Genomic DNA, 72089 nt, shown 5'->3' on the forward strand with positions numbered 1-72089 from the left:
TCATCTTTGAGTGAATAACACCAAGGCATTGTTGGGAATTGGGCACACATACTGGCCCCATTTCTGACAGATAAGGCTCAGAAGGCACATTATGTCCTGGACAAGCAAGCTGCGGAGAACTACGATCGGTTAAAATAAGAGATTCTTGCACACCACAATATGATTGCAGATCTGCAGGGTAAACAATGCCATGAATGGCATTTCAGTCCAGAGCGACCCACACACTCATAGGCATACAAATTGTGAGGTAAGCTCAGGTGCTGGCTAAAGAACCTGAACAAATAGTTGAAAAGGTCACCTGTGACTATTTAATAAATGCGCTGGCTGAGTCTCTCACCTGACAAGTGTGCAGGCAAGCACATAAAAAAATGAATTCTCCAACTGAGACCATCAAGCTCATCTGACTGGCTATGCAAGCTAAGGATACAGAATCATCGGATGAGTGCTGGAAACCTGAAAGAGTTCATGGCCATAAAAACAAGCCTCGCCGGTGTGACAGTCTAAGCAGAAGTCTCCACCTCGTTGTCTGAAGCTGTCTACTAAAGCAGATATCCTGCTAGTAGTTTGACCAGGACTGAGGGTATAATAAGAAAGGAACAAGAGAGGCAGATGTGCAAAATAACAAAAAAAAATTTAAATAAATAAATAACAGTTCTTGGTGTAAATATTTACAGAAGAAAAGTGTATGATACACTAAACGTATTAAGAGAATTAAAAAAACAAAAAGAGAAATAAAGATGGAGCTAGAATAACAAAACAAAACAAAGGCTGTTACTCTGATATTTATTCAATTCCCTAAAAGGATATTAGCAGCATTAAAGAAAACAAAAACTGGACTCTGCTTCAGCCCATGCCATAAACGCAACTCCTCAAAAAAACTCTCAGAAGCTGCTCACCCATCAGCCCCCTTTACGTCTGGCGCACCTCACAAACACTAACAAGGGTTTTGAAAGAGTGCTCTTGTGCATTGTTTTAAGTCCTGAACTTAAATGACGGGATGTTGAAATGATGGCGGCTTTAAAGGGCAAAACTGGAAGTGACATCGTCCGTGGCCGGAACTGGAAGTGACGTCATCCATAGCGCCAGTACCGGAATTGATGTTGTCCATGGCACAAGTGACATCATTGATGGTGTGTCTGGTAGGTTTTCCTGTATCTGGCCAATAGACATAACAGAAGTAAGATTAGTGCACCCAGCCACCCCCTGGCCTGGCGGGTAATTACCTTGACTTGGTCCACTCAGCTTCCTCCTACTCGCACATGTGTGACACTCCTCATACTTTTTGCTTATCAGGAAGCCCCACAAGCCTCCAAGGGGTTCTCACCCTTTGAATTATTATAAGGAAGACAACCCTGCAGTCTATTGGAAATCCTAAAAGAAGGCTGGGAGGGCGAAGCATTCCCTTCCTCTAATATCATTGAATGTAACAATCAGTTACATGATAGATTCAATAAAATTCAACCCATTCTAAAAGAACATATGGAGCATGCACAATCAGCGCAGGCTGCTTATATAACCGAGGCTTGACTCTCCGGAAGTTCCAACCCAGAGATCGGGTCATGGTTTTTTAAAATAATACTTTGCATTCTAAATTGTTGGCTCATTGGCAAGGTCCCTATGAGATAAAAGAAAGAAAAGGATTAGTTGATTATTTACTGCAACAACCAAATTGTCAATAAACCAAGTGTTTTTATCACTTCAGTCTGCTGAAACCATAAAAGTGAAGGGAACCCAATCATTAGCCTGGTCAGCCAAACTCCCTCTTTGTCGAAATTTGAATTTTGGCCACAATTTGACACCCCAACAATGACTGGAGCTCGAGGCAGCCATTCAGTCTGTCCCGGAAGTAGTGGATGAAAAACCAGGCAGAGCCTCTCTGATTATGAATGATATCATCATGGGACTGGGGGTAACTGACTGACAACAACTGTATCGACTCCCAGAAGCAAAAAGGGTGGATCTGGAGCATTGAGATCCAACAAATGTTAGAACTTGGGGTGATTGAGGAGAGTTTTAGTCCATGCCTCAATGCTCCTGATCTAGTCCCATCCATCTTAGTCCCCAAACCTGATAGCAGTTGGTGCTTTCGCAATGACTTCCATCGGCTTAATCAAGTTTCCAAATTTGATGCCTAAGCGATGTTGCGAGTGGACAAACTCCTCGAGCGATTTGGAAAAGCACAGTATCTGACTATGATTGACATAACGAAAGGGTACTGGCAAATTCCTTTAACAGAATCCGCCAAAGAAAAAAACACGTTTGGTACCCTGCATGAACACTGGCAATATCATGTTCTCCCATTTACCTTGCATGGGCACCTACAATCTTACAACGTCTGAAGGATAGAGTGCTATGGCCACACAATGCTTATAGTGCTGCCTACCTGGATGGCGCAGTCATCTATTACGACATGTGGGAGGATTGTGTGATGCATTTTTGGGCAGTCCTTCTGCTGTTTTGTGTAGCCGGTCTCTGTATTAATCTAAAAAAAAATTATTTTGGGTTAACAGAGGCTAAATATTTGGGCTACATGGTGGGAGGGGGACTTGTTCAACCACATTGTTTTCAGTCCCTGCTGAAATACTTTGCATTAACCCTGGCCAATAACCAAATGGTAGGTACAGGCTTTCTTAGGCTTAATAGGGTATTACCACCGGTTTATGCCCCACTTCTCTGAAAGAGTCATGCCCTTGATAAACCTTACGAAAAAGTGTGCTCCTAACAAAGTGGCATGGGATGATAAAGCTGAGACTGCATTTCATGACCTGAAGCAGGCCCTCACTTTGGCCCCAGCATTAATGACTCGTAACTTTTCTCTTCCTTTAATCTTCCAGACTGACGCTTCAGACCCAGGTCTATGTGCTGTGCTGAGCTAAAATATTGACGGGGTTGAACATCCGATAATTTACCTGAGCCAGAAACTGTTGGACCAGGAGAGCAGGTATGCTTCATGGAACAGGAATCTCTGGCGATCAATTGGACTATCTGACAGCTAAGGTACTATCTTCTTGGCCGTGAGTTCATTCTAGTAACAAACCATGCCCCTTTAAAGTGGATGGCCCTGCACGCGGCATTAGTTCTTGGACTCTCAGATGTAGAAATTCAGGGTTCAACATTGCCAGGGCTCTCACCACGCAAATGCAGATGCTCTTTCCCAGGTATATGACCTCTCATTTTGGTCCATCTGACCTGATGGCTCTGGGTTAAGGGAGGGGCCGTGTCACACACATGCACTTGGGAGGCAGCTTGAAGGCTCATCTACTTGTAATTCCATCTTGAACCAAGGGTTGACACTGTTGCCTAATGCTTCTCCTCCTTTTCTTCCTACAGATCAGGCTCCCATCTGACCCCACCACCATCTTTGGATCAGTCAAGCTGTGTCTGCTATCTGAAAAGACACTCTACTCTTGTTGCTTTTACATTGTTTCTTTTTTTTCATATGGGGTTCACTTCCGAGTTGCCCCAACTTTCTTTATCTCTCAACTGTCTTTTTGATTTTGTTACTGTATTTTATATATACATTTTATATATACTAGCCATCCCCCGTGGCTCCACTCACGTAGTAGTGAAACAGGATGTCATGTTTCTTCCTCCTCTTGTCCTGCTGCATGTCTCTCAGATTTGTGCAAATAAATCAGTACCGCAAGGGAACTTTGATACATAGCGCAATGAAAGAAGTCGCAAAATCAACCAGAATGTTGGATTTTATATATATATATTTTTTTACAGTGAAAATATGTTAGTTTTAAAATTATGTTATATACTAACAGTAATATCACTATAATCCCTGAAGCCTACGAAAAAACTCTTGGGACACCTTAAATTCCTTCGCACCTCTCCTCATCAGCGTCTTTTGTTTTGTAAATGCGTCGATCAGCACAAGCAGCAAGCAGCCTGCTATCGCATCCTCTCTCCCCGACAGAGCTGAAGTCATTCACAAACAAGACCCAGCTTGTCTTTTTATCGTGGTGTGAGGTAAGAAATGCTGAACACATACCTAAAGCCGAAGGTTTTTCCATGTTATACTAATAATGATGTGAAGTGTATAATGTATGAAGACTTTAGTCCAAATATCAAATAAACATGTGCTCTTGTATTCAAGAATATAACCAAAGAAAAAAAAACATTCAAAGTTCAAACACATAAATCCAGTCCTTACACTGGCCCCAGTTAAGTTTAGGGCAGATTTCAAAATCTTTTAATAACAAATAATGACTTAAATGGCCAAGACCCTGCTTACTTATCTGCACTTATCATTACTTACAAACCACAGAGCACATTAAGATCTCAAGATGCCAGCCTGCTTATGATTACAAGGATTAACAAAATAACAGTGAGAGGTTGAACTTATATTTAAAGGGCACCAATGCTGTGGAATGATCTGCCTACTATTATAAGAGGTGTCTTATCAGTCTCATCTTTTAATTTCAAGCTGAAGTCTCACTACTTCAGGTTAGCATACCCTGACTAGAGCTGCTGATTAGGTGTACATACTGCATCTGTCTTCAGAGATTAGTACTAAAATATATGTAATACAATATTTATAAACTGTTGCTAACACTCCGCTGTTCTGTTTCTCTTCTTGGTATCCTACTTTTGCACTTGGTGCCACTACTCTAGTGCCAAGCTGTTTGCCTGCCTATAGAAGAGTCATCTCAGATGAAGGAGCACTGGAATCATTGGGTAGAAGGCTCCTTTAATCAGACTGGCTGGCCCAGCACTGACTAAGCTGTAGAATGGCCAGATGTGGGGAAGAGGCTATTTGGTTGGTTGGTCCAGGACTCTGACTGTGTCAGTCTTGTCCATAACTCGCTTTCTACAATAATAATAATAATAATAATTCTTTACATTTATATAGCGCTTTTCTCACTACTCAAAGCGGTCAATCTGGCTGTGGTTTTGTAATTAACTGATGGGCAGTTATTGTTGTTTTTCATTTATGTTAGTTATTTTCTACTTTGTTTTTGATACACTTTAGCAAATGTTTATCCTTATATGTGATAGTTCTGTATTTAGAGTGGTATAATGCATTCAGGTGTTTTGCTTTGAGAGTTGTCGCTGCACTCTGAGCCTGCACTTAATGATGAGTGCTGTGCAAGAACAAAGTATTTGTGCTATTGTACTGTATTTCTGAAGTGGCAGTGATTGATTAGTCATCTAGCTCTGTTAAGAGTATTACTTGTGTTCTGTTATGTGTGTTGTATTTATCCATTTTTTGATATCCATAGCATGCTCAACCTATCTAGCAAGGGGTCTCTCTCTGAATTGCTGTTTCCAAGATTTCTTCCATTTGTTTTCCTACAGGTTTTGGGGTTTTTTACCCTTATATTCTTAGAGTGTTGTTAAAGCCCATTGAGGCATTCCTTGTGCGATTTTGGGCTATACAAGAAGTAAATTGTTGTTTTTATAGGGAATATCATACAATACAGCACCTAAGTTACTATTCCTTAAAAGTCCCATGTTTCCCACATACATTTCTTGAGATATGAACTCATCACTAGCTTGAATTCTCCTAAAATGCCCCATGTTTGTTACTACTTGTCACTACTTTTGGTATACTTGTGCTTGTTTGTTTTTGAACTTGTCAAAAGTATAGAAAGTGTTCTGTATGTAAAAAATACCCTATTGATTTGTTTTGTTTTTATTTCCAAGGTCTATGTAAAGCAAGGGGAATACAAGAAGAATAAGCTCATAATTAGTTGTGGTGATGTTTTTATGGATGAGTCCAAATAGAACTGAAGTAGTGAACTGGTTTGCCGGTTTATGAAGGAGCAAGGTAGGAAGGGCGAGTCTGAGGACAGACACTGGAGATGACGTCACTGATGGTATGGTTGTCAATCTCCTGGGGACTTATGCATAACACCATGTGTAGAATTCACACTAAAACATGGCGTACGGGCAAAAATCAAAATGTATGTACACACAAAAAAATTCAAATGCAGAAAACCATGTGTAACCCAATTTCCACGCACTTCCGCTACATAAATCCCAGTCAGCGTAAAATGTAACACTCATGCACGTGCCTGCCGCCCAACCCCCATCTCCTCCCAGAATTACACCTCTTTGAATATGTAAATCAATATAAATGTTCCCTTAAGTACAGCATTCTGTGAAAAGACAATGGCAAAAGCACAGGGAAAAAAGAAGAATTTCAGTAAATGCCAAGTGGAGGCAATGAAAAACATGCTATTTGTTGGTTTAAGCAGTTGTATAAACAACAAAAGGAAGTTTTTTGTTTTTTTTTAAATAATTTTATTGATTTTATTGAAATCACACAACATTCCATACAAATAGATCAAATTTACAAGAATAGGATTGAAAACAAATCAACCCCCACCCCTGAGAAAGAGAGCATGGGCAGCAGAATAACTTAAACCTAGTAAAAATAAGTAAATAGATAAATTAATAAGTGAATATAGATAAATGGAGAAGAAAAAGAAAAAAAGGAGAATAGGGAGAGAATCTGCTTCCTCAGTGCTTTAAAAGCTTATTCTAAAATGGTATTGATTAGATCCTGCCAGGTTTGGAAAAATTTCTGCACAGATCCTCTAAGTGAGAATTTTATTTTTTCCAATTTAAAATAATATATAACATCAGTTACCCACTGACTTAAAAGGGGAGAGTTAGGATTCTTCCAGTTGAGCAAGATAAATCTACGTGCCAATAGTGTAGTAAAGGCAATCACAGTTTGTTTGTCCTTCTCCACTTTAAGCCCATCTGGAAGTACACCAAACACAGCTGTTAGTGGATTAGGAGGGATTGTGACACCAAGGCTGTCTGAAAGGCATTTAAAAATTTTGGTCCAAAATGATGTTAATTTGGTGCAGGCCCAAAACATGTGACCCAGTGAGGCTGGAACTTGATTGCAGCATTCGCAGGTTGGATATTGCCCTGGAAACATTTTGGACAGTTTTAAGTGAGACATATGTGCTCGATATATAATTTTGAGTTGAATAATTGTATGCTTTGTGCATATGGAGTTTGAGTGAAGTCTCTGCATTGCTACCTTCCACTCCTTTTCTTATATGCTGAGGGAGAGTTCCTTTTCCCGTTGTCCTCTTGGATCTTTGAAAAGGAGGGACTGTAAAATGGTTTAATTTATTGCAGAGATGCTGTCTAAGTCCTTGAAACTGATTAATATATTTTCCAGCATAGAGGCAGGTGGGAGGTGAGGAAAATTGGGCAGGTTCTGTTTAACAAAGTTTCTAATTTGAAGATAGTGAAAGAAATGTGTTGCTAGAAAGTTACATTTAGAATGTAATTGTTCGTAGGATGCAAAGACATTGTCTATGTACAGATCTCTAAATGATTTAATCCCAAATGTTTTCCAGACATTAAAAACTGCATATGTTTGTGAGGGTTGAAAAAGGTGGTTCTTGTGCAGAGGTGCCACCGATAAAAGATTCTCTATCTTAAAATGCTTCCTACATTGGTTCAATATTCTGAGTGAGTGAAGCACTATTGGGTTATTAGTATGTTGGCGATAATTTGCATTTATTGGGATGCAAAGCAAGGAATATAAAGAGGAACTGCAGGATTTTATTTCTATTGCAGATCAAGCCTGCTTATGTTCATCTATTTGTGTCAATGTCCAGGTTTCTATATGTTGTATGTTTGCTGCCCAGTAGTAAATCTGAAAGTTAGGTAGTCATGCCACCTTCTGCCTTTGGCCTTTGCAAGGTCGCTCTTTGGATACGTGGATGTTTTGAATTCCAAATAAATGTGGTTATGGTTGAATCTAATTTCTTAAAGAATGATTTATTGATGTATATTGGAATATTTTGAAATAAAAAGAGAAGCTTAGGAAGGATATTCATCTTAACAATGTTAATTCTTCCAGCTAAAGTGAGATGAAGGATTGACCATCTATGAAAGTCTTGCTTGATTTTTTCCATACAGACAGCGAAATTTTGTTGAAAGAGCATAAAGAGCTTTATGTTTACTTACTTGTGATGTTTACCCCTAGATATTTGAACTAATCTGCGATGATAAAAGGGAAGGTGTCCAATCTAATATTGTGTGCTTGAGAATTCACTGGAAAGAGCACACTTTTAGTCAAATTAATTCTGAGACCAGAAATCTTTTGAAATTCTGTAAGTGCTGTTAGGACTGCAGGCACAGTATTTTGTGGGTCTGATATATACAGTACCATATCATCTGCATATAGAGAAATTTTCTGTTCAAGTCCTTCTCTGATAATCCCATTTATCTCATAAGCATTTCGACAGTGAACTGCCAGTGGCTCAATGGTGATTGTAAAAAGTAGTGGTGACAAGGGGCATCGTTGTCTGGTACCATGTTCTAGTTTAAAGTAGTCTTAATTAGTGTTGTTAATACAAACTGAAGCTTCTGGAGTTGATCGAAAGTTCAAGTTCACAAAGTCGCACAATGCCTGAATTTAAAAAGAAGTGGTCAGATATCAAAATCACTTTGAAAAGGCAAGTGTAGCTCACCGTGTGAGTGTCATATGGAAGCTTTTTAGGGTACAGAGAAGAGAAAAAAAAATAGGGACACAGTGGAAAAAAAACTTAATGTCAACTTGAAATCTTGAAATTTCCACTTTAATCACGTTGTTTATCTTGTCATTAAAGTAGAACGTCATAAACTTCATCTTAAAATCATTTCATTTACTAGTTTCTCAAATCCCATCGTAACTAAAGTAGCACGTTAAATGCTTCGTATTCTGTCTGTTCTTCTATGTACTCTTTGTGTGAATCACTGTGCTTTTTAAATGGGCTTTCTCTTACGCCGACTGGACACAGAATACATTACATTCATGATATTATATCTCTCTGAACAAATTAAATACTAAGATGTATACTTGATATCATTTTCATGATGATAGGAATTAAAGCATGTATTACACGGTGGGGCACAGTGGCACAGTGGTAGCGTTGAGCAGGCGCCCTGTCCAGAGATTGTTACTGCCTCCCAAGGGATGTTTGCTCAACCCTCAATAAAATAATTTATTGCAGCAGTACTGCTTCTTTCAAATATACTAACCACCAATTCCTGTCCCCCCTTTTCTTCTCCAAGTAACCAATCACCACACAATAAGTTCTTTAATAAATGTCAAGCCATCTCTAACCTTAGAGTGCCAATTCTTCAAAACTTGTAAGGAACATTGAAATATCTTCGTAGTACATGTTTAATTATTCCTTCCATCTATCAATCCAGGGTCGCGCCACTCCCAGCATGCATACAGCGCAAGGCAGCTCATCGCTACCACTGTCCACCATATCCACACATTTAATTATTAACAGTATACTGTACATTATTTAAATTAAGTTAAAAATATATCTGTATAATGTAATATACCTACTTTTTACTGCATTTCATCTTAAAAATGATTATCAAGAGCTCCAAGAACATAGCACTTGAAAAGCTAAATCGACTTAGAAGACAGTCGTCATCATATGTAAATACGCACTCTCTTCTATTGAACTTAATTGAATTCCTTTATTGTTATTGTATGGCACAATGAGATTCAATATGCAAATCCTCCATAAACTTATTTTTCTATAAAATGATAAAATAATAATAATAATAATAATATGATAAAAAAACAATGAAAAATATACAATATGAAAGCATAAGCGGCTCAGGTTGTGCAATATTACAACTGTAGTGCAAGTTTACAGTGAGCTATTTTACTTATAAGTTCAAACAGTTCTACCAGGAGCACTTGATGAATTGATTGAGTGCGTTTAAAGCTCTTGGGATGAAACTGTTTCTGAACTATGAGGTCCCTACAGGAAAAGCTCTGAAGCATTATGGAAGAAGTTCAAACAGACTGTGCTCATGGTTAAGGCAGTGTGTGCTAGAATCTGTATCCCGATAATTCTCTCCGCTCTTGAAACAATCTGCCATAGAGCTTTCCAATCAGCTGCTGTAGAACTGTGTTTCCCCACTCAGATACAGTGGGTTAAAATACTCTTGAGTGGTGCATTGAGACTAAAGCAGCTATGGTATTTGGACTAGTTTGGCCATTCTGTGTATCATTATATTATCACAGGTTGATTACAATCAGATACCTTAAACTAAAACATGATATGCGGTTAATTTCAGTATATTTGATAAAGCCGCATCAGGGATATGAATCTAAAAAATAAAGGCAAACCTTTCTTGAGAATGTGTGTGGCTTTACTGCAAGTTCAGTTTTCATACATCAACATGTGAGCGTGGGAACAGGCATACACAACATTTTTGGGCATACGCACCAAATACATGAGGTCCCTGGTCTGCAGAGGGAGAAAGAGAGAAAAGATCGGAGAACAGTGCCTGTAAGCTGTCTCCCATGTATGCATGCGCATGACACGACCTCAAGAGAGTCAGCCAAGCCCAGATCTATCAGGTCAGGTGGTCTGAGCAAAGAGGTTGTGAATCCGTGGATAGCACCCCGACGATGTAGAACTTTGAACCGGTAAGGCTGGACAGTGTGACTCCTTATGCACAATCATCTACTGGAGAAGGACATGGTTGCTAACAAGCATGAACCAAGGAGGTAGTTGGCTCAGCAGGCCAGTAGCCCACCTGATCACCAGAGCCTCCCATTCTACCACTTCATACCTAGTTTCCCGGTCCAACAGTTTCCAGCTCAGGAACATGACGTGGTGTTCAACACCATTTACGCTAAGTCCAAAACATCGGACTGGAGGATGAAAGGCAAAGAGAAGTTAGGAGCCATCAAAACTGGCACTGACATGAGGGTCTGATTTAGGTCACGAAAGGCAGCTTCTGTATTCACAATCCATACCAACGTGCAAGGGGCATATTTTTTTGTTAGCTCTGGCAAATGCCTCACCCTATGTATATACAGTATGCTCATACAGTGACACCTTGAGATACGAGCTTAATTCGTTCTGTGACCAAGCTCGTAAGTCAAAATGCTCATATCTTAAATCAATTTTCCCCATTGAAATTAATTGAAATGAGATTAATTCGTGCCAGCCCCCCAAAAAAACACCCTAATTTTTTGTTAAATGTTTTTAACATAAGAAAAATGTATTTAAAATGGACAAATATTGTATACAAACAAAATAAAACCTAATACATAAAAGAAAATCTAAAGAAATAAACAGATGTTGGCAAAGCCGATTAGCATATTGTAATGTTTTTTTCTTTCACTTCACTTTTGCTTAACTTAATTTTCTTCTTCACTAGTTTTTTTCTTTTTTGCCACACTTTCGTCACTTTCATTCTCAAGGCGTTTCAATAGAAACCTGTCCAAGGAGATTTGTTTAGTCCTCCCCTTTAGAATGTTTCTGAAATGAGTTAGGCAAGTGTCATTAAATAGCGCCGCTGCACAATCAGTTGCAACTGGTGTTTCTTTTCAATAAAGTCAAACGTTAGGAAAGTGTCATTAAATAGTGCTGCTGCACGATCAGTTGCAACTGGTGTTTCTTTTCAATAAAGTCAAGTGTTAGGCAAGTGTCATTAAATAGCACCGCTGCACAATCAGTTGCAACTGGTGTTTCTTTTCAATAAAGTCAAGTGTTAGGCATGTGTCATTAAATAGCGCCGCAGCACGATCAGTTGCAACTGGTGTTTCTTTTCAATAAAGTCAAGTGTTAGGCAAGTGTCATTAAATAGCGCCGCTGCACGATCAGTTGCTACTGGTGTTTCTTTTCAATAAAGTCAAGCGTTAGACAAGTGTCATTAAATAGCGCCGCTGCACGATCAGTTGCAACTGCCGTTTCTTTTCAATAAAGTCAAGTGTTAGGCAAGTGTCATTAAATAGTGTCGCTGCACGATCAGTTGCAACTGGTGTTTCTTTTCAATAAAGTCAAGTGTTAAACATTTGTCATTAAATAGCGCCGCTACACGATCAGTTATAACTTTTTCAGGGAGATTCTTTTCTTTAAAGTTCGAAACTTTTTCTCACATTGCAAACACTTCCTTTATCTCACTTTAAGAGATAACCTCCTCCACCATACCGATCTCCTATAGAACCTCCATATGTTGCCGCGTCTGTAGTTCCCTCAACTCCTCTGTCGTCAGTTTCTCGGAATGCTCTTTAATGGCTCGTATTTCGAATTTTGGCTCGTAACTCAAGGCAAAAAATCGACCTAGTGACGGCTCGTATCTCAAAAAACTCGTACCTTGGGGCACTTGTATCCCAAGGTACCACTGTATATATGTATATATATATACTAGCAAAATACCCGCGCTTCGCAGCAGAGAAGTACTGTGTTAAAGAGGTTATGAAAAAGTAAAGGAAACATTTTAAAAATAACGTAACATGATTGTCAATGTAATTGTGTTGTCATTGTTATGAGTGTTGCTGTCATATATATATATATATATATATATATATATATATATATATATACATACATATACACATATATTATATATATATATATATATATATACATACACACATATATATATATATATATATATATATATATATATATATATATATTTGCAGTTGGAGATCCACAAAGGGAGAAAAAACGAATCACGTATCATAAAATAGTTTTATTCCTGAGCTTTCAACCCCTGTCAGGGGTCTTCATCAGAGGATAATGCTTAGACTTACAAGAATCAAAGGCAATATATAGCAACACATTCAGTGGGGGGTGGGTGGAGGTGACTAAGTCCGTATGATCAAAGGGGGGGGGGTGTATCATTAAATTAAAGTGCATATGCACGGTAATCGAACCTCGGATGTCAGCGCTAGAGGGGCTTTGCAGCGGTGAAGTATTGCTTTTAAATTTTAATTAAGAAGAAAAGAAAACCTTTTTAAATTAAGTCTTAAAAAGAGGTGTAAAGATATTGACAATAAGCTACGCAAACCCACCAAGACATGCAATCGTTTAAATCAAGGCACGAGTCGAAAAACACCATCCCATAATATTAGTTAACGATTCACACATTTCTATATGTATTGTAAGCATACAATACAACTGATAATACGTTGCGCTTATTTATCTGGTGTACTGACATTTTTGCGCGTTTAACGGCTGAAATCTAACGTGGTTTGTGCCCTTCAGAATGAAAAGAGTTTGCATTTACCTTTTTAATAAAAGGCGAGCTTTTAAGCCTGAGAAATCACCCCGTAAATGCACACATTTAATTGCACATGTGTTAATACGTATGCTTACACAGTATTAAAAGACACTCAACAATTACACAGTATTAAAAGACAGTCAACAATTAACGTCATTTACCTTCGTTCCCGCATTTGACTTGTGCTGTAAATCTCTTCCTCGTTTTCAGTTCACGTGATTACGTAGGAGGCGTAATACGTGATGACGCAATACGTGACTCCGCATCCTCCATTAGAGTATATGGACAAAAAACAGGTTCCAGTTATGACCATTACACGTAGAATTTCGAAATGAAACCTGCCTAACTTTTGTAAGTAAGCTGTAAGGAATGAGCCTGCCAAATTTCAGCCTTCTACCTACACGGGAAGTTGGAGAATTAGTGATGAGTGAGTCAGTCAAACAAGTTCCAGTTATGACCATTACGTGTAGAATTTTGAAATGAAACTTGCCTAACTTTTGTAAGTAAGCTGTAAGGAATGAGCCTGCCAAATTTCAGCCTTCTACCTACACAGGAAGTTGGAGAATTAGTGATGAGTCAGTCAGTCAGTCAGTCAGTCAGTCAGTGAGTCAGTGAGGGCTTTGCCTTTTATTAGTATAGATATATATATATGTATATATATATATATATATATATATATATATATATATATATATATATATATATACACACAGTGCATCCGGAAAGTATTCACAGCACATCACTTTTTCTACATTTTGTTATGTTACAGTCTTATTCCAAAATGGATTAAATTCATTTTTTTCCTCAGAATTCTACACACAACACCCCATAATGACAACGTGAGAAAAGTTTACTTGAGGTTTTTGCAAATTTAATAAAAATAAACAAACTGAGAAATCACATGTACATAAGTATTCACAGCCTTTGCTCAATACTTTGTCGATGCACCTTTGGCAGCAATTGCAGCCTCAAGTCTTTTTGAATATGATGCCACAAGCTTGGCACACCTATCCTTGGCCAGTTCCCCATTCCTCTTTGCAGCATCTCTCAAGCTCCATCAGGTTGGATGAGAAGCGTCGGTGCACAGCCATTTTAAGATCTCTCCAGAGATGTTCAATTGGATTCAAGTCTGGGCTTTGGCTGGGCCACTCAAGGACATTCACAGAGTTGTGCTGAAGCCACTCCTTTGATATCTTGGCTGTGTGTTAGAGTCGTTGTCCTGCTGAAAGATGAATCGTCGCCCCAGTCTGAGGTCAAGAGCGCTCTGGCGCAGGTTTTCATCCAGGATGTCTCTGTACATTGCTGCAGTCATCTATCCCTTTATCCTGACTAGTCTCCCAGTCCCTGCCGCTGAAAAACATCCCCACAGCATGATGCTGCCACCACCATGCTTCACTGTAGGGATGGTGCCAGGTTTCCTCCAAACATGACACCTGGCATTCACATCAAAGAGTTCAATCTTTGTCTCATCAGACCAGAGAATTTTCTTTCTCATGGTCTGAGAGTCCTTCAGGTGCCTTTTGGCAAACTCCAGGTGGGCTGCCATGTGCCTTTTACTAAGGAGTGGCTTCTGTGTGGCCACTCTACCATACAGGCCTGATTGGTGGATTGCTGCAGAGATGGTTGTCCTTCTGGAAGGTTCTCCTCTCTCCACAGAGGACCTCTGGAGCTCTGACAGAGTGACCATCGGGTTCTTGGTCACCTCCCTGACTAAGGGCCTTCTCCCCCGATCGCTCAGTTTAGATTGCCGGCCAGCTCTAGAAAGAGTCCTGGTGGTTTCGAACTTCTTCCACTTACGGATGATGGAGGCCACTGTGCTCATTGGGACCTTCAAAGAAGCAGAAATTTTTCTGTAACCTTCCCCAGATTTGTGCCTCGAGACAATCCTGTCTCGGAGGTCTATAGACAATTCCTTTGACTTCATGCTTGGTTTGTGCTCTGACATGAACTGTCAACTGTGGGACCTTATATAGACAGGTGTGTGCCTGTCCAAATCATGTCCAATGAACTGAATTTACCACAGGTGGACTCCAATGAAGCTGCAGAAACATCTCAAGGATGATCAGGGGAAACAGGATGCACCTGAGCTCAATTTTGAGCTTCATGGCAAAGGCTGTGAATACTTATGTACATGTGATTTCTCAGTTTTTTTAATTTTTAATAAATTTGCAAAAACCTCATGTAAACTTTTTCACGTTGTCATTATGAGGTGTTGTGTGTAGAATTCTGATGAAAAAAATGAGTTTAATCCATTTTGGAAAAAGACTGTAACATAACAAAATGTGGAAAAAGTGATGCGCTGTGAAAACTTTCTGGATGCACTGTATATATATATATATATATATATATATATACTTCCCATGGGCTCACCACCTATGGGAGGGGCCAAGGAGGTCGGGTGCAGTGTGAGTTGGGTGGTGGCCGAAGGCGGGGACCTTGGCGGTCCGATCCTCGGCTACAGAAGCTGGCTCTTGGGACGTGGAATGTCACCTCTCTGAAGGGGAAGGAGCCTGAGCTAGTGCGCGAAGTTGAGAGGTTCCGGCTAGATATAGTCGGACTCACCTCGACGCACAGCTTGGACTCTGGAACCAATCTCCTTGAGAGGGGCTGGACTCTGTACCACTCTGGAGTTGCCCCCGGTGAGAGGCGCCGAGCAGGTGTGGGTATACTTATTGCCCCCCAACTTGGAGCCTGTACATTGGGGTTTACCCCGGTGGACGAGAGGGTAGCCTCCCTTCGCCTTCGGGTGGGGGGACGGGTCCTAACTGTTGTTTGTGCGTATGCACCGAACAGCAGTTCAGAGTACCCACCCTTTTTGGAGTCCCTGGAGGGGGTGCTAGAGGGCATACCTTCTGGGGACTCCCTCGTTCTGCTGGGAGACTTCAATGCTCACGTGGGCAATGACAGTGAGACCTGGAAGGGCATGATTGGGAGGAATGGCCCCCCCAATCTGAACCCGAGCGGTGTTTTGTTATTGGACTTCTGTGCTCGTCACGGATTGTCCATAACGAACACCATGTTCAAGCATAGGGGTGTTCATATGTGCACTTGGCACCAGGACACCCTAGGCCTCAGTTCGATGATTGACTTTGTGGTCGTGTCGTCGGACTTGCGGCCACATGTCTTGGACACTCGGGTGAAGAGAGGGGCGGAGCTGTCAACTGATCACCACCTGGTGGTGAGTTGGCTTCGATGGTGGGGGAGGATGCCGGTCAGGCGTGGTAGGCCCAAACGTGTTGTGAGGGTCTGCTGGGAACGTCTGGCAGAGCCCCCTGTCAGAAGTAGCTTCAACTCCCACCTCCGGCAGAACTTCGACCACATCCCGAGGGAGGTGGGGGACATTGAGTCCGAATGGGCCATGTTCCGTGCCTCTATTGTTGAGGTAGCTGACCGGAGCTGTGGCCATAAGGTGGTCGGTGCCTGTCGTGGCGGCAATCCCCGAACCCGTTGGTGGACACCGGCGGTGAAGGATGCCGTCAAGCTGAAGAAGGAGTCCTACAGGACCCTTTTGTCCTGTGGGACCCCGGAGGCAGCTGATAGGTACCGGCAGGCCAAGCGGAATGCGGCTTTGGTGGTTGCTGAGGCAAAAACTCGGGCGTGGGAGGAGTTTGGGGAGGCCATGGAGAACGATTTTCGGACGGCTTCGAGGAGATTCTGGTCCACCGTCCGGCGTCTCAGGAAGGGGAAGCAGTGCAGTGTCAACACTGTATATGGTGGGGATGGTGCGCTGCTGACCTCGACTCGGGACGTTGTGGGTCGGTGGGGGGAATACTTCGAAGACCTCCTCAATCCCATTAACATGCCTTCCAATGAGGAAGCAGAGCCTGGGGACTCAGAGGTGGGCTCCCCCATCTCTGGGACTGAGGTCACCGAGGTGGTCAAAAAACTCCTTGGTGGCAGGGCCCCAAGGGTGGATGAGATACGCCCGGAGTTCCTCAAGGCTCTGGATGTTGTAGGACCTTGGCTGACACGCCTCTGCAACATCGCATGGACATCAGGGACAGTGCCTCTGGATTGGCAGACCGGGGTGGTGGTCCCCCTCTTTAAGAAGGGGGATCGGAGGGTGTGTTCCAACTACAGAGGGATCACACTCCTCAGCCTCCCTGGAAAAGTCTATTCAGGGGTCCTGGAGACGAGGGTCCGTCGGATAGTCGAGCCTCGGATTCAGGAGGAACAGTGTGGTTTTCGTCCTGGTCGCGGAACAGTGGACCAGCTCTATACCCTTAGCAGGGTCCTGGAGGGTGCATGGGAGTTTGCCCAACCAGTCTACATGTGTTTTGTGGACTTGGAAAAGGCATTCGACCGTGTCCCTCGGGGAATCCTGTGGGGGGTACTCCGAGAGTATGGGGTACCGGCCCCCCTGATAAGGGCTGTTCGGTCCCTGTACGATCGGTGCCAGAGCTTGGTCCGCATTGCCGGCAGTAAGTCGAACCCATTTCCAGTGAGAGTTGGACTCCGCCAGGGCTGCCCTTTGTCACCGATTCTGTTCATAACTTTTATGGACAGAATTTCTAGGCGCAGCCAGGGCGTTGAGAGGGTCCGGTTTGGTGGGCTCAGGATTTGGGTCACTGTTTTTTGCAGATGATGTTGTCCTGTTTGCTTCATCAGGCCGTGATCTTCAGCTCTCTCTGGATCGGTTCGCAGCCGAGTGTGAAGCGGCTGGGATGAGAATCAGCACCTCCAAATCCGAGACCATGGTCCTCAGCCGGAAAAGGGTGGAGTGCCCTCTCAGGGTTGGTAGCGAGATCCTGCCCCAAGTGGAGGAGTTCAAGTATCTCGGGGTCTTGTTCACGAGTGAGGGAAGAATGGAGCGTGAGATCGACAGGCGGATCGGTGCGGCATCCGCAGTAATGCGGGCGCTGCATCGGTCTGTCGTGGTGAAAAAGGAGCTGAGCCGCAAGGCGAAGCTCTCAATTTACCAGTCGATCTATGTTCCTACCCTCACCTATGGTCATGAGCTATGGGTAGTGACCGAAAGAACGAGATCGCGAATACAAGCGGCTGAAATGAGTTTCCTCCGCAGGGTGTCTGGGCTTTCCCTTAAAGATAGGGTGAAAAGCTCAGTCATCCGGGAGGGGCTCAGAGTAGAGCCGCTGCTCCTCCGCATCGAGAGGAGTCAGATGAGGTGGCTCGGGCATCTGATCAGGATGCCTCCTGGACGCCTCCCTGGTGAGGTATTCCGGGCACGTCTAACCGGGAGGAGGCCCCGGGGAAGACCCAGGACACGCTGGAGGGACTATGTCTCTCGACTGGCCTGGGAACGCCTTGGGATTCTCCCGGAAGAGCTAGAAGAAGTGGCCATGGGAGAGGGAAGTCTGGGCATCTCTGCTCAAGCTGCTGCCCCCGCGACCCGACCTCGGATAAGCGGGAGACAATGGATGGATGGATATATATATATATATATTGTAGAAAAGGCAATATATAGGCGCCCGACCCAGCACAGAAGGACACAGAGGCACGTATAACGCACAAGGACTTTTATTTTTCTCTTCACACGTCTTCCCCGTGACCCACAGGCAATACACAGTCCCAAAAGTACTCTTTTCCACACCACACAATAATCCTTCCTTTTCACCACCACTCCTCCACAAGCGTCATTTCCTTCCTCCCAACTCTGGCTCCTCGAGTGGTGGTGGCTGGCCCTTTTTATATCCCACCCGGAAGCGTTCCAGCTGCTTAATCACCTGGTCCTAATTGCCCTTCCGGGTGGGGCTGGAGATTCGACCAGCAGGGCTGCAGACTCCATGCAGCTCCCCCTAGCGGCCATCCGAGCCCCCAACCAGGCTGTGGAGGACTCCATCTCCCATGGAGCCATGCGCTAGGCTGGGGAATCATCGTCTGCCAGGGAGGCTGCCCCCAAGCGTCCCGGGGGAGGTATTGAACTGTCCATGGCTGCTCCCCCGGAACATATGCAACAGGGGCGTCCTATACCAGTATATACCAGTAACGGCACACTGCACGATAACGTGCAGTGAATACAGTTGACTTGAGCATTCCTAGTTTTCATCCTCATTCTGTATGTTTAGCATTCATTTGCTCAGAGGTTGATGTGCTTGCTGCTTCATGAGCAGCTCTTCTTTTCTCCACGCTTCTTCTCTTCTTCCTTTGGCATCTTTCCGCGTTAAAACTGATTAAGTCAGTGTTTGTGTTGCAATTACTTAGTATGTTTTCCTTAATTTTTCACTTAAGCTGACACTTAAGTCTTCAATTTGCCTGAAGAATGATTTAAGATATGAAGACATAGGGGAAGTGACTGCAAACGTGGTAGCGATGAGAATGGCGCCCGCACGCATGCACTGCACGGACGCCCTGCTGCCCACTGCCGAGAGTTGATTCTACAATAAAATAAAATAAAAATAAAAAGAGGAATAGCCTTGGAGGTCAATCATCACCCCGAAAGCAGATAGTAGATGTCACGTAGTATATGTGTACCAAATTTCAGGTCAATCAGTCAAACGGTTAGCGAGCTACAGGTGATTTAAAATCCTGGACAGACAAACGGACAGCCACAGTAGCGTATTATATGAGAAGATATATATATATATATATATATATATATATATATATATATATATATATATATATATATATATATATATATATATATATATATATATATATATATATATATATACTGTGCAGGCTTTTAAAATTATGTCAAATTGGTCTGAAACTTAGTCGTTGTACAGTGGCACATTGTGAAAATGATTACAAATGCAGTACATATGCTCACTGGAATTTCCCAACGTAGGTATAATAGGCACCTGCAAAGGGAACCTCACTGAGTGACTGCTGGCAGTTAGTGTACTCTTTCGGAACAAGTATGCCTTGGAGAAGAGGATGACAACCATATGTCTCATGGACTTTCTTTTGGTTAAATTTGATCCTCAACCACAGGCATTTGTGACTGCAGTGGTGTTAAGAAAGCAGCCAATGACTGGATGACTGGCATCACATTATGTTTTTTGAAGAGTCCTGATTCATCTTACTCTGCACAATACTCCTGGAGGTATTGGTTCCACATTCAGCAACACTATATAGGCATTGCACCAAGTGTTATGGTATGGAGTGCTTTTTGGTTCCATTCTTGTTATGTACTTTAACTAGCCAACATTACATTGGTGCTTTAAACTGAGGTGGTACCCCTCTGAAGAGGTTTCCAGGAACCATATTGTAATAGGCCAATGTTCAACCACATGTGGCACGAAGCATCATACACTTCATGGATGACAAACATGATCCACTTCTTCCCTGGTCTACATGTTCACTGAAGTTTTCCCCCATTGAGCACATCTGGAACATGATGGGACAATGAGTGAAGTACCAGAGACCACCAGTGATTATCATGGATGAATGATTGGCATGTATAAAGCCTGCATGGCATTCCATTCCATGAACACACATCGAATGTCTCTTTCTGGCCATGCCAGAATATGTACAAGCCCATGGCAGATACACAAAATGCTTTTATTATTATTATTGATTAGTGTTCATTCTGGATACATGATGGAGCTGTACTTCTAATAATTTACAACATATGTCATGAGTAATCTGTCATATAAATATTGCAGGTTTTTCTGGGTGTTGCAATTTTAACCGGCAGGAGTGGATATATACATATTGTGATAGATTTAGGGTCCCCGTGACCCCTTGAACCCTCAGACCAGACGTCAGACACCAGATAAAAGTCAAAATGAATATTTATTATAATAATAAGTGCACAAAGCACCCTCCACTCCGCTATATTCCAATAAATCAATAATCAAATAAATAATCAATACAATCCTCCACTCCCAGACGTGTTGCCACCCTTCCACCCAGCTCAGCTTGACATCTGGGATTTCCCACAGTCCTTTATAGTCCTCGACCCGGAAGTGCTTCTGAGCCCTCAGTCCATGTGATATATCCAGCACTTCTGGGTCAGGTAAAAACTTCTTTTTCTTCAGCCTGGAAGTATATCATTTCTTCCGTTCCCGTGAGTTGGAAATACTTCCGGGCTATACGGAAAATATAAATCCCTGGGCCTCCCTGCAGCGACTCCTGGCGGCCCCGATGTTATCCAGCAGGGCTGTGTATTAAAACTCCATAGTCCATGATGCCCTGCTGGAATTCGGGACATCTCCACGTTGCAAGGAGGGCTCCATCTAGCGGCCTGGGGGTATTGACCGGGATGAATGGCCGGCCATATCCCACAATATATATATCTAATATCTCACAACAATAAAAACCTTATTAAGTGACTGGTTGCCTAATACAAGCAGTTCTTTCCATGGTGGGATTCTTGAGTCTTGCAGACCATTCATAGAGCTTGTGCTCCAACCCCTCTGCAGCTAGATGGGTCTAACAGTGATGACTTTGAGTTTTTTTTTAATTTCATGAAGACAGAAACAGACTCAAACATCTCTTTAAGTTTTTTAAGTCTGCTGTATGCTTTTTAAAGACTTCCAATGCTTTTTCTACAATTAGAAGTGTATTGTTCCGTTGTTCTGTCCAAATTGAGAAAAAGATTTGTGGATTATCTGCTAAGATTTGCTACAAATACTGAGCTGTAAAATGTTGGAGTGAGTTGACATTCACTGTACCCATGATGACATTAAATATATTAGACTATGCTGCTTCCTGTAAAGTACAGAAGAAGAGTATAGGGGTTGGCTCTCTGTTGCTTTTTCATCATTAAACATTACATTGTACAACTGACAAGTGATTCTGCATAAAATAAAAAGAACTTTATATTTGCAGCTTCTATCCAGTACACAGAGTAGTGAATGACATTAGCAACCTTACACTGAACAGCACTTTCAGATAAAACATGGATGAAACAATTGTGTAGTCATACCTGAACAGCAGCAAGAAAATGTTAGAATGTCAAGGAATTCTCTTTCATGGGCAAAGCGTGAAAAAAACACACACAATAAACATTAACAAAAAACACATACAACAAATTAATAAAAAATACATACAACAAATTAACAAAATTAACAAAAACACACAACAAATTAATAAAAAACACATAAAACAAATTAATAAAAAAAACACATAAAACAAATTAACATGAAACACAAACTACAAATTAACATGAAACACACACAATAAATTAATAAAAAAACACATAAAACAAATTAACATGAAACACATAGAACAAATTAGAAAGAAAACGGAAGTGGACTCTCAAAACGGAAATGACATAATTTTTAATTTACCAGAAAGGAGAAAAAGAAGAAGACCTGCACTGGTGGTATTTTTGAAGAAACAGAAACATTATCATTTTTGTCATATCACTCTCGTTTTTTAGTATAGTTTCAGCGGTTGGTTATAAAGCAAGCCTTGCGCTGGTATTGCATAGTTTTAAGGTGTTTTCAGTTCGTTCCAACATTGTTTAAAATAAACATGTTTTGTCCCTTTTGTGGCACAAATCTTTGGTTAAGAACAGCATACTGCCATAACTGCAGTCGCTCTCTAAGTGTATTGACAAGCGTTTTAGAAAATGATTCTGGTATGTTATGTTTTTAATGGTATACTATATAATAAACTTAAACTGACTGCAAGTAAATGGTGATATATGCATAAGTTAATAACCATTGGGCATATTGTCTAAAGTGGCAGAAATAACATATCGCGCTTAGTCAAATTCAGTGACGTGGGGAGCCAGAGTATGTCCCGACAGCACTAGGCAAATGTCCAAAAGTTTTGGATGAGACGCCAGTCCATTTCAGGGCCCATTCAATCACTTTTAGAAGTACTTCTAACGTTGAAGAGGTAAGCGAGTTATCAGAAATAAATGAAAAACGGGAAACTTTGTAAATTTGTAACTTTGAAACTTTAAAATGAGCAATAATATATGATTATTATATAATGTCGTTTAATTTTTTATGGGTTACTGTGCTCTAAATATCCATCCACACTAAATAATATACTGTTTTTTAATAGGTGTTGTGAATACCACAGACGTGTCTGATTTAATAAATGAATATTTTCGAAAAGGTCACAAGTACGATGTGATTTTAGATTTCCTCAAGATGCATCATGGAGTCAGCATAAGTCTCTGGACTCTGAAAACAAAATTAAGACTGCTTGGTATTTCGAAGTGAGGCAATTTCACTTCTTTACAGGTAGTCCATTCCATGATTCAAAGGGAACTACGTAGACCTGGACAGCTGTTTGGTTATCGGACAATGTTTCAGATTTTAAAACAAAAGTATCAGTTGCAAGCTAGAAGAAGTGACGTAATGAAGCTTATGTCAGAAATGAATCCCTCTGGAACTCGAGCAAGGAGGATCCGAAGGTTTTTCCGAAGAAGTTATCATTCTTTGGGGCCTAATTATGTTTGGCATGTCGATGGCAATGACAAGTTAAAACCATACGGTTTCGCTGTTAGTGGGTGCATTGATGGATTCTCGAGAAAAATATTATGGTTGACATGTGGCCCAACTAATAATAATCCAGCAGTAGTGGCATCTAACTATATGAAGCTCATTTGTGACCTTCGAGTTGTTCCGATGCGATTGAGAACAGATTGTGGAACAGAAAATGGAATAATGGCAGCAATGCAATGTGCTCTGAGGTCGTATCACAGTGACCGTTTTTCAGGAGAGTCATATTTATGGGACATCTACATCCAATCAAAGAATTGAATCCTGGTGGGCACAGTACAGAACACAACGTTAAGCGCATTATCTTTATTTTAATTAATGCGCCACACTTGATATAATTTAAACATTTACGGGTATTTTATTAACATTTCGTTTCGTATGTTTATAACATATGCTTTCTGTTAGTTCACAGTTCTAGATGGACCTTTTCGAGGATCTGAAAGACTTGGGCCATTTCAACGGCAGTCATGAACACAAATGTTTGGTACGCTTCTGTTTCACTGATATCCTACAGAAAGACCTAGAGGAATGCAAGCAACTATGGAACCAGCACAGAATCAGACCTTCCAGAATGTCTACGTGCCCCCCAGGAATTCCCAACGAATTGTACAATTTGCCTCACAGGTCTAGTCCCTTTTGAATTATCTTTTATGTAAGGTTGTGTAGGTGGCGTAGTGATGATCATCGTTTCCGCATTATAGTTTATGGAGATTTTGCTCCAAAACCATCCTATATGTGCGCGTGAGTGTTGCGTTTGATTGGCTGGCAACAGGTACAGTTGTTATTTGTGCCTTTCCCAGCCTTGACAATCATATTTATTCACAGCAGCCGTCACTTTCAAAAGTTGTGCTTTTTATAGTACAATATAAGTAAAGCCATAACCCAAGCTGTTGCCCATCATAGCTAAAATGAAAAACACGCTTGTATCATTATAAGAGTGTTAACCGATACGAAATGGTTTTGCCTTAAAAGGACACAAGACAAAATCGACTGTTTTGATAACAGTGCAACACAGTTGTTAAAACCGTCACCTTTAGATTCCATGTGAGTGGTTTAAGGTTTCTCAAGCATCGAACACAAGGGTGTACTTGGAACGGTTTCTCGAACACCTTTTATCGGTGAGAAGGCAGTTACACTTGTGAGAATAGCATTTCTAGACTCTCACTGGCTTTCTTGAAATGAGTGACACGTGTGAATGTGTGTGTGAATCAGCCTGTTCGTTTTACAATATTATGAAATTCACTAGGAGTGAGACCTTCCTTAGTAAGCCGTTCAGTTACCAGAACTTGCAATGCACTGACAGCCAAATAGCGTATAGAATCATGTAGTGATTACACATTTGTAAGTTTACTGTTTGAATGTCCATCAGGGATGCCGCTTGATTTAACGTTACTTTGGCGCTTTCTGCTGTGGTTAGCTGTTTGAGGGATGCGGGAGAACGGAAGAGAATGAAATGAAAACTGGAGCTTTTCTTGCGGCTGCAATAATAAACCGCTACAAGCATCAGCTCATGCCTGTCTGTTTTCTGTGTCTCTAAAGTGGATCAAACGATGCAGCCTTTCACAGTACTCTGTAGCATAGCCCTCGATCAAAGAAGGTCAGTAAAATAATGAAATATAAACATTTTAGGTTTATTAAGTCTTAGACGGTTACTTAAATAATGTGAGAGTTCATTTGACACTGGCACTTTGCAATGTGAGGGGTTTCATATTAAATCTGATTAGTCTGCTTAACGACACACAGATTTGATTAAACCCCTCACTGACGAACCTCGATTCTGCATTTGTAGGAAAAGATTTGCTTCCCTGCGATGGACTGACGCCATGTACACGGATTGTTCCTGCCTTATTGTGGTTCTTTAAATTGTATCTATATATTCTGTTTTAATGAAATACACACCCTTTTGGTTTTATGGCATAATAATTTATGCTGTTGTTTATACAGACTATGCACATTCAAACTTTGTTTTTTTAACAAGAGAGTTGGCAACATTTGTAGTTATTGTGTCATTTATCAACATTTACCAAACATGTTCTGATCATTTCCATATATTGGGATATTTAGCAACTTTCAGGCTTTCTTGTCCACTGAGCAAATTAAGGTACTGGTCCTAATTTATTTTTTTTAGTATCAGTTTAAGTCAGAGGCGGACCGTGCATTTCACACCTAGGCCTTCAGTAGTGCTCCGTCTGAATCAACCCGCCCCTCAAAAACTAATTTATGGTTATAAAAACCATCTTAATATGTAGAAATACAGTATAAAGAGCCGTTGCATCGCAGATAGATAACTCCTATAGCCACAATAAATGCCTTTATTAAATAGACAAACCAGGGGTGAACAAGTTCCTTTCTACTCTAGCTACAGCCCGCTACACACATAAAAAACATCAATAATAACTCATAAACTTGCAATATTATTTAGGAAAATCCCAACATTTTACTCACCAAAAATTCGGATTATTTGTAAACAAAATCCATCCTCCTCTCTTTCCTCAAAAACAGTTCAATTACTCTGTCGTACAGATTATCCGTGAGCTTCAGTTCCATCACGAAGTCCCTTTCTATCGCCATTGAAGCTAATGCTGAAAGTCGAACCTGCCCTATAGTATTTCTGGCATAAGTATTAATTCGCTTTAGGGCTGAAAATGTCCGCTCGACAGAAGCAGTGGACACGGGAATGGTCACCGCCAAACATACCAATGTGTACAGCTGCCCCATGATGCTCTCATTCAGATTTTTCTATTACACCATCCGCACCATCCTATCCAATCAACAGGTCTGAATATGGTGACGTTGCCGTACGCCTGCTAGAGGGCCCTAGTAACACCAACTCAAAATCTGATTGGTTGAAGCAACAGTTTAATCGACATTTATTTTGTGTTAGAGGGCCTGCAGAACGGATTGTGAAGGCCTCCAGGCAGACTTCATTGATTTTGACCCTGCCTGGCAACAAATGATGGCTGAAATGTGATTGGTTAAATGCTTTAATACGAAAATACATGTCTGGAAGCAGCACAACCATCAGAAAAGCTATGAAAGGAAGCAGACAGACTATTTGGAATTATTTAATAAGTACTGTACTAACATCAGTTTGTGATTCAGATATTTTTTTAGGCCAGCAGAGAAGGCCTTGCAGGCCCTGACGGCCCGCCACTGGTTTAAGTATATACCATATTTTTAAGCAAAGATTTAATTTTGCCATTGAATGTTTATATTCCCTGCAGTGGGTTGGCACCCTGCCCAGGATTGGTTCCCTGCCTTGTGCCCTGTGTTGGCTGGGATTGGCTCCAGCAGACCCCCGTGACGCTGTGTTCGGATTCAGCGGGTTGTAAAATGGATGGATGGATGGATGTTTATATTCCTATATTATAGGTTTTGGTCAAGGGATTGTGGTTTTCACGTTGCACAGCAGCAGCTTCAGGACCTGAGGGACCAATGTGAAACTGTTGGTCTTTGTGGAGATGAAGATATACAAGATTACCTCACATATGTGAAAGAGCAATATAACCTTCAAACACCACAAGTCTGGAAAGATGCCCTTGATTTATTCTTTAAATTGAAGGAAAAGACAAATGTTTGATAACAGCAATACAGCAGATGCAAGCTTTCAAAAAAAACAAAACATGTATATATGGCAAGCCAAATTAACATTTAGAGATATCTCAAAATGAATTTTATAATATCTGGAAATGCATTTTAGATATCTCAAATTGAATTATAGATATCTAAAAATACATCTATTTTAAGATATCTAAAAAGAATTGTATGATATCTCAAACAGATTTCAAGATATCTTGAAGTGATATGCTGTACATTTTCAGATATCTGAAATGCATTTCAAGATATCTTAAATGCAATTTGAGATATCTTGAAATATGTTCATGTGCATTTTGAGATATCTCAAATACATTTCAAGATATCTTAAAATAGCTTTCTGCACATTTCAAGATATCTCAAATATATTTTCAGATATCTTAAAATCACTTCCTGTAAAATTTCTTATACTTTCAATGGAACTTTCTGCCTATTTTAAGATGTCTCGAAATGCACAGGAAGTGATTTTGAGATATTATGAAATGTATTTGAGATATCTTGAAATGTGCAGGAAGTTATTTTAAGATATCTTGAAATGTATTTGAGATATCTTGAAATGTACAGGAAGTCATTTTAAGATATCTGAAAATGCATTTCAGATATCTCAAAATGAATTTGGGATATCTTAAAATGAGAAGGAAGTTATTTTAAGATTTCTCGAAATATAATTTAGATATCTTGAAAAGCATTTAAGATATCTTGAAATTCATTGTTGATTCAGATATCTGAAATACATTTTAGATATCTAAAATTAATTTCATGATATCTTAAAATGGGTCTCTGCTCTATTTCAGATATCTAACAATGTATTTCAAGATATCTAAAATGCATTTTAAGATATCTTTAAAAGGACACTCAATTATTTCAAGATATCTTTAAAAGGACACTCAATTATTTCAAGATATCTCAATAGCACTTTCAGATATCCAATACAATTTAAGATATCTCAAATACATTTCCAGATATCTCAAAACAGCTTCCTTTCCATTTTCAGATATCTCAAATACATTTTCAGATATCTCAACATCACTTCTTGCTCGTTTCAAGATATCTCAAATACATTTTAAGATATCTTATAATAAACAGGAAGTCCCATTGAAATAATAGGCAGTTTTACAGGAAATGATTTTGAGATATATTGAAATGCACATTTAAGATATCTTAAAATGCATGAAAGGTCAATTTAAGATATCTGAAAATTCATTTGAGATATCTTGAAATACAGACACAATTATTTTGAGATATCTGAAACTGTATTTGAGATATCTTGAAATGCATTTGAGATATCCCGAAATGTATTGCAGATATCTTAAAATGTAAAGGAAATTATTTTAAGATATCTCAAAGCGAGTTTCAGATATCTTAAAAAGTAAATTACATTTTAAGATATTCGAAATTCATTTTGAGATATCTCTAAATGTTAAAACACTTAGATCAGTTTTGTTAACTTGTGCAAAAAAGTACTATGGCAATCCAAATTAACATTTAGAGATATCTCAAAATGAATTTCAGATATCTTAAAATGTAATTTACTTTTTAAGATATCTGAAACTCACTTTTAGATATCTTAACATAATTTCCTTTACATTTTAAGATATCTGCAATACATATCGGGATATCTCAAATGCATTTCAAGATATATCAAATACAGTTTCAAGTATCTCAAAAATAATTGTGTCTGCATTTCAAGATGTCTCAAATGAATTTTCAGATATCTTAAATTGACCTTTTGTGCATTTTAAGATATTTTAAATGCATTTCAAGATAACTCAAAATCATTTCCTGTAAAACTGCCTGTTATTTCAATGGAACTTCTTGTTTATTATAAGATATCTTAAAATGTATTTGAGATATCTTGAAATGAGCAGGAAGTGATGTTGAGATATCTGAAAATGTATATCTCAACATAACTTCCTGCACATTTTAAGATATCTCAAATACATTCTGAGATATCTTAAAATAGACAGGAAGTCCCATTGAAAGAATAGGAAATTTTACAGGAAGTGATTTTGAGATATCTCGAATTGCATTTAAAATATCTTAAAATGCATTTCACATACTGTATTTCAAAATGTACAGCACATCATTTCAAGATATCTTGAAATTTATTTGAAATATCATAAAATGCTTTTTAGATTTCTTAAAATAGATGCATTTTTAGATATCTGTAATTCATTTTGAGAAAGCTCTAAATGTTAATTTGGCTTGCCATAAAGTACAGAAATTTTGACTGAAGAACTTCAATCTGTAAACCACCAGCAGTAACTATAGCTTTGAACAATGTATACTTTGTATGTGCAAAATACTTCATTTATATTGTCAACCTTATTAATAAAACAGTCAGCCAACATCAATAAATTGCCTTTCAATTAAACAGCATTTTGCATTTAAAGATAAACAAATTGTTGATCAATAAAGCCCAAAGCCTGGAGAATTCAAAATTCCAAAGCTAACATGAAATTTGAAACTGTCATATGATGAATATAGTGGCAAGCATAATGTATTGCTGCAAGTGTTGGCAGGGGAATTATCATGCAGGAATTTTATTGTTGGCCTTGGCTCAAATCCCAGTGGTGGAATCATCTTCAGTCCTGTTGCAAACATGACAATATCTTCTAAAGTTGGATCTGTAAAAGAGATGTTACCTTAGGAGGACAAAGGGAACACAACAGAAATATCTTTTAATGATGTAACATCAAGGTTGGCTAAAGAAATATTCTAACCAAAAATGATAATTTCACAAATAATTTGAGTTTTTATGTTTTGATATTGTTTGCTGTTGGTCAGCATTAATCCATTTGACATCTATTTTAGCAGCAATTTTCTTACCTTTTTTCTCCATAGAAACATGAGATTGAAATTCTTTTCTGTGATAACTACAAATAACACTGAGTAAAAAGCAGATTTTTAAAATCACTTTTGATTTAAGTATTTCTTTAAACAGAGAACAAAAACATGCCTAATTATGACTGAACAGTACACTGAACAATACACTAGTTCTGATGTTAAGACAATATATTTACTACTTCTTACACAATTTTATTGCCAATTATGATAGTAGTTACTTCTGAAACCATCAAGTACTACAATAATAGATATATTTTTTTTGAAAACATCTAAGAAAAGTTTATTTATGAATTTGTTTGCTCTGTAATCTATGGAGCATGAATTCCTTCAAATTAAAATCTGCACAATTTGAGTTATTAAAATTAGATAACTTTAATATGTAGCACAATAAACATATCTTTCTATGCCTTTGTATAAGAATAGAAAATCACTGTTTGGCACCTTCAATATCTAGTAGATAATCTACCCAGTAAGATGCTATCCTTCCTTCTTTGCGTCTCTTGTTGCTACCTGCCACACTAAATTCAACTCTGAAGATGCTTTCAACCAGCTCAGAGCTGAGACTTTGAGTACTGAAGCACAAATAAGGTTCAAACGCTGATGGACTTTCTATAATTTTCTGAAGCACATCGAGGGTTGACAATCCATCTTTGAATCTATTAAAAAAATAGTCATCACTATCATGATTCATACAATATACAGTAAATGTATCTGCCCATTTTAGAGAATCAAAAACTGCTCAGCATATTTGCTTAATTTTATGCTTTATGTACCTTTCAATGCATGCAGCATTTCTTGAAAAGAGGTACCATTTTAAAAAATCTTGCACAACACTTTCTCTCTCTCCGATGTCTTTTATGCTATGAAGACATCCAGCCAAAAGGAACACCGTGCTGTGTTTTGCCATGATGTCTCTCAGGATTGACAAAGATGTGGATGACACTATCTGTTTTTAAAAAGTACACTCCATTAAACTCCATTTGTAAACAATAGTTTTACAAAATTTCCATTACTGATATAATGACAATTTATTAATCAAATTAAATTAAAACTCTTACCTCCTGAAGCACATTCTGAATGTCTGGATCTGTGACTTCTTGAATAGATGGTGAAACATCTGTTTTATCACAGATGTATTCTACAAAATGTCTGGAGAAAAAGTGTGGAGCAGGGCCACCATGGACAAGTGACACAGCAATTATTCTTCCAATGATGTAATACTCATCCTTGGCAAATCCTAAAAGTAGACAAAACGGTTTTACCATCTATTTTGTAACTACCTTTGAAATTAAACACACACACGCTCAAAGAAAAACCCAATTAATATATAATACAAGAGCAGGTGTCCATAGATTTTTCTTGTATGGTATATTCCTGCATCCTTCCATTGTCTACTCACCCTCTACTGTATATACAAGGGGTTAGCTGATTTGTGTGTTTTCGGTAAAATGTTGAAGTTATGTAACATTCTTGTTTATCACAGCACCAGAGAGTGGCAACTTGTTGCATGTTGTGTGGACATGCAAGTAAGAATTTCACTGTACAATTTCACTACTACAATACAGAATTCCTTCATCCTGTCTTTGCCTCATCAGGACTGACTTAAAAGAAATTATGAGGTTGGAACAATAAGGTGATGAAGAAGTATTTTCATAACCAAGATTGGCCATGTTAATATGAGGTATACATAAGGTAAATACAAGTTTATATGAGGTCAGGTACAACAGGCATGACACTTTCTAGAAAGGGTCAAGAGAAAGATGTAATGCTCCTCTCCATCGCCCTTGTTATTGCATATCATTCTAATATTTGCAGTGCTGTTAAGACCAGAATGTCAGGCCTAACTGGGATATTTGTTAATGGAAGACCTAGAAATCGGGGCTTTTGAAAGTCAATAGAATTACTTACATTATTTATGTCTACATTTGTCTCACACTTGCTTGTCAGGCAACTTCCATTGCACCTAAGCCCTATCTGTCATTTCTTACTATCTAGAAGCACTTACCAGCAAACACCATCTCCACATCTAGTTCCTGCAGTGGGTGAAAGTGTTCTCAAGGTTTCAGGGGTATGTTCCATCACATCAAGGCGAGGGTCACCAAGTTGTTTTAAAAGGTCTTGACTCACCTCTTGCTTGCAAATTTTATGGATGGGATTGCACAGTATTGAATTTGGGCACCTGAGTAGTGCATCTGCACTATTTGAACATAGTGTTGTCTTCTTGACTTTGATCTCTAGCACACGCTACAGTGGTTTATGTCTTAGTGTTACATTGTTGAATTCTAGCATATTGGTGTAGCATCCATTTATGCTATTGTTCTGTATTTTTATTTTTGTTTTGATATTGCCTTTTTTGTTACTTTGTGATGTCAAAATGCTGTCACTTTGTATATTTTTAGACACACAATCTGCCATTTTTAAATTTACCATATGATTGTGGCTGTATTATTATTTTCACTGTCATACTACCACCATCACAAGTTTGCAGTAGTGCTGATCAGAGAGTGTACAAGTTTCTGCATAGTCAAATGAAAATGTGTGCATGTAAAAAGTTTTTTTTTTTTGTTATATAAGACTCAGACCTTTGCTGATTTAGTGACTAGGCTTCTGGATTGTGTATTGGACTTTAGTAATTTGATTAGTTGCTTCCTGGCTTTAACCTCAACTCATTTAAGATTTAGATTATTTTAATTTTATATCCTGGTCCTTTTAGAACTCTGTTTCTCAGAATGTGCCCTTTTCTTTTTTGGCATAACATACATAATAAGAATTAAGAAATAGAAACTTCTAATCTCAGGCCGTGGTTCATTTTCCAGAAAGGAGTGGCTTGCTCTCTGCAGATGAGGGAAGTGCATGACCCAGGTGGAAACGTTTAGACATCCTGGGCTCTGGTTCATATGTAAGGTGAGGTGACTGCATGATTTAGAAATCATTCTTACAAATGATGGTGTTGTAAAAAGGAAGTTAGATTTTTGTGAAAGCTTCTAACTGGCCATCTTACCAGTTTACATCTCCATCATTGACCTTTAAGTAGGAGTTATGGGTATTGAATGAAAGTCTAACACTTGACTACGAGGCCTACTGCTTCTCTGGATTGAAAAGGGCCAATTCAGAGTAGTTTGGGAATCAAGTGAAGAGAGAGGGAGTAGGTTAGTATGTTACACTTTTTCCTCAGTAAATGGTTATTGCAAGTAATGTATGGAAGTACTGTAGGTGTACAGAGAATCTATATTAAATTAGATGTACATTTGAAACAAAACTGTGTTTTACAAAAGTTTCAAACATAGATTGTAGAACTCACTGAATACATTTTAAACAGTAACTGAATAGCCACAAGCAAATGACAAATGATTAATTACATTTTTAAAACTACTATAAATGACTGTGACAAATCCTCAAACTGAGTATAGCAGTTTATATTTGGAGTATCATGCTTCATTAGTAAGGGTTACCCAGTAAATAAATTGTACCTGCCTGTACTGTAACATCGCAAAAATTTCTCATTCTCTTTCCCTTCAAGTAAACTGTGTCCTTTTATGTGACACATCAACAACTGTAGAAATTCCCTTTTTGGGCCACCTACATCAATTCCATCTTTATTTACACCATAATCATCTGTAAATTTCACCAGCACTGTGTAAGTAGGATCATAGGACTGTCTCTTAAATCCACGCAGGGCTCCTTCCCAAAGATCTCCTCTGTTTATATTGAATCTTGAAACTTTATTAGGTAGTATTTGCATGGCCAGATCAGACAAAATTGATTTCACATCAACTGATGGATCTTTAATATTTTAATAAAAAAAAGTACAATTATGGGTTGCATTTACTAATACATTCATCAGCCTAGAACAATCATGCACGTGTGGACATCCGCTTGTGATTAATATTGAAAAATACTAGCCAACAAGATGGCGGCACGGTGGCGCAGTGGATAGTGCTGCTGCCTCACAGTAAGGAGACCTGGGTTTGCTTCCCGGGTCCTTCCTACGTGGAGTCTGCATGTTCTCCCCATGTCTGTGTGGGTTTCCTCCCACAGTCCAAAGACATGCAGGTTAGGTGCATTGGTGATCCTAAATTGTCCCTAGTGTGTGCTTGGTGTGTGAGTGTGTGTGTGCCCTGGGGTGGGCTGGCGCCCTGCCCGGGGTTTGTTTCCTGCCTTGCACCCTGTGTTGGCTGGGATTGGCTCCAGCAGACCCCCTGTGACCCTGTAGTTAAGATCTAGCGGGTTGGATAATGGATGGATGGATGGATATCCAACAAGAAAGAATTTTCATTGTGGTGTCAAATTGCCATACCCAAATGAAAACCTGTGACAGCTGATTTACACATACGTCAGTTTACAACAGTTTCATGAAACAAGAAAGGGTGATTGCATTTATAAACTATCACCTGAAAAAAGAAACAGAAAATAATTTGTCTCCTATCTTACTATGTTTTCAGACTCTTCTTCAGAGGAGCTTTCCTTGTCCTCATTGACAATGGGTGAATAAGTCTACGTAGTTGCTGTGTTATGGTAATAATTATGCATTACAAATATTTCAGTTAACAGGGAGAAAAATCAATAATGAAACAGAAAATTATGAAAGTTTAATTTTTTTATGGTCTAACCTGTAGCACTGTGACCCAGTCAGAGATGATGAACTTGTGGATGTTTCTGTGGTGCATTTGTCTAATTGCTTTTCACTAATTGGGACTGAAATCTAAAGAGGAAAAATTAATATTTGATTCTCAGAACATAACCACATTTATTTGTAGAAGTTTTTGCTGTATTTTGGTAACACATTTACTACTACTGAAATCTGAGGTACAAAAACAGTCAAGCTTCAAGAAACATAAGTTTAAAACATTTACTCAAAGTGTTTTACACCTTACCATTGTCTACTGCAATTTAAAAAAAATTACAAAATATGTATTTTGGGGGATTTATTAACTGAATGTATGAGAGTGTCATTGGGACCTTTTTCAAGGATGAGAAAAGGCCATACCATTTGTACTTCTGAACAGGTCTTCCACTGGAAGCTCATGATGTTCAGAGGCCCTGACAATACTTGAATGGGAGACCACCAGCAAAAAGTTGGCGTTGCTGCTGGAAGAGGTGTTAGTGAAGCCAGCATGGGGTGCTTACCCTGTGGTCTGTGTGTGGACCCCAATTCTCCAGTGCAAAGACAGGGACACTGTGCTGAAAAAAGGCATTGTCCTTTGGATTAGACATAAAACTGAAGTCCCGACTCTGTGCTCAGTCAAGATCTCTGGGCATCTTTCAAAAAAGAGCAGGATGTTCCCTGATGTTCTGGTTAAATTGTCCACCACACCCTGGCCATTCTGCTCCCATAATTATCTCCCATCTCTGATTGTCTAACTATCTCTTTCACCCTTTCACCACCTAACAGCTAATGTATGGTGAGCATGCTGGTGTAAAAGTAGCTGCTGTTGCATCATCCAGTTGTTTATGTTAAATGTTTATGTTAAATGCTATATAAATATACAAAACTGATGTTAATAATAATAATAATAATAATACTGTGAAGAGCTGTACAAACAATGACAAACAAGTTAAAACACAAGATTCCTATATTGCCTTTTGTTGGTCAGGTTTAGATTCCTCTCTTGGTGAACTATGACATAATGGCTACAACAGATAGAAAAAATGCTCTCCATTATTTCTATTTAATGATTTGTACAGACTAAAAATGTGCAGCTTTATTTTTTAGCACCTCAATACCACTTTGCTTCAAATGCTACCCACAACCCTGAAATAGATGAACATGTTGTGTAATGAAGGGAAGGATGGATGGACACACAAGATTAATAAACACGTAGAGAATATTATTACAAAATGTACCGAGGTGTCTTCTAAGTTGTCTTTATTCATGCTCCATCTTGGTTGAATAATAACTTCATTGTCAGTCTCATCCCCTTGACCTTCAAAATTAAATAGTTCATAGTCAATGACTAATCAGCAATGCATTAATTACATAAATTGTACTTAATTTGTACAAAGTTAAATTAAACCATCTTTTCTGATATTTCAACTTGATTTTCTGAAATTATACACATGTATAAAGTCATTAATATTATTTATTTGACTCTTTTATTGGCATTGCACTATTTTTTACTTACAGAGTGTTTTGTAGTCTTTCTCTGCACAGATGAAAAATGTTAACCTGTTGAAGGGCTTTCCAATTGCATCTTCTAATGATTGAATAGTAAGACTCTCTTCTGATCCAGGAACCTTATCCACTTCTAATCCATCAGAATGGAGAATAACATATGACATATGGGGAAGATGATAAAATGTACTTAAGCTTTGCTTCTGCTGCCTGAAGTAGCTGTTGTGCAGAACTTTCTGATGAAATCACTAATGGCAATGTTTTTCCTCTTTCCTTTTTAAGTATTTTATCATGGACACTACTAATACTAACATTGACCTGAAACAGAATTTTTTTTACATATTTAGAAAAATATAAGTAAAATATTTAAGCTAAACTTTAATACTTAATTTGTAATGCTTTACTCCCCCCCCCCCCCCCCCCCATAGTTTTAGAATAATGTACATGTGAGAACCAATCTCAGAAAGTTAATGTTAATGTTAAAATTCACACAAATGTTTACTTAATTTGAATTCAATACAAATTTCACAGTTATTTAAAGGATGGTATAATCTTTCACCACCCATAAGCTAACATGTAATAGACCTTTCTTAGCTATTTCTGTGATTGTTAATTGGGCAATTAGGAAGTAGCTTCTCTGACGGAAGCATGGACTCTCACATTAACTTACAAAAAACAGGATATGCAAGTCTTAAATGAACTTTAAATTAAATTAAATGAATTACAAGACATCACTCACAACTCCACACATTATTTATGGATAAAAATGCAGTTTTATTGTACACATCTTTTTCAACTATCACACTGTTAATATAAAAAGATAAACGTTTTGGGAATAGATATACTTTATTTCACATAGGTGTAAATACAGAACACACATTTGTTAAATTAATACTGTTGATCAGGTATATAGGCGTTTTGAAGGTTCGTTTTGTAAAGATAAATTGTATTCAACTAAGACCTCCCATCAGAGATAATAAACAGGTCTCAAGTGTAACTCTGAGTAGATAGCTTGAATATGCATTTCATTTTAATGGTCACGGAGACCTGAGATTTCAAGGTCAGGTCAATGTTAGACTGGTAAAACTTTCTGATCAGGATCCTGGGGAGTGCTGACATTTTTACTATTGTAGTATTTGTCCTGGTCAAACAGTAAAGTAAGAACTGCACTATATGAAAAAGAACTTTCAGTGCGATTTTTTTTTTGACACGTATAAAAATTATCTGAGTAACACAGAAATGTCGCTTACATCACTGTTACAAAAGTACTTTTTCGTCAAAGCAGCGAGCAGTTGCTCTGCAAGGCCAGTCGAGTAAGTAGCTTCGAATGAGCGGCTAACTTCAATCACGTAATAAAAAAAAAAGTCGTGCGCTGTAATGCTACTATTACAGATTTGAATTCCAAAATATGTAAAATGTTATCTCGACTGAAATGGAGGGGCTGACATGTCGCTCCTAGCTCCCAGTGTGTGTCTGGAAGTTTAACTGGACCTGCAGTGTAAAACCGTGGAAGCATTAAAGCAGTGGTTCTCAACCTTTATGGCCTTATGACCCAGTTTTACTTAGATGTTCATTGATGACCCACACGTATAAATCGAATTAGTCTAATTGATGCGAATATAAACGGGAAGAATAATCGTGCAGTGCTGTTGGTACCGCCGGTTAAAATGGGGTGGAGGGGGGAATACATTATAGTGTGAACAAGTCAGTCGGTGAAATGACCAATGGGTCAGAAACATTGGCTTAGAGTGCCGTTAAAATAATCTCCATATATAATAATAATAATCTTCTTATTCTTAATAATAATAAGTCACAATTTCCACCTGCCTGAGTCCCACCGCCATCATTTTATAAATAAGTTTTTTATCTCCCTAACAAACACTCACTTCACGCCGTCCTGTGTTAGTCCACGAAAATCTGACTAAGAAACATTGTGATAATTTCTACTGATTGTACAAAAAATACAAAATTCTCCATAAATTAATTTGGGAAGATCACTGCTGGTGAATAGTCACACCACAATGTCAATAGCAGAACTCCAAACGTACCTGAACATTTTTAGTAATTCTTTGCTTGACTGATGTTTGAAGCCGCTCACTTTGTTTTAAGCTTCGAAATCTCAGGAACTCCTGTAGGGTTGCCCCTGTCTCTGCATTTAATCAGAGTCAAAGAGAATGTTGATTAAGAAACCGCAATAAAGTTTATGCAAACGACACTCCCTGGCTTGATACTTGCCTCTGTGGGTTGTTTCTGATTTTTCCACTGAAGACCCAACAGCGTCTTTTAATTCTTGCGGCAGAAAAGTTGCAGATTTTCCACAGCTGTGGCAAAATAATGCCAGCTGAACTATGGAAACGCCACAAAATGGACAAAACATATTACATAACAGAGTACAGTAGTGTAAAATAGTGAAATAACAAAATGGATTGAATGGGTGTGTAAAGTTCTAGCTCCCTTCTCCTTTTCTCTTCATTTCCTTAAAATTTCATTTACGTTTTGTGAGTCCACTTCCGTTTTCTTTCTAATTTGTTCTATGTGTTTCATGTTAAATTTGTTTTATGTGATTTTTATTAATTTGTTGTGTGTGTTTTTGTTAATTTGTTTTATGTGTTTCTTGTTAATTTGTTCTATGTGTTTCATGTTAATTTGTAGTTTGTGTTTCATGTTAATTTGTTTTATGTGTTTTTTTATTAATTTGTTTTATGTGTTTTTTATTAATTTGTTGTGTGTGTTTTTGTTAATTTGTTGTATGTGTTTTTTGTTAATGTTTATTTTGTGTGTTTTTTTCACGCTTTGCCCCTCAGGGCCATCGTAATTGCAACACAAATTACCAGTTGGTGTTATTAGTAAACAGAACTACTACTTGTGCAATTAAAGACAAATCCATAAAGTCATGAAAGATTGTCCTAGTAAGTTCAATCCAAAATAGTAAGAGATGCTAAGATATCATTGGTCACTTGGGTCTTGTAAATATTAAACTGCCATTCACAGAGCCTGAACTTGTGAATGTTGTTAACAACATTTTACAAAGCACATGGCTAGATGCAACCTATTACACACTCATTGAAATTAAGCGTCCTTGAGAAAATTCCATTGAAATTCCATTATTTAATATTTATTAGAATAATAAAGTGCTCATAATTCACATTTCCATAGTGCAGAATGTTAAAATTCAAAAAGCTATGTTAAACCCTCAATTAATGTTAAATGCCTTTCAGGGCAAAGATATCTGACTAAGAGGCTAAATTGAATCTTCTGGTCGATGATGAACTATCTACCTTATTTCTGCATGTTGGCACTAACGACATTTATTTATAGCAATCTGAGGAATTAAAGGGGAACTTCATCAACTCTATGCACCAAAGCAAAAAGAAAATGTTGAATTTTAATTGTGTCTGGCCCCTTATTAAGATTATATAGAGAGGATGTGATTTATAGCAGATTACATTCCTTTCACCACTGGCTAGAAACTTGCTGTGCAAATAAAAGCATAGCCTTTATGAACAATTGGGATAATTTTGAGAAAGATTTTGATTTTTCAAGAGAGATGCTCTTCATCCTGAGTGGAAGTTATCTTTTGTTTTATCCCAAAATATGGCAGCAAAACTGCTTTGCTGACTGATCAGGGAACCATCCAGACCACAGTCTTCGGATCCTAAATTACAGGCAGTTGTTTTTCTTACCTGTTACTATCCTGTAGCTGATACCCGTAATCCCTGTTGTTGGGCATCTTATAAATTTAGTCTTGGTGCAAACCTTAAATTACCTGATGATGAAAAAATAGGGCGTATAATTAGACCAACAGATAAAAACAGATCCTCCACCAGGGGCACCTGTAATAATAACTTAATTCAAATGAAAACAAAAAATATATCACCAATTCAGAAACATCTATGCAGTTTTAAATACTGCTTATTAAACATTCTCTGTCTTGGAAGTAAAGATGCTTTGGTAAATTATATATTAATTACAAAATCTGATTTGTGTCTTTTCATTGAAATCTGGCTTAGTAAATCTTTCCCCAAGCTGAGGTATCACCTGATGGATATACATTCCTTCAAAAATCTAGAGATTCTGGTTGAGGAGGTGGCCATGGAATAGTTCAGTGTGACAAAATGCAAATCACTACTAAAATTTAGGGAAATTCATATCCTTTGAGGCACTCATTTTAAATATTAAAACAGACTGCAGCAGAATTGTAATACTAGGCTATGGACCATCAGTGACTGAATTTGGCAACCTTTTATCTGGTTTGGCTATAAATTATGAACATGTACTGCTGATGGGGAATTTAAATGTACACATTGATGTGGAAACTGACAGTTTTAGCAAATGTTTTACTTCTTTGTTGAATTCAGTAGGACTTTGTCAGATTGTCAAATTGTCCAGCTCATAATAATAACCACACATTTGATTTACTTATACTGTAAGTCACAGAGTTGAAATTCAAACTTTAAATATTATTTCTGATCACAAATTAATTAAGTCTGATTTGGATCTGCCCTGACCAATACATTTGCAGACTAAAAAAAAGACAATACAACATGTAAATTGCTTCACAATTTAGATATTTTGGGTATGTCATGTATAATCGTGGAAGACAATTCAGCTAACATCAAATTATAATAATATCACCTTCAGAAATGCTTTAAGTTTTACTCTGCTGGCCTAGCACTCTTTCTCAGGGGTGGGGGTTGATTTGTTTCGAACCTTTTTTTTGTAAAACTTGAGTTATTTGTATGGAATGCTATTTGATTTTCCACCCATCCATCCATTATCCAACCCACTATATCCTAACTACAGGGTCACAGGGGTCAGCTGGAGCCAATCCCAGCCAACACAGGGCACAAGGCAGGAAACAAACCCTGGGCAGGGTGCCAGCCCACTGCATATTTGATTTTAGTAAAATCAATAAAATAAAAAAAAAAAAGAAGTGCATTGAATGCAGTTGCTCCCCTTATAACAAAACTGATCAAAGTGCATAGAAACTCACCCTGGTTTAATAAGAGCACTCAGGCTCATAAATTAGAGTGTCAAAAACTGAAGTGTAGATGGAGAACAGCAAAGCTGCTGCTCTTTTGAACTGCATGGACAGCGAGTGTTAAAATATATAAAAAAGCCCTCTTTATATATAAGACTGTAGTCTGAGCAGGCTCTAAACGTCTACGTATGGAAGTGTGTGTGTGTGTCTGTCTGTCTGGCCTGGAAGTGCATGGCTACAGCATGAAGCTCAAAGAAATCAACTCTAACAATAATAATCCTTGTGTATTGTTTAGAACAATGGCTAATTTAGCAAATGGGAATTCAGAACTACAGTACAAAATACCAACAGACATTAGGAGTATAGACTTTATGAACGTCTTTAATGAGAAAATCAAAAATATAAGATCACAAATCTCAACATCACAGTGCAAACTTCATGCTAGCTTGGCAAACCCTGTCTCTCCTTGCATTCAGCACTTTACAAATTCTAATCCTATAACAGAACAGGAAGTTTTAATTTTAAATTCTAAAATGAAACCTAGTACTTATTCTCTAGATCCAGGGCTAATGAAGCAAGTTAAAAGCGCAATGGATGTTCTTGCAGCACCTGTTCTTAGCATTATCAATAAGCTCATTATTGCATAAAGCAGTTCATGATGCACTAAATGTGTCAGCCATTAAACTTTTACTTAAAAAGTCAGACATAAACCCAAATATACTTAATAATTACAGACCCATTTCCAGTAGGCAATCAGCTTCAATCACACCTAACGAATAACAATTTATTTGAGGAATTCCAGTCTGGCTTCTACACTGGTCATAGTACAGAAACGACACTAACGCATGTTGTAAATGACATTCTGATATCCTCTGATGCAGTATATTCCACTGTAATTATTTTGTTAGACATAAGCACAACATTAAGTGGAAAATGACATTGGGCTTTGCCTGGTTTAGTTCTTACTTATCACATAGATTCCAGTACTTATAGAAATGTGCTGACAGTACTCCATCATTATACACAGAAGTGAGATATGGTGTCAGGCAGGGTTCAGTACTCAGACCTTTACGGTTTTCACTTTACATGCTTCCACTACAATCTATCATTAAAAAAACATAATGTTAATTTTCAATTGTACACAGATGACAGCCAGTTATACCTTTCTTTTAGACCAAATGGCATTTCTCTGATGTTGTCCTCAATTAGATGTGTTAGTGAATTAAAGGAGTGGATGGATAAGAATGACTTGTCTTTGAATACAGACAAAACAGAAATGTTAATTATTGGAGGGAATGATGCTAATCACAACAATATTTTGTCATTATTCAACTCAGTTGGAACCATCATTAATTTTACTGAATCAGCCTGCAATCAAGGCGTTATCTTTGACACTAGCATGTCATTTAAAGCACAAACTACAAAACTGTCCAAAACATTTTTTTCCATCTAAAAATATTGGGAAATTAAGGTATAACTTAAACATGCAAGATACTGAGAAATTAATTCGTGCATTTATTTCTAGGAGGATTGACTACTGCAATGCGGTGTACACTGGCTGTTTAAACTGTTCTTTTCACAGCTTTCAGTTAATTCAAAATGCTGCTGCAAAAATTATTACAAGAACAAGAATATACAAACACATAACTCCAGTCATTAAATCTTTACACTGTCTCGCAGTTATGTTTAGGGCAGATTTCAAAATCCCCCTTTTAACATATAAAGCTTAAATGGCCAAGGTCCTGTTTACTTATCTGAACTTATCATTACTTATAAACCAAAGTGCACATTAAGAGCTCAATATGCTGGTCTGCTTATGATTCGATAGTTTAATAAAATTACAGTGGGAGGTCGAGCATTTATTTACAGGACACAAAGCTGTGGAATGATATGCCTGCAACTATAAGAGGTGCCTTTTCAGTCTCAGCTTTTGAATATCAGCTGCAGACCTATTACTTCAGTTTAGCATACCCGGAGTAGAGTTGCTGATTAGCTGTGCCTGCTGCATCTCTGTTGTTAGTCATTAGTACTAAAATATAACAAATATATTTATAAATAGTTAGTAACACTTTCTGACTCAGTTTTTCTTCTCAGTACTTACATGTGGCACTTGGTTTCACTGTCAATTCTCCTGCCAATTTGTTTGCCTACCTATGGCAAAGTCATCTCTTATAAAGGAGTACTGGAATTATCGAGTAGAAGTGTCCTTTCAACAGATTGGCTGACCCAGCACTGACTCTGCTGTGGAATGGCCAGTGAGGGTTTGGGTGCAGAGACTGTTGGCCAAGGTCTCCAGAACTCTAAACAAATCTCTTATCCTCATATGTGATAGTTCTGTATTCAGTAAGTGTTACAATCTATTCTTGAATTTTGCTTTGTAGTTTGAGTCCTGATGATAGAACTGAGCACGAATTGGTTTCGTCCGTTACGGGAAATGGACGTCTAAAGTGGAACTCCGTTAGCAGTGGTGTTATTTTTTCTCTTTTTTATCATCCCGAGGTATACTGTATTTACCCAACCCGAGGAGGTTCAATTACAGTAAATACAAGCATATATGAACATGAGAGGCAGGAAAGGGGCTCAGAAAGAAATGGAAAAGAAAGCTAAAACTTCATCCAAGCCTAGACAGGCATCAAGTCCAAGGTCAAGGTATGGCCTTTCAGAGACTGACCTGGAACAGACAGGCGGAAGCACAGATTTCCTGGGACCTTGTGTGGCTGCATCGTTTCCAGCCAATAGCGAAAGTGGGAGCGAATGTGCAAGTGATTCAGGTCACGATAGCTTGTCAATTACAGAAGATTAATTGAAACTGGAAATGGCCTTGCCATTGTCATCTACTCCTCGCGAGGCAGGTTCATCGATTTTAACTGGTCTTGCCACTTCACCTGCAGTCACGAAGACCAAAACAATCTGTCCAAACTGAAGGTAATGATCACTGCAACTGCATCCGCTCAAGACATATAGGAGCTCAAGAAAGATATAAAGAAAGAAATAAATGATATAAGGAAGGAAATAAATGATGTAAGAAAAGTCCAAACCAAATGAAATTCGTAGCTGAACTATTCTCTAAAATAAATGGAAAGGATTTCAAATCAGACACCGAGATAGCAGCATACGGTTATCAAATACCTCTAAACCTAGGACTCTTATCGTGCATTTCAAAAAATTACAATCTAAATTACATACAGTGCATCCGGAAAATATTTACAGCGCATCACTTTTTCCACATTTTGTTATGTTACTGCCTTATTCCAAAATGGATTAAATTCATTTTTTTCCTCAGAATTCTACACACAACACCCCATAATGACAATGTGAAAAAAGTTTGAGGTTTTTGCAAATTTATTAAAAATTAAAAAACTGAGAAATCACATGTACATAAGTAGTCACAGCCTTTGGTCAATACTTTGTCGATGTACCTTTGGCAGCAATTACAGCCTCAAGTCTTTTTGAATATGATGCCACAAGCTTGGCACACCTATCCTTGGCCAGTTTCGCCCATTCCTCTTTGCAGCACCTCTCAAGCTCCATCAGGTTGGATGGGAAGCGTCGGTGCACAGCCATTTTAAGATCTCTCCAGAGATGTTCATTCGGATTCAAGTCTGGGCTCTGGCTGGGCCACTCAAGGACATTCACAGAGTTGTCCTGAAGCCACTCCTTTGATATCTTGGCTGTGTGCTTAGGGTTGTTGTCCTGCTGAAAGATGAACCGTCACCCCAGTCTGAGGTCAAGAGCGCTCTGGAGCAGGTTTTCATCCAGGATGTCTCTGTACATTGCTGCAGTCATCTTTCCCTTTATCCTGACTAGTCTCCCAGTCCCTGCTGCTGAAAAACATCCCCACAGCATGATGCTGCCACCACCATTCTTCACTGTAGGGATGGTGCCAGGTTTCCTCCAAATGTGACGCCTGGCATTCACACCAAAGAGTTCAATCTTTGTCTCATCAGACCAGAGAATTTTCTTTCTCATGGTCTGAGAGTCCTTCAGGTGCCTTTTGGCAAACTTCAGGTGGGCTGCCATGTGCCTTTTAGTAAGGAGTGGCTTCCGTCTGGCCACTCTACCATACAGGCCTGATTGGTGGATTGCTGCAGAGATGGTTGTCCTTCTGGAAGCTTCTGCTCTTTCCACAGAGGACCTCTGGAGCTCTGACAGAGTGACCATCGGGTTCTTGGTCACCTCCCTGACTAAGGCCTTTCTCCACCGATCGCTAAGTTTAGATGGCCGGCCAGCTCTAGGAAGAGTCCTGGTGGTTTCGAACTTCTTCCACTTACGGATGATGGAGGCCACTGTGCTCATTGGAACCTTCAAAGAAGCAGAAATTTTTCTGTAACCTTCCCCAGATTTGTGCCTCGAGACAATCCTGTCTCGGAGGTCTACAGACAATTCCTTTGACTTCATGCTTGGTTTGTGCTCTGACATGAACTGTCAACTGTGGGACCTTATATAGACAGGTGTGTGGCTCTCCAAATCATGTCCAGTCAACTGAATTTACCACAGGTGGACTCCAATTAAGCTGCAGAAACATCTCAAGGATGATCAGGGGAAACAGGATGCACCTGAGCTCAATTTCGAGCTTCATGGCAAAGGCTGTGAATACTTATGTACATGTGCTTTCTCAATTTTTTTATTTTTAATAAATTTGCAAAAATCTCAAGTAAACTTTTTTCACGTTGTAATTATGGGGTGTTGTGTGTAGAATTCTGAGGAAAAAAATGAATTTAATCTATTTTGGAATAAGGCTGTAACATAACAAAATGTGGAAAAAGTGATGCGCTGTGAATACTTTCCGGATGTACTGTATAATGTTACTTCTCAGACAGAAACAAGAGATTTTATTTGAAAATGACCACACTCATATTTTCCCCAATTTCTCACCCTCAACATCTGCTAAACGTGCCACTTTTTACAACATTAAACAGAGCTTACAGCAAGCCGAGATCAGATACAGCCTCTTGTGTCCTGTAAAACTGAAAGTGGATATTCAAGGCAAGCTCTACATTTTTACCTCAATGGAGGAAACAGAAAAAGGGCTAAGAAAACTGATCCTGACACTTTCTTGAAATACGATCGTGACTCACATCCTTTCATGGCATGGCAAAGAAGATCTTACTGGCTGTTTGATCCGCTTGTATATACCTCCTTTTTCCTTCTCGGAAACTGTTTGTTTATGCTATCTCTAATCTATCCTTTTAATCCTTAGAATTATAAGTGCCAACATAAAAATAGGCTTCATGTCAATAACTCCTGGGAAAATTGGAAATTAAGTTCAAAGCTGTGTTGTTTTCAGTTAAGACTACAAAATAACAACAAAAGTTCAGAAGCAATGTCTCCATGACCAAACAGTTAACTTTGTGAGCTAGAATGTTAAAGGTCTGAATCATGAATTAAAGAGAAAGAAAGTATTCTCTCACTTAACAGGTCTAAATGCTAAAATAGTATTTTTACAGGAGACCCACTTATTAAGCAAGGATCAATTTCGTCTGCATAGAGACTGGACTGGCCAGATATTCCATTCCAGCTTTACAAAGAAAACTAGAGGTGTGGGAATTATTATACATAGAACAGTCTCATTTGCAGTACCAGGTGTAATATCTGATCCTGAAGGGAGATATGTGATTGTCATTGGTAATTTATTTAACTGTAAAGTAATTTTGATAAATATCTATGCACCCAATGTGGATGATAAGGACTTCATCAAAAACGTATTTGCATCCATTCCCAATGTGAACACTCATAAAATTATAATGGCTGGAGACTTTAAATGGATTTTTAATACAGACCTAGATAGGTCTCCTGCCACAGGGGCGATGACATCTAACACTGCAAAGACAATTACACAGTTTGTAAGTGATCACAACTTATCAGACCCCTGGAGATTTCTAAACCCAAACTCAAGAGCATATTCCTACTACTCACCAGTGCACCATTGCTACTCGAGACTTGATTATTTCTTTGTAGATAATAGTTTCTTGCCTATGATTAAATCTTGTAAGTACAACGCTATTGTTTTCTCCAACCATGCCACTCTGCTCTTGGAGCTAAAATCATTATGCCCCACATACTAATCTTGCAGAAGGTGTCTTAACCCACTTTTATTAGCATACGAGAACTGTCCAGAATTTATATCCAAACAAATCGAATTTTTATAGAGACAAATACATCCTCAGAGGTCTCTGCAGGAATACTCTGGGAAACCCTGAAAGTTTTCTTAAGAGGACAGATTATCTCATATCTTTCCCACAGAAATAATTTGGAAACCAAGAAGGTATCAGAGCTAATCAGTGAAATTACCAGAATAGATCAAGAACATGCCAGGTGTCCAAGTGAGACACTACATAGGAAAAGAAAGGCTCTGCATTCAGAACTCATCCTTTTAACGACTAAAGAAACGAAGAACTCATTCTTAAATTAAGACATCATTACTATGAACATGGAGAGAAAACTAATAACATCTTAGCTCGATAAATCCACAAGCCGGAAGTTCACAATGCAATCCCAGCAATCTCCTTCAGAGATGGAGACAAAATCATTGACCATAAAACTATAATGCACACATTTAGAGACAACTACAAGTCCTTATATTCTACTGAGTTTACAAGACATAATCTAATGCATTTCTGGATGCATTACAGATACCACAAATAGATACTCTCAGTGCAGAGGAATTGGATAAACCTCTGGCACTATCAGAATTACTAGATGCTATAAACTCACTTCAGAATGGGAAAGCAGCCCCTATGAAAAGGAAGATTTTATATTCTTTTAATTGAGAGACGGAACTGTCCCCTCTGTCTACACACAGAGTACGATTTACCCCTGAAAGAGACTTATGTTTGTTTGAAGTGTTTGAATAATTTTCCTGTCTCTATAATCTCCTGTGTGTTTCTGTGCAACTCTGTGACCCAAGCACAACAAGATGCTTTAATTTCTATCATCATGAAAATGATATCAAGTATTAAGTATACATCCTAGTATTTAAATTGCTCAGCGAACTGTAACATCATGAATGTAATGTATTCTGTGTCCTGTCGGCATAAGAGAAAGCCCGTTTAAGAACACATAGAATACATAGAAGCACATAGAAGAACACATAGAATACGAAGCATTTAATGTGCTACTTTAGTTACAGTGGAATTTGAGAAACTATTAAAATAAAACAATTATAAGAGGCAATCTTAGAAGGTTAAAGCTTTGAGTTAAACTCATATTAGTGTTTGCTTAATTTGAATAGAATATAATTTCTTTCATAGTCATAGACAATGGTATAGTCTTTTCCCCCTGTAAGTTAGTAAAGATAGAACTTTCTTGCTATAACTGAGATACAGTGTGTTAATTGTGTCAGTTGTTGTTTAGAACAGGTCCCAGTGCACAGGGACTTGAAAGACCCATTTTCAACTTAGAAATGGGGTAGGCATACAGTTTTCTGATCGTCGTCAATTTGAATTGATTCAGAAACGTTTTTGAAGTGATTTGTAATGATTTGAAATGTAACAAGATTTAAGCTTTGAACAGAACTTTCTTTAACAAGAACTTTTCTTTTTTTTTTTTGCTATTTTAATTTTCTTTTTTGTGTGAACTGTTTTACTTTGAATTTTAACTAAAACTTTTAAAAATGAAGACATTTTGTCTGTGGAATCATTTTGGCGCGTCAGGCTTTTGTTGAATCCCATTTTTTAAGTTAGAGCTGCTGAACTTTGGTAATTTTGAAAAAACACAGCTACAACGATTTTAAAATGAAGTTTATGACGTTCTATTTTAATGACAAAATAAACTACATGATTAAAGTGGAAATTTTGACCTTTTTTCCTACTGTGTCCCAGTTTTTGTTCTTTTCTCTGTACTGGAATACACTTCCATATGACACTCAAAAGATGGTGGGCCTTTTCACAGCGACTTTGATATTTGAGCACTTCTTATTTATTTCGAGCACTGTGCCACTTTCTGAACTTGAACTTTCAAGTTTCTCTGCCACTCTATGTCACTCGATCTACTTTCTTTTGTTGTTTATATTACTGCTTAAACCAAAAAATAGAACATTTTTCCTTATCTCTACTTGGGATTCGCTGATGTTCTTCTATTTTCCCTGAGCTTTTGCCATTGTCTTTTCACAGAACGCAAAACATAAGGGGCTATTTATATTGATTTGCTGATTTGCATATTCAAAGAGGTGTAATTCTGGGAGGAGTCGAGGTGGGGCAGCAGGTGCGTGCATGAGCGTTACTTTTCACGCTGACCAGGATTTATGTAGCAGAAGAATGTGGAAGTTGGCGTACTCACAGATTTATGCATCTGGATTTTTTTTTGCGTATGCCATGTTTTAGTGTGCATTCAACGCATAGTGTTATGCATGAGGCCCCAGGACAGTGCCCATGGTATAGAGTTCCCTGCATCACCCATCGGGTGGCAGTCGCATTGCATGAGGAGGCACTGAGCTTGCCATTGCCTCTGTGGCTCTGCAAACCTGCAGGGTGCTGTGAACCTGTGGTTTCCTTGGCGATGGACAAGCAACCCTCGACAGATGCACCAATTACATTTTGGCATGTTGCCTCATTGGAGAGGGTCTCAAAAGAGTTAAAAAATCTCACAGTGTATGAAAACATTTTGACATGCATTTTTTGAATATCACTGTGTACTAGGGAAACTTCTAAGGACTGGAATATAACAAATAATTGTCCCCTTATATAAAAAGGGTGATTAGGTCGATCCATGTAACTGTAGGCCAGTAAGCTTAAAGTGGATGACATGTAAAATTCAATAAAGGAATTATTAAGGAAAAGATTGAGCATTTCATGGCATGAATGAGGTGTATTAGTTAGCAGTCAGCATATATTTATACAAGTGAGGTTGTGTTTTTTTCTAATATGCAGGAATTCTATAAGGAAGCAATAAAAAGATAGAGTGCTGCATATTACAACAACAACAACAACAACATTTATTTATATAGCACATTTTCATACAAAAAGTAGCTCAAAGTGCTTTACATAATGAAGAAAAGAAGAATAAAAGACAAATAAGAAATTAAAATAAGACAACCTTAGTTAACATAAAAAGGAGTAAGGTCCGATGGCCAGGGTGGACAGAAAAAACAAAAAAAAAAAAAAAAAAAAAACTCCAGAAGGCTGGAGAAAAAAATAAAATCTGTAGGGGTTCCAGGCCACGAGACCGCCCAGTCCCCTTTGGGCATTCTACCTAACATAAATGAAATAGTCCTCTTTGTAGTTAGGGTTCTCACGGAGTCACTTGATGCTGACGGTTATACAGACTTCTGGCTTTTAATCCATCCATCATTGTTGGAACATCATGGTGCTTTGGGTAGATGGTGGTGGCACAAGACACCACCAATAGGACACCGGAAAAGGAAACAGAAGAGAGAGTAGGGGTTAGTACAAATTTTGAATGAATAGTTATTATAATGAATTGGATATACAGAGTGTCAGGATTAAATTACAGTGAAGTTATGAGAAGGCCATGTTAAAGTAATGTGTTTTCAGTAGTTTTTTAAAGTGCTCCACTGTATTAGCCTGGCGAATTCCTACTGGCAGGCTATTCCAGATTTTAGGTGCATAACAGCAGAAGGCCGCCTCACCACTTCTTTTAAGTTTTGCTCTTGGAATTCTAAGGAGACACTCAGTTGAGGATCTGAGGTTGCGATTTGGAATATAAGGTGTCAGACATTCCGATATATAAGACGGGGCGAGATTATTTACAGCTTTATAAACCATAAGCAGAATTTTAAAGTCAATTCTGAATGACACAGGTAACCAGTGTAGTGACATCAAAACTGGAGAAATGTGTTCGGATTTTCTTTTCCTGGTAAGGATTCTAGCAGCTGCATTCTGCACTAATTGCAAACGATTGATGACTTTTTTGGGTAGTCCTGAGAGGAGTGCATTACAGTAATCTAGCCGACTAAAGACAAACGCATGAACTACTTTCTCTGCATCTTTCGATGATATAAGAGGTCTAACTTTTGCTATGTTCCTTAGGTGAAAAAATGCTGTCCTAGTGATCTTATTAATATGCGATTTAAAATTCAGATTACAATCAACGGTTACCCCTAAGCTTTTTACCTCCGATTTGACTTTTAATCCTAATGCATCCAGTTTATTTCTAATAGCCTCATTGTATCCATTATTGCCAATCACTAAGATTTCGGTTTTTTCTTTATTTAATTTGAGAAAGTTACTATTCATCCATTCTGAGATACAGGTTAGACATTGTGTTAGCGAATCAAGAGATTTGGGGTCATCAGGTGCTATTGATAAATACAGCTGTGTGTCATCAGCATAGCTGTGGTAGCTCACGTTATGTCCCGAGATAATCTGACCTAATGGAAGCATGTAGATTGACATAAAATAAATATTATAATATTATAATATTTATCTTGTTTTTTAGAAAGTTTTTGGTTAGATATCACATGAGTAGTGTGTACGTCAGTACAACACCGGGTTTCGAACCAGGGACCATTGAGTTATAAGGCAGTAGATCTTACCTCTGCACCATTCAAGACTATATATAAACAATCTGTCAAATGACATTTGAGCTTGGGTTTTTAACTAATTGACAGCAACATGTAAATCTGGACACAGTGGCTCCCCTTAAAACAAAAGTGATCAAAGCACATAGAAACTCTCCCTGGTTTAATGAAAACACTCGAGCTCTTAAATTAGAGTGTCGAAAACAGGAGCGCAGATGGAGAACAACAAAGCTACATGTCTTTCAAATTGCATGGACAGAGAGTGTTAATAAATTTAAAAAAGCCCTCTTTAAAGCTCGGTCAGAATATTATTCTACATTAATAGATAGCAATAATAAAAATCCTCGGGTACTGTTTAGAACAGTGGCTAAATTAACAAATTGAAATTCAGATCAACAGTGCAAAATACCAACAGACATTAGCAGTACAGACTTTATGAACTTCTTCAATGAGAAAATTAAAAATATAAGATCCCAGATCTCTGCATCACAGTACAAACCAAATACTAGCTTAGCAGACCCTGTCTCACATTGCAGTCAGCACTTTAGTAATTTTAATCCTGTAACTGAGCAGGAAGTCTTAAGTTTAATTTCTAAAATGAAGCCCACTACTTGTTCCCTAGATCCAGTGCCAACAAAACTAGTAAAAAGTACAATGGATGTTCTTGCAGTGCCTATCCTAACATTATCAATAGTTCATTATTGCATGGCACAGTACCTGATACACTAAAAGTGTCAGTCATTAAACCATTACTTAAAAAGTCAGACCTTGACCCACATATACTAAATAATTATAGGCCTATTTCAAATTTACCATTTCTCTCTAAAATACTAGAAAAAGTAGTCGCCAGTCAGCTTCAGACACACCTTACGCATTACAATTTATTTGAGAAATTCCAGTCTGGTTTTCGCACTGGTCATAGTACAGAAACGGCACTAACACGGGTTATAAATGACATTCTGATATCCTCTGATGAAGGAAACTCCACTGTAATTATGTTGTTGGACTTAAGTGTAGCATTTGACACCATCGACCATTCTATTTTACTGCACAGGCTAGAAAATGATGTTGGGCTTACAGGCACCATTCTCGCTTGGTTTAGTTCTTACTTATCAAATCGATTACAATATGTACAGAAATGTGCTGACAGTACTCCATCATTATACACAGAAGTTCAATATGGTGTCCCGCAGGGCTCAGTACTGAGACCTTTACTATTTTCACTGTACATGCTTAAACTGGGATCTCTCATTAGGAAACATAATGTTAATTTTCACTCATATGCAGATAACACCCAGTTATACCTTTCATTTAAATCAAATGAAGTTTCTCCAATGTTGTCTTTAATTAGTTGTGTTAGCGAATTAAAGGAGTGGATGAATGAGAACTACTTGTCTTTAAATACAGATAAAATAGAGATGTTAATTGTTGGTGGGAATGATGCTGATCACAACAATATTTTGTCATCATTTAACTCAGTTGGAATCCCAGTCAATTTTACTGAATCAGCCCGCAATCTAGGAGTTATCTTTGACTCTAGCATGTCATTTAAAGCGCATATTACAAAGTTGTCCAAAACATGTTTCTTCCATCTTAAAAATGTTAGGAAATGAAGGCACTTTTTAAATAAACAGGATTCTGAGAAACTAATTCATGTATTTATCTCTAGTAGGATTGACTACTGCAATGCGGTGTTCACTGGATGTTCAAACTGTTCTTTATACAGCCTCCAGTTAATCCAAAATGCGGCTGCAAGAATTATTACAAGAACAAGAAAATACGAACACATAACTCCAGTTCTTAAATCCTCACACTGGCTCCCAGTTAAGTTTAGGGTAGATTTCAAAATCCTTCTTTTAACATATAAAGCATTAAATGGTCGAGGTCCGGCTTACTTGTCTGAACTTATCATGACTTACAAACCTGAGCGCACATTAAGATCTCAAGATGCCGGTCTGCTTATGATTCCAAGGATTAATAAAATAACAGTGGGAGGTCGAGCTTTTAGTTACAGGGCCCCTAAACTGTGGAATGGTCTGCCTGCTACTATAAGAGATGCCCCTTCGGTCTCAGCTTTTAAATCCCGGCTGAAGACTCACTACTTCAGTTTAGCATATCCTGACTAGAGCTGCTGATTAACTGTACAGACTGCATCTCTGTTGTTAGTCATTAGCACTTAAACATAAGTAACATGACAGTTATAATTGTATACTAACCCTCACTTATTCTGTTTTTCTTCTCGGTACTCAAATGTGGCACTTGGTGCCATGGCCCACCTGCCAAGTTGTTTTGCCTGCCTAAGGAAAAGTCATCCCAGATGGAGGATCGCAGGAATCATGGGAAAGAGGGGTCCTTTCATCGGATTGGCTGGCCCAGCACTGTTTCAGCCGTGGAATGGCCAAATGGGGGAGGCAGCTTGAAGGATGAGGTCTTCAGGACTCTACACAAATCCAAATCTTATTATGGGATATATCATCTACTGTTAAATTCTGCTCTGTACTTCTAAAATTTATATTTTTTATTTCTTACTATATTGAGAAATTGTTCTGTTCTGTGTACTGCATTGTATTGTATTGACCCCCTTCTTTTGACACCCACTGCACGTCCAACCTACCTGGAAAGGGGTCTCTCTTTGAACTGCCTTTCCCAAGGTTTCTTCCATTTTTTCCCTGCAAGGTTTTTTTTGGGAGTTTTTCCTTGTCTTCTTAGAGAGTCAAGGCTGGGGGGCTGTCAAGAGGCAGTCATTAATTAGTCATTAATAGTATAACATAGTTTAGGTATGTGTTCAGCATTTCTTGCCACGCATTTCCTTTCATACTTCACTTACCCAGATCTTTGTAGACACGGAACACACATGAAATGTGTGTATTCCAAATAATGATATACTGTATTATTTACCCTATACAACTCCAGAAATCTCACATGCAGATAAGGAGCCTTGGCTTGAGCTAGGAGAACATTTTGCCCAAGCTGAGTTCTGTCAAGGCAGTGGATGGGACAGTAGGCTGCTTGCTGCTTGTGCTGATCGATGCATTTACAAAACAAAAGACGCTGATGGAGAGGTGCAAAGGGATTAAGAGTTTTCTCATAGGCTTCAGGGATTCTAGTGTTAATGTTCAAAATATACCTTTAGATATTCCAGAAAACACCAACTGCTTAAGTGACAAGTCAAATATAAAAAACTTTATCAATGAACAAATATTTATTGGTAAAGCAAGAAAAACAAAAAAGGCAAAACTAAGGCAACAAGATTTGCTTAAAAACACAACCCACAGCAAACAAATCGTCAGCGAAATCCAATACTCAAGAGCCAAAGACAGAATTAAAAAAAATATTGGCACTATGGTATAGTAATTGAGGTTTTGAATGTTACCATGAGTCACTTCAGCTGCCTGTGCTCTAATTAGAAAAACAAAACAAATGTAACCAGTTGTATCTCAAATGTTATTTGTTGCCTGGAATAAAGGCAATAGTCAATAAACAAAAGCAAAAAAATAAAATAAAAAAATAAAAAACAGAATATTGATACAAGGAATAGCACTCATCCACAGTTGATAAACCACTGTAGGATCAACTCCCCAACTTAAATTGTCAGGGTGACCCTGACTCTTGGGATTTCATTCACAAAATACAAGGAATATATTCAATGTGAAATAAATAAATGTCATATGTGCATACCATGGTAGCAGTTTCCTGACTCTGAACGTGTGAAGGTGGGGAAGGATAATAATGAAACACTGTCACTAACTCTATTTCCCTTAGAATGGAAGGGGACGGCCTGGAGGTGGGGCTCGTTGGCGAGCGCCTGGTGGCCGGGCTTGCACCCATGGGGCTCGGCCGGGCACAGCCCGAAGAGGTAACGTGGGTCCCCCTTCCCATGGGCTCACCACCTATGGGAGGGGCCAAGGAGGTCGGGTGCAGTGTGAGTTGGGTGGTGGCCGAAGGCGGGGACCTTGGCGGTCCGATCCTCGGCTACAGAAGCTGGCTCTTGGGACGTGGAATGTCACCTCTCTGAAGGGGAAGGAGCCTGAGCTTGTGCGTGAGGTTGAGAGGTTCCGGCTAGATATAGTCGGGCTCACCTCAACACACAGCTTGGACTCTGGAACCAATCTCCTTGAGAGGGGCTGGACTCTGTACCACTCTGGAGTTGCCCCCGGTGAGAGGTGCCGAGCGGGTGTGGGTATACTTATTGCCCCCCGACTTGGAGCCTGTACATTGGGGTTTACCCCGGTAGACGAGAGGGTAGCCTCCCTCCGCCTTCGGGTGGGGGGACGGGTCCTAACTGTTGTTTGTGCGTATGCACCGAACAGCAGTTCAGAGTACCCACCCTTTTTGGAGTCCCTAGAGGGTGTGCTAGAGGGCATACCTTCTGGGGACTCCCTCGTACTGCTGGGGGACTTCAATGCTCACGTGGGCGATGACAGTGAGACCTGGAAGGGCGTGATTGGGAGGAATGGCCCCCCCAATCTGAACCCGAGTGGTGTTCTGTTATTGGACTTCTGTGCTCGTCACGGATTGTCCATAACAAACACCATGTTCAAGCATAGGGGTGTTCATATGTGCACTTGGCACCAGGACACTCTAGGCCTCAGTTCGATGATCGACTTTGTGGTCGTGTCGTCGGACTTGCGGCCACATGTCTTGGACACTCGGGTGAAGAGAGGGGCGGAGCTGTCAACTGATCACCACCTGGTGGTGAGTTGGCTTCGATGGTGGGGGAGGATGCCGGTCAGGCCTGGTAGGCCCAAACGTGTTGTGAGGGTCTGCTGGGAACGTCTGGCAGAGCCCCCTGTCAGAAGTAGCTTCAACTCCCACCTCCGGCAGAACTTCGACCACATCCCGAGGGAGGTGGGGAACATTGAGTCCGAATGGGCCATGTTCCGTGCCTCTATTGTTGAGGCGGCTGACCGGAGCTGTGGCCGTAAGGTGGTCGGTGCCTGTCGTGGCGGCAATCCCCGAACCCGTTGGTGGACACCGGCGGTGAGGGATGCCGTCAAGCTGAAGAAGGAGTCCTACCGGTCCCTTTTGTCCTGTGGGACTCTGGAGGCAGCTGATAGGTACCGGCAGGGCAAGCGGAATGCAGCTTCGGTGGTTGCTGAGGCAAAAACTCGGGCATGGGAGGAGTTTGGGGAGGCCATGGAGAACGACTTTCGGACGGCTTCGAGGAGATTCTGGTCCACCGTCCGGCGTCTCAGGAGGGGGAAGCAGTGCAGTGTCAACACTGTATATGGTGGTGATGGTGCGCTGCTGACCTCGACTTGGGACGTTGTGAGTCGGTGGGGGGAGTACTTCGAAGACCTCCTCAATCCCAATAACATGCCTTCCAATGAGGAAGCAGAGCCTGGGGACTCAGAGGTGGGCTTCCCCATCTCTGGGACTGAGGTCACCGAGGTGATCAAAAAACTCCTTGGTGGCAGGGCCCCGGGGGTGGATGAGATACGCCCGGAGTTCCTCAAGGCTCTGGATGTTGTAGGGCTGTCTTGGTTGACACGTCTCTACAACATCGCATGGACATCAGGGACAGTGCCTCTGGATTGGCAGACCGGGGTGGTGGTCCCCCTCTTTAAGAAGGGGGACCGGAGGGTGTGTTCCAACTACAGAGGGATCACACTCCTCAGCCTCCCTGGAAAAGTCTATTCCGGGGTTCTGGAGAGGAGGGTCCGTCGGATAGTCGAACCTCGGATTCAGGAGGAACAGTGTGGTTTTCGTCCTGGTCGCGGAACAGTGGACCAACTCTACACCCTTAGCAGAGTCCTGGAGGGTGCATGGGAGTTCGCCCAACCAGTCTACATGTGTTTTGTGGACTTGGAAAAGGCGTTCGACCGTGTTCCTCGGGGAATCCTGTGGGGGGTGCTCCGGGAGTATGGAGTACCGGACCTCCTGATAAGGGCTGTTCGGTCCCTGTACAACCGGTGTCAGAGCTTGGTCCGCATTGCCGGCAGTAAGTCGAACCCGTTTCCAGTGAGAGTTGGACTCCGCCAGGGCTGCCCTTTGTCACCGATTCTGTTCATAACTTTTATGGATAGAATTTCTAGGCGCAGCCAGGGCGTTGAGGGGGTCCGGTTTGGTGGGCTCAGGATTGGGTCACTGCTTTTTGCAGATGATGTTGTCCTGTTTGCTTCATCAGGCCGTGATCTTCAGCTCTCTCTGGATCGGTTCGCAGCTGAGTGTGAAGCGGCTGGGATGGGAATCAGCACCTCCAAATCCGAGACCATGGTCCTCAGCCGGAGAAGGGTGGAGTGCCCTCTCAGGGTTGGGAGCGAGATCCTGCCTCAAGTGGAGGAGTTCAAGTATCTCGGGGTCTTGTTCACGAGTGAGGGAAGAATGGAGCGTGAGATCGACAGGCGGATCGGTGCAGCGTCCGCAGTGATGCGGGCTCTGCATCGGTCTGTCGTGGTGAAAATGGAGCTGAGCCATAAGGCAAAGCTCTCAATTTACCGGTCAATCTATGTTCCTACCCTCACCTATGGTCATGAGCTATGGGTAGTGACCGAAAGAACGAGATCGCGAATACAAGCGACTGAAATGAGTTTCCTCCGCAGGGTGTCTGGGCTCTCCCTTAAAGATAGGGTGAGAAGCTCAGTCATCCGGGAGGGGCTCAGAGTAGAGCCGCTGCTCCTCCACATCGAGAGGAGTCAGATGAGGTGGCTCGGGCATCTGATCAGGATGCCTCCTGGACGCCTCCCTGGGGAGGTGTTCTGGGCACGTCCAACCGGGAGGAGGCCCCGGGGAAGACCCAGGACACGCTGGAGGGACTATGTCTCCCGGCTGGCCTGGGAACGCCTCGGGATTCTCCCGGAAGAGCTAGAAGAAGTGGCCGGGGAGAGGGAAGTCTGGGCATCTCTGCTCAAGCTGCTGCCCCCGCGACCCGACCTCGGATAAGCGGAAGAGAATGGATGGATGGATGGATGGATGGAAGGGGACTACTACTGAGTCCTGATGTCACTTCAGCCCTGTAGACCAAAGCTCTGCCCTTCCACCCCATCCACTATGTGAATAGTACAGATTCCTGCAACTGGATTTTTCTGTGCGTACGCACACACGTTCCCGCTTTTGTGCTTACGCCATGTTATAGTGTGAGTTCTACGCCCGGCGTTATACATGAGGCCCCTGATGTTTTATCTTTAAGAAGAGTGCCTGGCTAATTTAGTTGAGTGCCCGGTTGTCATCTAGCATGACATTGTGAGATGACAGCCGCAGATCTACAGGCACAAGCAGATCTAATGATCTGCAGAGATGGCAAGGGACGAGTGGGCATGTGGGCAAATATTGCTAAAGCTAATAGCAGGGAACGAGGCGATGTGGAGTTCACAAGCAAAGAGTATAGGGAAGTGGGGTTTCGAGAGGGGGGTGTACATGGTAATAGCATGGGCGGAGCAGCTTAATACAGTAGCAAGGAGTATGGAGAGGTGGGTGGGCGAGAGGGGGCTGTACATACTAATAGCAGTTCACAAGCAAACAGAATGTGGAGGTGGGCGGGCAAGAGGATGACTGATTCAATAAAAAAAGTCTAGTGGAACCAGCCTGTCAGTTATCAGAAAAAGGGCATCAGGAAGCGATGTCTCTGTTCTCAGCATCAGTGCAGTCTGTGTAGTGCTGCTAAGCGTACAGCAGCTCTCTTCTTGTTCAGTATATAGCAAACCAATATATATATATACAGTTGTTTATGCATTAGGTGTGTTCTGTGTGCAAAAATCCTTGTAGCACTCACTGTGGTTCCTGTTTAAAGTGACCTTATATTTGCTCATATTTGGACCTGCGTCCGTATTGCAAAAAGTTTTCAGAAACCCTTGCAACACACACTGTGTCCTGAGAAAAAAGTTTTGTCACTGAATTGCTGAAGGTTTTGTATGGAAGCATATTAGGGCCACGGTGAAGAAAAAAAATACGGTCAAAGTGAAGAAAAAATAAACTATATGTCGAGAATAAAGTTGACATGTTGACCTTATTCTCGACATTTACACTTTAACCTTGATGTTTATGACGAGAATAAAGTTGACATCTTGACATGTTGCTACATAACTTATGACGGGGTTTGAGAAAATCTAGTAAATTAAATATTCATTTTAAGATGAAGTTTAGTTTACGATGTTCTACTTTAATGACAAACTAAGAGAATAAAGTCAACATGTCGACTTTAATCCCGAGATAAAAGATGAGAATAAAGTAGAAATATCGAGAATAAAGTGGAAATGTCGACTTTATTCTCGACATAAGCGTTGAGATTAAAGTGAAAATGTCGAGAATGCGTACCTGCAGTAGTGCAAGTGTGAATTGAATATCCAACAGGTTCTTACTTTCCCACTGAAAAGTCTTATTCATAGGTACTTTTAATTTTTTTCAAACATTTTACCAACATGAGCAAAAAAAGTGTTCAGAAAACAACAGTGCTCAGTTATTTCAGAAAAGAGACATCACAAACTAATGAAGGTGCGGCGTCAATTCCTGGTGTGGCAATTTCAGACAAAGACATTGCAGAGGCTGGTCCATGAGGGGAAATCTCTTCAGCACACACTCTGCCAATTGATAAATCTAAGTACCGCTTATCAGGCATAAACAAACAATGGTTTAAAGATATTAATTGGCTAATGGACAAAGAAAATGGTATGTGGTGCTTATTGTACACGACATACTCAAACAAACACCCCCCAAGGAGGGGTTACCTTGGGTAAACGTGCCATGCACAAGAATTCGTAAAGAAAGCTTGCTGGACCAATAAAAAAGTAAAACGCACATCGAGTCTTCTGCTGGCCTTTTAGGAAAGTGTGTACTAGAGCAAACTTGTATCGGCCAAATTGAAAGATCTCTATCTGTGTTAAATAACTTACAGAGAGATGCCTTTGTGGGAGCATTAATTGGCAAAAAATGAGTTGCCACATACAACGTTGTTTGAAAAGCTGTTGGAACACTGTAAAGAAATGTGTTGCTCCTTTTTACAACATCTCAATGTTGGTAAAAATGCACACTAAACCTCTGAAAAAATAATGCAAGAGCTGCTGGATGTCTTTCTGCATCAGAAATAAAATCTAACATACTGAAAAATATACACACAGAAAATTTTTTCAGTATTCTGTATGATGAAACCACAGGCATCTCAGATGTAAAACAATTAATTCCATCCATCCATTTTCCAACCCGCTGAATCCGAACACAGGGTCACGGGGGTCTGCTGGAGCCAATCCCAGCCAACACAGGGCAGGAACCAATCCCGGGCAGGGTGCCAACCCACCGCAGGACACACACAAACACACACTATGGCCAATTTAGAATCGCCAGTCCACCTAACCTGCATGTCTTTGGACTGTGGGAAGAAACCAGAGCGCCCGGAGGAAACCCACGCAGACACGGGGAGAACATGCAAACTCCACGCAGGGAGGACCCGGGAAGCGAACCCAGGTCCCCAGATCTCCCAACTGCGAGGCAGCAGCACTACCCACTGCGCCACCGTGCCGCCCAAAACAATTAATTATTTACATTAAATATGTTTGCCAGGTCACTAAAGAGGTCAGAATTAGTTTTGCATCAACCCGTAATATGATTGATGGCAAAGCGGAGACTATAACCAACACACTGAGTGAGACTATGGACACTCTAGGCTTGAAAACTGCTAATCTGGTTGGACTAGGGTCAAATGGAGCTGCTGTTATGATTGGGAAACAGAAAGGTGTGGCAAAACTTCTTAAAGATAAAACATCTGGGGCCTCATGTATAACGCCGGGCGTAGAACTCACACTATAACATGGCGTAAGCACAAAAGCAGGAACGTGTGTACGTACGCACAGAAAAATCCAGTTGCAGGAATCTGTATGTACGCAAACTTTCACGTTCTTCCACTACATAAATCCCCATCAGCGTGAAAAGTAACGCACGTGCACGCGCCTTCTGTCCCGCCCCAACTCCTCCCAGAATTACGCCTCTTTGAATATGCAAATCGATATAAATAGTCTTCTGAGAAAAGACAATGGGAAAAGCACGGGGGAAAATATAAGAATTTCAGCGAATACCAAGTGGAGGCAAAGGAAAAACGTATTATTTGTTGGTTTAAACAGTGGAATAATCAACAAAATGAAGTTGATCGAGTGACAGAGTGTCGGAGAAACTCGAAGGTTCAATTTCACAAAGTTGCACAGTGCCCGAAATAAAAAAGAAATCACATATCAAAGTCGCCGTGAAAAGGCAAGTCGTAGCCCAAGTCGTAGGCAAGTCATAGTGTCATATGAAAGCTTATTAGGGTGCAGACAAAAAAATAGGCACACAGTGGGAAAAAAGCACAAAATGTCAACTTTAATCTCGAAATTTCCACTTTAATCACGTAGATTATTTTGCCATTAAAGTAGAACATCATAAACTTCATCTTAAAATCATTTAATTTACTAGTTTCTCAAATCCCATTGTAACTAAAGTAGGACATTAAATGCTTTGTTCTGTATTTGATCTTCTTTGTGCTCTGTGTGTGAATCACTACCTGCTTCTTAAATGGACTTTCTCTTTCTCCGACAGGACACATAATCCATTACATTCGTGATATTACAGCTCTCTGAATAATTAAAATACTGAGATGTATACGTGATATCTTTTTCATGATGATAGGAATGAAAGCATGTTATTAAACATGGGAACACGGTGGCGCAGTGCTTGTTCATATCTCACGCAAGAGGCTTGCTGCGCCATGCGCGACCTTCAATGACATAATTTATCACAACAGTACTGTCTCTTTCAAACGTACTAACCTCCAATTCCTGTCCTTACTTTTCTTTCTCCAAATACCCAATCGCCACACAATCAGCTATGTAATAGACGTGAAGCCATTTGTAAGCTTAGAACGCCGATTCTTCAAAACTTTTAAGGAACATTGAAATATCTTCGTAGTACATGTTTAATTATTCTATCCGTCAATCTTTCCAGTGTCGCGTCAGCGCAAGAATACAATGCAATGCAGGAACAATCCATGAACTAGCTAGCGCTGCGGCACCGTGTCCTCACATGTTTAATTATTAACAATACAGATTATTTAAATGAAGCTAAAGTTTTATCTGTATAATATAATCAACATATTTTGCTGCATTTCATCTTAAAAATGAATACTGTCATCATATGTAAATATGTGCTTTATAAAGTGGCGCAGATTGTGCAATATTATAACTGTAGTGCAAGTTTACAGTGAGGTAATTGTACTTATAAGTAAACAGTTCTACAAGGAGCACTTGATGGACTGATTGAGTGCGTTTAGAGTTCTTGGGATGAAACTTTTTCTAAACCGCGAAGTCCGTACTGGGAAGTCTCTAAAGTGTTTTGCCGTGGCTGAGTCAGCGTCTGCTTCATGCTGTATACCGATAATTCTCTTTCCGATCAGCTGCTGCTGTGATTCCCCACTCAGATACAGTGATATAAATACCCCGAGTGGTGCGGTGAGAGTAATATGGAAAAAGATGATCTGCTGTGGCAACCCTTAACGGGAGCAGCTGAAAGAAGAAGAAGATGCAGTGAGAGTTACAACGCTAAAGCAGTTATGGTATTTGGAATACTATGGCTATTCCCTGGACCATTATATTGCTGCAGGTTAATTACAATCAGATGCATTACACTAATAAACAATATGCAGTTAGTTTCAGTATATTTATAAAGCCGCGTCAGAAATGTGAAGCTAAGAAAGAAAGGGTGACCACACAGGAACAGTAGCACTGCTTTGACGCTGGGTGCCACCAGTCTGCAAAACCGAGTGGAGAAATTGCGTATGCTAAGGTATGAGGTACCATGGAAATGTGCGTGGCTTTACGCTAAGTTTAGGTTTTATACATCGCGATTTGAGCGTGGAAACGTTTGTACGCAACATTTCTGTGCGTACACACCGTTTATACATGAGGCCCCTGGACTCTTGGTCAACTGCCACTGTTTAAACTGCTGATTGGCCCTTGCAAGTGCTCAAGCAGCAGCTGCTGTACCTTATTTAACAAAACTGAACGACATCTTAAGGGAGCTAATCTATTTCTTCCAAAATTCTTCATTTAGGATGGGTGGTTTAACGGAAATTCAAAATATTCTGAACATTTCCCATATTGAGCTGAAAATGGCCAGTGACACTAGATGGCTGTCTCATGACTTTGCAGTACAGTCACTACGACAGTGTATGATGAGTGATCTCCTTGGAGGGCCCAGATCCTGAGGACTTTGATTATGGGAAAGCTGCAGACAACTGGGCCTCTAAGAAGAAAAGAAGAATAGATATTTAACTTAATACACCTTCTGCATATGCAAGTTGGTTTTGAAGAATATTTTTTAATTTTTCTTCATTAGGTTTCCCATACTTTATTTCATTGTTTTCACTTCCTGACAGCGACAATACTTGTGCCTCTTGGTTGATGTCATAACAATTGTTATTTAAAATTTTTGTTTGGGTTGCACGATCCTGAATTGGATACTTCTTAAATTTAATAAAAATATTCTGGTACAAGTGTCAAACCTTAAAAAAGGAAGTCACATTGAGCTTTGGAAAATAATTAATAATAATTAAGTAATAAAAATAGTGCACATTTAATTTTCCCCACCACCAAATTTCCCCGTCCCGCCCCGCCCCGCCCCACCTGGCTACTTTTTCATGCCACGCTAGAAAAAATTTCTGGGGAGAACACTGTCATCCCAAGAACAATAAATGCAATCAATCAGTTCATCAAGTGCTCCTTGTAGAACTGGTTTTACTTATAAGTAAAATTACCTCACTGTAAAATTGCGATACAGTTATAATATTGCACAACCTGCACCACTTTATAAAGCATGTATTTACATATGATGACGATATCATTTTTAAGATGAAATGCAGCAAAATATGTTTATTACATTATACAGATAAAATGTTAACATCATTTAAATAATCTATATTTTTAATAATTAAAGATGTGAGGACACGGTGTCGCAGTGCTATAGTGATGAACTGGCGCTCCGTTCAGGGATTGTTCCTGCCTCATGCTGTTATTCTTGCTGGGGCTGGCGCAACACTAGAAGGATAGATGGATAGAATAATTAAACATGTACTACGAAGATATTTCAATGTTCCTTAAAAGTTTTGAAGAATCAGAGTTCTAAGCTTACAGATGGCTTAATGTCTATTACCGAGCTGACTGTGTGGCGATTGGGTACTTGAAGAAAGAAAAGGAAGGACAGGAATTGGTTAGTACGTTTGAAAGAGACAGTACTGTTGCAATAAATTATTTCATCGAAGGTCGCGCATGGCACAGCAAGCATCTTGCGTGAGGCAGGAACAATCTCTGGATGAGGCGCCAGTTTGTCACTATCACTGCGCCACCGTGTTCCAATGTTTAATACATGCTTTAACTGATATGATATGAATACTGAAGTGATGTCAAGTATACATCTCAGTATTTAAATTATTCAGAGAACTGTAATATCACAAATGTAATGGATTCTGTGTCCTGTCGTTGGAAGAGAAAGCCCGTTTAAGACGCATGTAATGATTCACACACATAGAGCACATAGAAGAACACATACATTACAAAGCATTTAACGTTCTTCTTTAGTTATGAAGAGATTTGAGTAACTAGTAAATTAAACGATTTTAAGATGAAGTTTATGATGTTCTACTTTAATGACAAAATAAACTATGTGATTAAAGTTGAAATTTCGAGATTAAAGTTGAAGGCTAGGGTGCACCACTGAACCACAAATCCCAAACACAAATGCACAAACACAGTCCTGGGTTCATATAAAAGGATTTTTATTGCACAAACCTTTTGTAGAAACAATTCACAGGGTGTCTCTCCTTCTTTCACTCTTCATTTCTCTCCACCACACTGCCTGTCTCCACTCTGCTATTGGGCTTCACCAGTTAGAAGTAATTGTGAGCCATTCAGAAGTCTGCAAGAATAGGGAGTGTAACTCCCTGCAGCACCCTCAAGTGACACCCACAGACCCAGCAGGTTGTGCCCCCAGACTACAATTGCCAGCATTCCCTCTGGGTGTCCGAATGGTTACCCCAACCTAGGGATACTGCCACCTACCCTATGGGGGAAGACAATAAGATGAATACACTGCCTTCCCCTGTCCTTCCATAATATTGGTGTCCCGTCCATGTAAGGATCCTGCAAAATTCTGGACAGGATGCCAGTCCCCATGTATTATCCTTCACAAATACATATTATTCAAGTTCATCTCTAGGGAACATATAGCAGACCCCAGCTACAGTACCAAAAATGGTTATGAATCATTTTTCTACCTGAAAGTGCAATGCATAACTTTAAGTACATTTTCAAAAATATTCTCACCTCTTAATGTAACTATTGATGCAAACACTGATAATAATTTCAAACTTAAAGGAAGTACTGTCTCGGGCAAAACAATTGTGAGACAATATACAGTATATACCTCAATGGCATTTTTCAAGAGGAAACAACAACAATTTTAATTACATGACAGATGTACAGAATTGCATAGATTTATAGCAATTCCTATAACAAAAACCATCCCTTTCATTATACAGTAAATCAACAACATTTAATCTGGCCAATAAAAAAAACAGGCTTTCACTATAAGGCAAAATCATAGTAAAAAATCTAATAATGTTAAACTAAATAACAAATTAAAAGTAACACCAATGGCTTTGACTAAACAATAGTGGAACAATATGCAGGCTACTGCCATTTTATGAGAAGAAGTGGCAGGAAGCCATTCTTGTATTTTTCAATCTCCTGTTGGACATCTGGATCGTTTAAAACTTTGTGATTACCTTTATGAAAACGCAACATACAGATAGGTCCATTGACAGATGAAAATTCTTTCTTATTGTCACATTTTCTCCAGTTAACCTTTTGAGTTGAGATTTATTATGTAAACTTATCTGTATCTTGAATTTCCAACTAGATTTTCCAAGCCCTTTCACTTTTCCATTCCATCCTTAACAACAACAGCAATTTATTTTTTTGTGTAGTGCAAAATCACACAAGGAATTGCTCAAGATTAACTTGTTTTTGACAGCCTGCCAGCTTTTAGGATTTTGCCACTTCAGAAAACAATAGTAGAAACTACTTTGTTCTTACACAGCGTTCCACAGCAAGTGCAGGCAAAGACTGCTGCAACAACTTTCAAGGTAAGATGCAAGAAATGATTATAACACTCACTGAATACAGAACAATCACAAAACTAAATAACAGAAAAACCACATTTCAAGATCATCCAAAACTGCCTGAAGTCCCAGAGGTACCCTGAGCATCCTCTAAAAATGAAGGACAGATGAAGCCAATTAAACCCATGCTGATTACAAACATGCTAGTTCCTTCTGTAACATAAATATCCACTTAAAAAAGAAGGCATTGAAGATATTGGACCACCACTGGAAGAATTCATTACTGAGGTATAATTATACCCTTTACTAGCCTATGCAACACACCAATTTTTGCCATACAAAATCCAGGAACAATGCAGTGGAAATTTATGATCAAGAGTTAAGAGCCTTACATTCAATAGCAGTTCCCAGGACTCCAGCTGTACTTGATCCATCAGTCATTTTACATTTCATGGACAGCAGTATAACTGGGCAGTTTTTCCAGAGCGTGTGTCCATTAGAACAATCTAGATAAGAACATCCACTTAATTCTTCTAAAAGACATTGTCTAGTTTTGAAAGTCCCTAAAGTCTTGCTGTCTACCATGCTACTTAGTAGCTTATTCCAAGTGTCCGTGGTTCTCTGTGTAAAGAAAAACTTCTTAATGTTTGTGTGAAATTTACCCTTAACAAGTTTGCAAATGTATTCCTATGATAGATAGATAGATAGATAGATAGATAGATAGATAGATAGATAGATAGATAGATAGATAGATAGATAGATAGATAGATAGATAGATAGATAGATAGATAGATAGATAGATAGATAGATAGATACTTTATTAATCCCAAGGGGAAATTCACATACTCCAGCAGCAGCATACTGATACAAAAATATAATATGAAATTAAAGAGTAATAAAAATGTAGGTAAAAACAGACAATAACTTTGAATAATGTTAACGTTAAAGGCTCAGCTCTTTTAATCTTTCTCTTCATAATTCATCCCCTGTAGCCCTGGAATAAGCCTTGTCATTCTTCTCTGGACCTTTCTAGCTTTGCTATATTCTTTTTGTAGCCTGGAGACCAAACCTGCAAACAGTATTCCAGATGAGGCATCACCAGTGCATTATAAAGCTTGAGCATAACCTCCTTGGACTTCTACTCTACACATTGTTCTATATAACCTAACATTCTGTTTACCTTCTTAATGGCTTTTGAACACTGTCTGGAACTTGATAGTGTCAAGTCCACTACGACTCTTAAATCCTCCTCATAAGGTGAACTGTCGATTTTCAGACGTCCCATTGTGTGTTCAAACATAACATTTTTACTTTCTATGTTTAATTCCTTAAATTTACTGACATTAAATTTCATCTGATAAGTCTGTATCCTGTCCATGTCCTTCTGTAATGATTTAATGGATTCCAAATTATCTGCGAATCCACCTATCTTGGTATCATTTGCAAACTTAACTAGCTTGCTAATTTATATTCCTATCCAATATTATATATATATATACAATATTAAAAATAGCAGCATCCCTAGAACTGACTCCTGTAGAACACCACACTTAATATCAAACAATTCTAATAAAGTTCCTTGCACCATCACCCTCTGCTTCCTGTGTCTGAGCCATTTCTGCACCAATCTACAAACATCATCCTGAACTCCCACTTCTTATAGTTTGATGCTCATGTGGTACTATATCAAATACTTTCTGAAAGTCAAGATAAATAATATCATATGCTCCACTCTGACCATATCCTTTTGTTGTTTACTCATAGAATTCCAGCATGTTAGTAAAATATGACCTCCCTCTTCTGAACCCATTCTGACTATTCTTTCCATTAATTTTCCTGTGATCCATGTTAAGCTTACTAGCCTATAAGATCTTCCCGGTCACCCTTTTTATATAATGGGATAATATTTTCCATTTTCCGGACTTCGGAATTTCCACAGTATATAGTGACTTCCTAAAAATTTGCGTCAAGGGTTTATATATGTACTTGCCAGCCTCCTTAAGAACTTGAGGCTAAATATTATCTGGCCCTGGCGATTTGTTTGATTTCAGCCCGTTTAATCTGAGCAGTACTTCTCCCTCTACAATTTCTAAATAACTCCTTAGTAGTCCCATTTACTGCTTGGAGGTTATCTACTTCCTTACTTGTGAAGACCTTAGAAAAATGCAAGTTCAGAGCACCCACTATTTCACTCTCTGTATCTTTTAATTCTCATTTACTATTCTTGATACACTTCACCTCCTCCTTGACTGTTCTTTTGCTACTAAAATATTGTGTGATGGATGGCCGGGACGCCCTTGCACCACATCTGCCAGTGTGACAAGGGTGGGAAGCCCAGTATCTTCCCCTGGACGCTAGATGGCAGCCTCCCTGGGTTGCGCAGTGCCTCGGACTCCCCCAGGGCTTCATGGGGGTTTGAGTTCTGTGCAACTTTGTGGGGTACTGCAGGCGCCACCAGGGGGTGCTACAGCAGGAGCTGCTGGCTCCTTTTGGGCACTGGTTTTGCCTTACCCGGAAGTGCAGCCGGAAGTTTGCAGTCAAGTACCTGGAGCACTTCCGGGTACCCAATAAAAGGGAGCCAGCGACCACCACTCGGGGGCCAGAATCCGAAGGAAAAGGACAAGGTTGCCAGGGAGGAGTGGTGGAGGAAGAGAAAGTGTTTAGTGCTCTTGTGATACTTGTGTGCTTATACTTGGGACTGTGTTGTGTCTGTGGGTACAAGGAAGGCTTAGCCCACAGACGAAGAAAATAAATATTTGTTTTATTTTTACCCGTGCCTCCCATGTGAATCTGTGTTGGGTCGGGCGCAATATAGCGCTTTAACTTACAATTGAAAGAATCTCTTTGGGTCATCTTTTGCCTTATCTGCTATATTCATCTCAAACTGTCTTTTAGAGTCCCTAATATCCTTCTTAATGGTTGCCCTCATGTTCTCATATGCCCTACAATTCACTTTGAAGTTACTAGTCTTACAGTATATGCCTTATACATTAGTTTTTTTCCTTTGCAGCATCTTTTTAAGACTTTATTAAGACAACTGCAGTGTTTTATTAAATATCATAATAATTCCAAATTCAGGTATGTACATGTCCTGCATTACATGTAAAATATTTTTAAACCTGTTCCTTTGCTCCTTGACTGTCTCCACACTTACAAGCTTATCCCAGTCTGTCCTCTTTAGGCTTTGCCGTATCAATTCAAAATTTGCCCTACCAAATTTAAACTTATCAATTTTAGTCTTTGCATATGCATTCTTACAAAACACTGAGAATTGTATTATATTATGGTTACTTGACACTAGTGGTTCACTCACCTCCACACTCTCAATTTTATCCTGATTTTTACAAAATACTAAGCCCAGACAGGCTTCACCTGCTGAACATACTGTGCTTTAACATACTGTGATAAAAAACAATTACCGATTACTTATAAAACTTCTGCTCTTGTGCTCCTCCTGGTTAATAGTCAGATAGTTAAAGTCCCCCATAACTATAATATCACCCTGTAAACTTGCCTTTTTAGTATTACTAAACAGATGTGTGTTTAAATTACTGTCTGTATTGGGTGGTGTATAACACACTCCTAAAATAAGGCCTCTTTCCCTAATACTTTCCAGGTGAAGTCACATGTCCTCACTAAAATGGGGATCATCATTTAACTGAAATGGACTCATGTTTAAATTCTTTTTGACATAAACAGCAACTCCACCTCCTTTTCTGTTCAGTCTATCATTCCTAAAAATTGTGTATCCCTCTATGTTATATTCATCCCCTTCTTTGTTATTTAGCCAGGTTTCCGTTCTTGCTATAACTAGCCGACGCCCGCCGTAGCATACGGCGGTGTAAGAATAGGAACGGAAAATGGTGATAAAGGAATTCAGAAATCAAGAAGAAATAAATACTTCTTGAAAGATGTAGTTGTGAATAGGTGTTTTGGTGGAGACGACAGATAATGAGTCGAAAGATTTAACACTAGAAAAAGCCACGTACAACTGACCGTGGCGGAAGACTGGTTGTTGTAAATTAATGCAAATCTTTGCAAACGTTTGTCCTTGGGACTTGTTGATAGTCATGGAGAAGGCGAGTCTGAGTGGGAATTGTGTGCATTTAAATGTAAAAGGGAGATTAGTGTCGGAAGGAAGGAGAGAGATTGTGGAAATGAAGATTGTTTCAGAATTTTGGATAGCAATCAGTTTGCACTCAATAATATTTGTATGTATTTGGGTAACGATGAGTCTTGTTTCCTTGCAAAGACCTTTTGATGGCATAATATTTTGGAGGAGCATAACTAAAGCTCCCACCTTCAGATGAAGGATATGGGGAGGCATGCCAGTTGGTGTTTGGGTGTGTAAAAACTCCTGTGGGTACATTAGTTGATCATTAGGATCATCACTGACTACTGTATCTACACTCTTGAAGGTCACTTTTTCACCCTGTATAAGATCAAGAAGTTTGTTGTTAATATGTAGAGAATCGTCGTTTGTGACGCTCAGTATTGCTTTTGCAGCAAGTTCTTGGGGAATCACAGTCAAGAAATTAATATCACCGTAAGGTTGAGCAACTGGGTCTTATTGTTGTGGTAAACATTGAGAAGGTAGTTCTGCAGTTAGTTTTGTTGCATGTATCTTGTACTTCTGGAAATGTGGATGGTAATATATCATTTTGCCTACACGTATGTTGTTATTTTCAGCGTTTGCTTGCAGTGCGTCTGATAGTCCTTTGTATTGTTCCATGCACAGATCTTGTTGATCTAATCTGAGACAGTTGAGACAGGTGCCCTCTGTTTTAATATACACATCTATGACGTACTGTTGGAATAGTTTGTTGCTGGAGTGCAAAATACTAAATGTATTCCTCATTGCTAATCTTTACGCATGAAATTGGCATTGAGTAAGCCTTATTTGCTTGGCGGTTCTTTTATCGGGAACATGTTGTAAATCTTTGTGCCAGCCAATGTCTCCATAAGGGAATAAAAGTGGGTAAACAATAACATGACGTTGTACAAAAACCTGTCGACAGAGAAGATACTGTCGTTCATTTTATAACAAATGCTTAGGAAACAACCGTCGCAGTATAACGAAAATAGCAAGGTGTATGGGAGGCCACAGGCAGCGTGGGGAAGGGATTGGAAGAGGACAAATAGGAATCGAGAAATGCCGTGTCGGCTGCGTGTGGGCGGGACCGGTTTTGAAGAGGAGCCACAGGCAGCGTGGGGAAGGGTTTGGAAGAGGATGAATAGGAATCGAGAAATGCTGTGTCGGCTGCGTGTGGGCGGGACCGGTTTTGAAGAGGAGCCGCAGGCAGCGTGGGGAAGGGTTTGGAAGAGGACGAATAGGAATTGAGAAATGCCGTGTCAGCTGCATGTGGGCGGGACCGGTTTTGAAGTGGAAGCAGGACGAACCGGAAGAGAAATATATATAAGAGATTATGCTCTGCTACATATAACTCCAATTCACTTGCCTTATTTTTGATACTTCTAGCATTAAGGCAAGCTTTTTTAATGTGTTACTCCTTTTACATTTAAACATTGATTTAGAATTTACATTACTATGCATTTTTATTTTAACACTATTGTTTGTTTCTTCATGTATAGTTCTAAACCAGGCTTGTCCTAAACTCCCC

This window comes from Erpetoichthys calabaricus, chromosome 15 (assembly GCF_900747795.2).
Source record: "Erpetoichthys calabaricus chromosome 15, fErpCal1.3, whole genome shotgun sequence".
Lineage (NCBI taxonomy): Eukaryota > Metazoa > Chordata > Cladistia > Polypteriformes > Polypteridae > Erpetoichthys > Erpetoichthys calabaricus.